General features: G+C 42.9%; 1 protein-coding gene across 1 annotated transcript; it reads left to right on the top strand.

Annotated features, from left to right (window-relative positions):
- The first annotated feature begins 2,998 nt into the window (after positions 1-2,998).
- On the top strand, positions 2,999-54,571 carry LOC309552344 (gonadotropin-releasing hormone II receptor-like). Its single transcript, XM_082253261.1, has 4 exons — positions 2,999-3,099; positions 26,534-27,078; positions 48,629-48,833; positions 53,925-54,571. Exons 2-4 carry the CDS (start codon positions 26,536-26,538, stop codon positions 54,398-54,400), a joined length of 1,224 nt encoding a protein of 407 aa, XP_082109387.1. The 5' UTR covers positions 2,999-3,099; positions 26,534-26,535; the 3' UTR covers positions 54,401-54,571.
- Positions 54,572-60,948: the final 6,377 nt, after the last annotated feature.

Genomic DNA, 60,948 nt, shown 5'->3' with positions numbered 1-60,948 from the left:
ACACAGCATTTCAGGCAGGATCAATGGGTATTTTCTGTATTTGCTGAAAATGTTCTTAGCTTGAACAAACAAGAAAACGAATGCAGCCACATCCAAGGACTGTAATGCCTCGTACACACGTTCAGATAACGATCGTACTAAAATAATCGCTTTCGACTTGATTGCACGATAATCTGATCGTTAGTACACAGCTTTCGATAGCCGATCACGACAATTCATCCAACAAAATCCAAAGGGACAAACAGGAAAACTTCTGTTGTACGATAGCCTAGCGCATGACAATCATTTAATCAGTACACTATGCGTCCGCTAAAAATCGATCGACAAAGACTGCGCATATATAATGGGCACTGATAATCAGGGCACTGATCACCAGTGCAGCCCTATCAGTGGCCATCAGTGCTTCCTATTAGTGCTCATCATTGCCACCTATCAGTGACCATCGGTGCTGCCTATCAGTGCTCTTCATTGCCACATGTCAGTGCCCATCAGTGCCGCCTATCAGTGTCCATCAGTGTTGCCTATCAGTGTCCATCAGTGGCGCCTATCAGTGTCCATCAGTGCCGCCTAATAGCGTTGCCTATCAGTGCCCATCATTGCCTCCTATCAGTGTTGCCTATTAGTCCCCAACAATGCTGCATATCAGTGCCTCCTCATCCATGCCCATCAGTGCAGCCTCATCAGTGCAGCCTCATCAGTGCAGCCTCATCAGTACCCATCAAGGCTGCCTCATTAGAGCCCATCAATGCTGCCTCATCAGTACCCATCAATGCTGCCTCATCAGTATCCATCAATTCTGCCTCATCAGTATCCATCAATTCTGCCTCATCAGTGCCCATCAATGCTGCCTCATCATTGCCCATCAATTCTGCCTCATCAGTGCCCATTAATGCTGCCTCATCAGTGCCCATCAATGCTGCCTCATCAGTGCCCATCAATGCTGCCTCATCAGTGCCCATCAATTCTGCCTCATCAGTGCCCATCAATTCTCCCTCATCAGTGCCAATCAATGCTGCCTCATCAGTGCCCATCAATGCTGCCTCATCAGTGCCCATCAATTCTGCCTCATCAGTGCCCATCAATGCTGCCTCATCAGTGCCCATTAATGCTGCCTCATCAGTACCCATCAATTCTGAAAATCCGCTATTGTCACACTGATCCTCCTCCTGGGCAATCAGGGAGCGGGTCCTCCCGCTTCCTGATTGGCCGAAAGGCAAACCCCACGCCATTGGCCGAGGAGGAGGCGCCACGGGAGGACTGGGAAGACGCGGGGAATCCGGGGACCTAACTGAAGAGAAGTGAGGTAAGTGCACGGACGGGTCTTGCGGGGGGAACGCTGGCATCTCTACATTGAAAGGGGGCAATGCTGTGGCACTCTGCATTTATTGGGGGCATTGCTGTGGCACTCTGCATTTATTGGGGGCATTGCTGTGGCACTCTGCATTTATTAGGGGCAATGCTGTGGCACTCTGCATTTATTGTTATGTTGTCATGTTATTTTTTTTTTGGGGGGGGGCCCCGGGAGGGAGTCCTGCCCGGGGAGCAATTTAATGTAGAACCGCCACTGCCTAAACCTTCACAGTTTAGGAGATTATCACCCTGGATGCAGCCGGTGACAACACCGGCGCATGCGCTCTGAAGGTTCGGCATACTTTGGAGGGCTTTGTTCTAAGGTAAGTATTTCATAATGTGCTAGTACACAATGCATACTAGCACATTATGCCATTATCTTACAGGTTGTTTTTTTTTTTTTTACCAACCGTGGTTCACAACTGCTTTAAAGAAAAAACTTTCTGCCTTTAGAACCACTTTAACGGCTACATCTGCAGGACAGCTTGTTCTGTTCAAAAACAACAGACTTACTGGGCAGATTATCAGGTGACAATAAAGGAAAGAATGAAAATGAATGCAGCCATCACATCTAAATATTGGTAAACTGCAATTTAATACGTGTTTGCTTTTGGGTTTAATGAATGCTTACTGCATTAAATGGCGTTTCTATCTGGAAGGTTAATTGGATCCTGTATAAAAAAAATAAATAAATTGGCCCTACTGTGTATGTATGTGAGTTAGGGACCTTAGATTGTAAGCTCCTTGAGGGCAGGGACTGATGTGAATGTGCAATATATATGTAAAGCGCTGCGTAAATTGACAGCGCTATATAAGTACCTGAAATTAATAAATAAATCAATAAACTTGTCTAGAATTGAGCTTTAATAAAGCCATAGAAGCCAGCAGTGTCTTTAATGTATATGAAAAGGGTGCAAACAAGGGTCTGATGGAGATGGATGAGACGGGTTGATTTACAGTGACTCATTTACACATAGCTAGAAGATATACTGCAGGTGTGTGACATCACAGTCATCGGCTCTCCTGGAATAAAGACAGATTTCACTTCATTCCTGCCAAGGCTCCGGAGGTGACTGCTTCTCCCTGCTGCACCGGACACATCCATATAGTAGTCTGCAATTCATTTCTTCTGCATTTCTTATTTTAGGATTATTATGACTCCTACTGTTATTATTAGACATGCATCTGACAATGAGAACTTGTGCCAATAACTCTGTAGCAAGCTGAAGGCTGTGTTGTATAGTCAGTGTTAGGAATAATGTGCATCATTTACACCTTTGTGCTGTCTCAACAAGGAGACACGCAGCTAAAAGCATACAAGCCAACGATGCCGGGGTGCAAGGACATAGAGCTGCCACTCTGACGCTTCCTACCGACGCAGTTTTTTTTTTTTTTTTTGTTATTGTAAACTTTTGGATTAAAAAAAAAAAAAATATAGGAGAAAATTTCTTGACAACTTCCAATAAAGAAGATTGGATCTTATTTTTATTTACCTGCCTTCAAGAAATCACAGCTTGCCCCGTTGGATGCAAGACTCGGCTTACCTTTTTTAAATTAATTTTTATATATATATATATATATATATATATATATATATTTTTTTTTTTTTTTTTTTTTTTAAGCGGATGCGGAATGTTCTATCCTGTATATTAGAGTGATCTGTACGCTGGAACACTGATTTCTTGCTGTAAGACAAACACATGTGACAGTTCTGCATTGCTCTGGCTGGCTGTGACTTTCCACTAAGAGGTAAGTGAACTATCATTTTTATTGCTGTTGTTCTATATTGCATATTATTATTATTATTATTATTATTAATATACAGGATTTATATAGCGCCAACAGTTTATGCAGCACATGTGGGATGTTTTTAAATGAAAGCCCGGATAAACTTTATTATTAATGGGTGTATTTAAAAAGGGAGTTCGGTTTTTTAGTCTTCGGTTTTTTTTTTTTTTATTTTATTTTTTTTCTTTCCCTGCAAAGTAAATACATAATGTGCTAGTATGCATCACATACTAGCACATTATGTGACACTTAACTGCAAACGAAGCCCACGTTGTCCCCGCTGACGGCCGCATCCATGTTCGCCCGTCTTCCTTCTGGGTCTGAGGTCTCCGGCTGTATTACTGGCCTGGAGGCGCGTAACGTCACTCCCGCGCATGCGTGCGGGAGCCGCCGGTCACGGCACAGGGTTCTGGAAAAAATGGCACGGGCGGCTGTTTCCTCAGAGCGCATGAGCCGATGAGGTCATCGGCTCATGCAATGTAAATATCTCCTAAACGGTGCAAGTTTATAGCACTTATAGGTAAGCCTTATTATAGGTTTACCTATAGCAGTTTTGGAACTACATTTCCCATGATGCTCAGCTACACTGCAGAGTGCATGAGCATCATGGGAAATGTAGTTCCAAAACATCTGGGGTGCCAAGGTTCACCATCACTGACCTATAGGTACAAGTTATAAAGGTGGGTTTACAACCACTTTAATCACTTGCCTGCCAGGGCAATTTTTTATGTTTTTTGCACAAATATAAAAAAACGTGTTTTTTACACACATATAAAAATCTGTATTTTGTGCTAGACATTACTGTACCCCTTAAAAAGTATATATTTATGAAAGCAAAGACCCTGGAGAATAAAATGGTGGTAGTTGCAATTTTATATGTTGCACGATATTCGCACAGCTATTTATCAAATCATATTTCCAAGAAAAAAATCAGTAAAAAAAATTATAATGCAAACAAACACAATATTATACCCAATTTTTGGGGAGTAAAATATAAAAGATTGGGTTGCATCAAGTAAATAGATACCAAGCGTGTCAAGCCTTAAAACTACACACACCTGTAATTTTACAAAAAAAACAATGGTATTCAAATTTCTCTATAGGTGATGCTTTAAAAGCTTTTACAGGTTATTCATTTGGAGCTAACCCTGAATTATGCCCTAGAATTATTGCTCTCACTCTGATGTTCATGACGATACCTCACACGTGTGGAGCAAATGATGTTTACATACATGTGATCGCCCTACACAGCGCTTTTTTATGAGGAGTGTATGGGGGGGGGGGGGCTTTACACATTTTTAAATTTTTTATTTATTTTAGATACTTTTTTTAACACTTTTTTATTTTTTAACTTTATTGCCATCACACAGAGGCTAACAAACCCCTTTGTGATTATTATTATACAGGATTTATATAGCGCCGGCAGTTTGCGCAGCGCTTTACAATATAAGGGAAGACAATACAGTTACAATACAATTCAATACAGGAGGAATTAGAGGGCCCTGCTCGTTAGAGCTTACCATCTAGAAGGGGGGATGAGATAGCATAGATGACAGGTCCTCTTTATGGAGACATTGGGTGTGAGCTTGATTTAACCACATGTCTACCATGCCGTTTATAAAAGTAGCTTGGCAGATGAGTGGTTAATAACAGAAGGATCATGGCTGCTTAGTAACCCAGAGAAAATTATCAGAATTTATTTGAAAAATAAATTGCATAGTACCCAGTGAAGGTGCATATACATTCACACTTTGCGATTGGGGCAAAAACAAGGCTTATTAAGCTATTTCCTAGGCTAGCTGAATGTTTTTTCTTATTATTTTTTTTGGTTAAAACGGAAATGCTGCACTTGGCCACTAGGTGGCACGAAATATAATAGGTGTTTTCCACAAAACCTAGTGCCATCCAGTGTCCAAATTTGGTACTGTCTGTTTAACATCAATTGAAAATATTTAACCAGCTCAGGAAATAGCCTAATAACATTTGTTTTTTTATTTTATTTTCACAGAACGAATGAACTAGTCCTTTCAAATTGCTATGCAATTGTTTTGTATAAATACACCCCAGGGTGTCATTGGTTATCTTACTCTAAACTGCACTATGAGTCTTTCTGATTGTTTTTTGTTACTGCATAACATTGCTGCTTATTTATTTGGTTGATTACAGTTTGCTTTATCTTTTAAATATCTTTTTTTTTATCGGTTTAAATTTAGCTTACTATAGCTTTTAATTTTTTTTTAAGTTTTTATTTCATTACAGCTACAGAAATCAGCTTCATAGCCAGTTGATATTTTACTCATTTTGCAGAATTGATTGTCATTTGTGATATGACCTGAACTTTTAAGTGTAACTTTTATTAATACCGTATGTCATGCTGTCATTGCAAGCCCTACCAAGTGCCTTTACCAGTTGGCACCACATATTTTGTATTCTGATTTATACCGCTGCTCACTACATACTACTAAGCTGATAATTGTACAAAATCTTTTGAAATGTTTAAAAAGTTTTCTTTACAGTGACTTGGCTTGCCTGAGCTCTAATTATAGATGTATGAATTGGTCCATTCCGACATCCTTGATAAACACAACGTTAAAGCGTACTCAAAAACACGCTATATTGTCAAAAGTATTGGGACGCTGAAAACAGAAAATTGGCCTGGGCAGGAGGGGGGTTTAAGGGGGTTTAAGTGCCCTGTAGGCAAGTGGTTAACAGTTCTCATATACATCATATTACCAAAAGTATTGGGACGCCTGTCTTTACATGCACATGAACTAATGGCAGTCTTAGTCCGTAGGATTCAATATTGAGTTGGCCCACCCTTTGCAGCTATGACAGCTTCAACTCTTCTGGGAAGGCTGTCCAAAAGGTTTAGGAGTGTGTCTATGGGAATGTTTGACCATTCTTCCAGAAGCGCATTTGTGAGGTCAGACAATGATGTTGGACGATAAGGCCTGACTTGCAGTCTTTGCTCTAACAAAAAAAAAATGGTGCCTTTACAATTACTTTAAGGCAAAGCATTTACCACTCATAGGAGTTCTTACAACGATCAGCTTTTATTTATGTATAACCTTTATTCCAAAAGGAAAAATGAAAAAAGTTTGCTGTGACTGCTTATAAGTATTAGCTGGAGTTTTGCTTCAATAAGTTAGCGTTTTTGAACCTGGTCCCTGAAGAAGCTACTATAGGAGCCTAATCGCTTAGCGAAACGCATAGGACATACCAAGTATCCTGTTTCTATTCATGGACATGACATGTAAAATCTATTTTATATATTCTCTATTTTTTTGATGAATTTAATAAAACAGTATCTTTTTTATACAAAGTATGTTGTATGATATTTGATGACAACCTCTCAGCCTTTAGAATCCCACTTTTATAAGGTGGTATGTGAGCCAATTCTCTTATCCTTTTTGGATTTGAGAATTTTTGGCACCCTTCCCCCCTTGCTTGTTTGCTTGTTCTTACTATATATGGTTTCCAGGGATGTGGCTGTGAACGGTTGTCTTTAGAACCAATATTGTTCTATTCGCTTAGCGTATCTAAATCTGTTAGCATGTTCAACATTCCCCTCCCCCCAGACTGACACTGCTGCTGTCCAAAGGGGTCTCTGTTGCTCCATCATGCAGAGTGGGGGCACTTTAATAGTTTGTTACTGGCAAATTCCCCAGGTAAAAACAGAGGGGAAAAAGCTTACAAAAAAAAAAAAATTAATGTAACCACCACATCTAATGATTGGTAGGATGCAATGTATTTCATTTTTGTTTTGGGTTTAAAGTTTATAATAATTGAGTTTACAGCAAACCTCAAGAACAAAAATGTAAGGGCTCTTTCACAAGGGGGGGTCCGATCATATCCGCCTGTCAGTTTTTTAGGCGGATCTGATTGGATGCCCCATTCAGCCCTATGGAGCAGCGGATGTCAGCGGTCCTTAGATGTGACTGCATTCGTTTTCTTGTTTGTTCAAGCTAAGAACATTTTCAGCAAATACAGAAAACACCCATTGATCCTGCCTGAAATGCTGTGTCCTGGTCACTTCCTTTGAGCTGCACTGAAGAATATCTTCCTTCCTAATATCTTCTGTAAGCTACAGATTGTCCTGTCCCCATGTAATAGGGATGAAGATATGTGGACATGTTTGGAGTCCATATCAGGAGAGCAGCCTAGGGTGATGACCATGGCTTCCTCTATAGATACAGTGGAGGAGGAGAGGGGTGACACAGCCACCCAGGAACAAGATGTGTTTTATTTCTGTGCCAGGTAAAAATAAAGCAAAAAAGCTTAAAAAAAAAAAAAGAAAACAAATGCAGCCACCACACCAAAGACGAATTATCTGCAATATATTACATTTTTTTGGTTTTGGGTTTATATACATTTTAAAAGAAAAATTATAATTTTATATTTAAATGCCATTCAATTCGAATGTTACAATCTGATTATACAGTCTCCTTTATATCTACCAGCAATTATGTAGTGCAAAGGCCTGCCTGATTGGAAACAGAGTGATTGGATGGTTTAGGTAGGTCCTCATCACATAGAATTGAAGCCTTACCGCCCTTTGCACAGTAGAACCCAGATAGGAATAGAAAGGGTCAGTACTTAAGTCAATCGAGGTCTGCTGCATGCACATGTGCTGACAAGGAACAAGCTCTCCTTTTCTTTATCCAATCACACATTGGGGCTGGGGGGGGGGGGGGGGGGTGACCATACAGATTTGCTAAACTGCAGTAGCTGTGTAGTCTGGCAGAGTTGTGTAAATCTTAGGTCTGCCTGGACAAAATTAATATTTTGGCAAGTTTAACTACTTGGCGTCTGCGCTATAGCTGAATGACAGCTACAGCGCGGATCTGAATTGCTGGGAAGGCATACATTGATCTCGGCTCGGCAACGAGCGGCCTGCGCACTCCCTGCGGAGCGCGCCCGACTCGCTCTGTGATTGGCGAGTCCATGAGACTCGTCTGATCACAGATCGGAGGCAATCCCTCCCCTTACCACATGATCAGCTGTCAGCCAATGACAGCTGATCATGTAAAGTAAACAGCAGCCGGCGATCAGTTGTTTTTTTCTCCTCACACTGTCAGTGTAAGGAGAAAAAAACAACGATCGCCGGCTGCTGTCAGAGGGACATCGGTCCCGAAGAGGAGAGGGATTATTTGTGCCCCCAGTGCCCACCAGTGTCATCCACCAGTGTCACCCACCAGTGGCCACCGGTGCCACCTACTAGTGCCCACCAGCGCACCTATTAGTGTCACCTATCAGTGCTCACCAGTGCCACCTATCAGTGCCCCATCATGTCTCCCCTACCAGTGCCTATCATTGCCTATCATTGCCACCCATCAGTGCCACCTATTAGTGCCCATCAGTGCCCATGAGTGCTTCCTATTAGTGCCTTTCAGCACCACCTACCAGTGCCCTTCAATGTTGCCCATCAGTGCCACTCATCAGTACCAGCCATCAGTGCCACCTATCAGTGCCGCCTTATCAGTGCCCATCAGTGTCACATATCAGTGCCCAACAGTGCAGCCTGTCAGTGCCCATCAGTGCAGCCTACCAGTGCCCATCAGTGCAGCCTACCAGTGCTTATCAGGGCCCATCAGTGCCGCCTCATCAGCGTACATCAATGAAGGAGAAAAATTACCTGTTTGCTAAATTTTATAACAAACTATGAAAACTGTTTTTTGTTTTTTTCAAAATGTTCAGTCTTTTTTTGTTTGTTCAGCAAAAAATAAAAACCCCAGTAGTAGTGATTACATACCACCAAAAGAAAGCTCTATTTGATTGACAAAATGATAAAAATGTAATTTGGGTACAGTGTTGCATGATCGCGCAATTGTCATTCAAAGTGCGACAGTGCTGAAAGCTGAAAATTGGCCTGGGCAGGAGGGGGGGTTTAAGTGCCCTGTAGGCAAATGGTTAACAGTTCCCATATACATTATATTACCAAAAGTATTGGGACGCCTGTCTTTACACGCACATGAACTAATGGCATCCCAGTCTTACTCTGTAGGATTCAATATTGAGTTGGCCCACCCTTTGCAGCTATAACAGCTTCAATTCTTCTGGGAAGGTTGTCCACAAGGTTTAGGAGTGTGTCTATGGGAATTTTTAATCATTCTTCCAGAAGCGCATTTGTGAGGTCAGACAATGATGTTGGACGAGAAGAAGGCCTGACTTGCAGTCTTCACTCTAATTCATCCCAAAGGTGTTCTATCGGGTTGAGGTCAGGACTCTGTGCAGGCCAGACAAGTTCCTCCAACCCAAACTCCATGTCTTTACAGACCTTGCTTTGTGCACTGGTGTGCAGTCAGGTTGGAACAGGAAGGGGCCATTCCCAGGCCCAGTGCTACCATGAGAAGAACTAGGCAGCCGCCTAGGGTGCAACACTGCGGCTGCTGTGTACACAGCTCCCTGGTGTGGAGATGACAACAGCAGTGTGTGTAGAGCCGGGTTTCTCAGGCTGACAGGACAGACAAACATGAGGAGGAGTGCGGAGACCGATCAACACGGTCACTGGGGCATTTTAATAAGCAGCAAATGTTTGGTAGAGCCTCTTCGATTAGGGCTAAACTGAGAACACTTTAAACCTAGGTAGACACAAAGGGGCCCTAATCATACATTGAACAAGTGTCTGGCAGCCAGAGCTGTGCTGGTGTGGAGGAGAAGAGCCGTGCACACTACATGTGTATTGGAGCAAGCTGACACTGCGCTCCCCTCCTGCGACCAATACGTGGACTAGCCTGGCCTGGAAGTGGCTTCTGCCCAGCTCCCGACACTCGTCCAGGAAGGACCAGACCACCGACGATCGTCCCAGAGAGGCCCCTTCAGATAAACGTCAGATGATGGCTGACGTGTCCTTGGGCTCCATCTATTGATTGCTGTCTATTGATCCCATTGTGTTCTAACACATGGCTGTTTGTTTGCACACTTCCCAACGGCACAGGAGAGCTGCCCAATGTGCAGCCTGTCAGAGATCGCTTCGAAAACCTCACTCTGCCCTCTGAAACTTTGGATGAGGGACAGGAGGGAGGGCTCTGCTGTCATCACAGTGATCAGAGGTGACGGCGGAGTCCTTGTGTAGTCCAGGGACACGGTGTGTACAATTTGTTTTTTTTTTTGAGGGAGGGGGGGGGGTTGCCAGTAGCTTATCTTGCCTAGGACTAGCACCGGCCCTGCATATCAACTTTTTGACAGTTCAAAGACCTGTGTGATATTTCTTAGATGATGGGAAGCTCTAGCTACAAACTCAGTCTTTCTCAACCTTTTTTTCAGTCAAGGCACCAGGCCAACACTACCTATAGGCAAGGTGGGCGCCAGCCTAGACCACACATCCTTCGCTGGCGTGTCAAGCAAGCGCGCCGTCAATTTTTTTCTTCTGGGTCTTCCGGCCGGGTCCGGAGGTGCAGGTGCCGTCCCCGGGCCTGCAGACCACAGCTGGCGTGAGGAAGCGAACCACCATTATTTGTCTTCAGGCCGGGTCCAGAGGCACAGGTGCGGGCTTGCAGACCACGGCTGCAAGAATTTCCAGCCCCGTCACCTTCATTGTATACATGGGCAGAGCAAAGGGGTGGGGTCAGGGGTGGAGCCAAGGGGGTGGCAAAATGAGGTTGCACCTAGGGTGTCAAAAATCTTTGCACAAGCCCTGGCCATCCCCAAACTGTTCCCACAAAGTTGGGAGCATGAAATTGTCCAAAATGTCTCGGTATGCTGACGCCTTAAGAGTTCCCCTAATTAGTGGGTTATATCGGTTCTAGAAAATGGACACACAGAGCCGCGGGTCGGGAGCGTGCCTGCTTGGGTTCCCCCAGAGCAAGCTGCTTGCTGTGGGGGCACCCAGCAGAAGGAAGGAGCCAGGAACCCGGTCGAGGGACCCGAGAAGAGGATCTGGGCTGCTCTGTTCAAAACCAACTGCACAGAGGAGGTAAGTATAACATATTTATTATTTTTAAAAAAAGCAAGGCTTTAATATAACTTCCAGCAGCCCATAGTTTATGCAATTTTCTTTCCTTCCACCACAGTCAGTGTTGATGGGGAATTGCTCACTGAGTACTATTGCGTTCTGCCAGCAGGGCTGCTGTTAGAAATCATGGGGCCCCATACAGACTACCTGACAGGGCCCTCTTCCCTTGGCCGACAGTAAGTGAGGACAAAGATTTATCAGTCCCTTTCTCTGTAGCCTCAGCTGCACAGATTAATAAATAAGAAGTGCTCTGAGGCTTCCTGCTCATTCATAAAGGGAAGCATAGTAAACATAGTTTACTATGCTTCAGTGGCAAATGGACACAGGAGTGATTGGTGCAGAGGAATGAAAGGGGCCAGTAAATTATATATTTAAAGGCCCCTTCCCCCTCTCTCCATCCTAATACATCCCTCTGTGCGCCCGCAGAAGTTGCTGGCAGGAGGGGAGAAAGGGCCACACAGGGGGGCCCGGACAGCAAGGGGTGCATGTGCTAGAACCAATCCCCCTTTCAGTGCAGCTTGAGGGAAAAGGAAGAGGAGAAGCTGGCAGCGCTTTAAGGGGAGGCAGAAGAGGATTGGTGTCTGCAGTGAGACAGTACAGCCAGGCCTCCTGCTCTGCTAAGCAGTAGGGATGATCAAACTTTTCAAAAGTTCGGTTCGGCCAGAACATCCGAACTTCCCGAAAGTTTGGCCCGGATTTCAGAACCCCATTGAAATCAATGGGACCCGAACTTCGGTAATCAAAAAACACAATTTTGAAGCCCTAAAACCCAATAAATGCCCCTAAAAAGTGCCTAGGGTTCTGGGTCATACCCCAGGGACTATTAATCACACAAAAAAAAGTTCTTAAAAATTGTCATTTTTGATAGAGAGCCAATTATTGGAAAAATGTAAAAAAAAAAATTTCTTTGGATTTAGTATCTGGGGGGTCTAAAAGGTGTACCTGTGAAGTTTCAGCTCTGTAGCATGTCCAGAACCATAAAAAAAAAAGATCGTTTGTATTAGAACACTTACAGAACAGGTTAGTGGCTTCTCGCTTTTCACACCTTTAATTACCGGTTTAATAGCAGGTGTTTTTTTGGGCATTTTTTGGGTTCTTTTGAGGCAGGAAAAACATCTGAACTTGTGTATACAGGTATATATACCACTATACACAAGTTCAGATGTTTTTCCTGACTCCTAAGAACCCAAAAAATACCCAAAAAAACGCCTGCTACTAAACCGGCAAGGTGTGAAAGCATCTCCAGAACCCCAAAAAAAAAGATCATATAGTTGTAAAAGGAGGGTCCCACCATCCCTGCTCTACCGAAAAATTATCTTTTTTTCTGGTTCTGGACATGCTACAGAGCTGAAACTTCACAGGTACCCCCCCAGATACTAAATCCAAAGAAATTTATTTTTTTCAATAATTGGCTCTCTATCAAAAATGACAATTTTTAAGAACTTTTTTTTGTGTGATTTTGTGTCTGGGGGTGTACCTGTGAAGTTTCAGCTCTGTAGCATGTCCAGAACCATAAAAAAAAGATAATTTGTATTAGTGCAATTATAGATCTGTAATATGGCTTCTCTCTTTTCACACCTTGCTGGTTTAGTATTTTTGGGCATTTTTTGGGTTATTTGGAGTCAGGAAAAACATCTGAACTTGTGTATAGTGGTATATATACCCGTATACACAAGTTCAGATGTTTTGCCTGCCTCCAAAAACCCCCCAAAAATGCCTGCAACAACACACCTGGGCGTTTTTTTGGGTTCTTTGGAGGCAGGCAAAACATCTGAACTTGTGTATAGTGGTGTATATACACACATACTTATATGTATATACACACCTAGACATATATAGGTGTGATAGGAGCGTAACTATATTGGTGTTAATTATTTCATTAGCGCAAGTAGTTTTTTCTGCTCCTTTCACACCTATATATGTGCAGGTGTATATATACAGACATGGGTGTGTATATATACCCCCTATACATTTGTTCAGATGTCATGTCTGACTCCAAACATGTGCTCAAAAAATTACTATAGACGCCTGCAGCCAAAAATAATGCTGACGGCGGCGAAGCCATATTACTGCAGCGAAAGTGACTTCAGAGAAACCATCTTTTCTCTATAGCGGTCACCCTGAAATGGGTTTGGTCACCCTGCCATAGCAGTCACTGTCAGTTCACCCTACACTACATTACGGTCACCCTGATATGGAAGGGTTCGGTCACCCTGCCATAGCACTCAGTTAACCCTACACTACATTACGGTCACCCTGACACTTCACACTTTCCCTACAGAAACTAAATTTTTGAAGCTAACTAAAGTGTAAAGGAGCACTCTAACTACACTAGATATCCCTTTCCTCACACTAATAAATGCTAAATGACACTATTAAAGTAAAATTAACAGAACTGCTTCCACTCTCTTCCATGTCCTGTATAACAATGCTAGGAATTTGGCGGGGGGCTATCTTATATACTGGGGGGCGTATTCACTAATGATTGGCCTAGGGACCCCCTAGTCACTCCAATCACATTCCTAGCATTCTCCTGCCCCCTCAATTGGCTTTTGCTAATGGTTCTGGTCCAATCACAGGCTTTTAAAGCCCATTTCCTGAACCATTGCATTTTGGTCGGTTCTGGGTGCCAAATTCCAAACTTTTTGGGCAAAAAGTTCTAAATTCAGCCGAACCTCAAACACCCAATGTTCGGGCCGAAACGATGGTCGACCCGAACCGTTCGATCATCCCTACTAAGCAGGTGGCCAGGTCCCCCTTTTGAACTGATGGGGTCTGGCCAAGTACAGGGGGGCTGGCTGTACTGCCTTTTGAGAAGCCCTGTCTGCCGGTGGGGAGCCTTCTCTTGTGGCAGAACACAACAATCACTGCTTGTGGCTATAGCCACCATCAGAGATCCAACAGGCTGTATGCACTGAAGTCGATTGATGGAGTACAACCAGCCTGTTCTTAGATGGATCAAATCTTGGCCGGTCCCTGCTGAACCAGCCAAAATTCGATTCTTCTATGGCTGGCTTTAGGCAGACTGTGCTGATTGCATCATCACTTGGAAAACGCAACTGGTTTTCAGTCTTGTATAGGGTATCTTTCATTGTGTTCTTTCTAATCCGGAACCTTTGACTCAACATGAAAACAAATGTTCGATCCATCTCTGGAGGGGCTTTAAATAAAGGCTGTGCTGATTGGGCCATTGCACGGCAAACAATTGGTTTTCAGTATTGTATAGGGTATCTCTGATTGTGTTCTTTATCTTCTGGAACCTTTGACTCAACATGAAAGAAAACTAAGCATTACATATGGATTATTGGTGATCCATCAGAGATTACTGGTGTTTAAAAAATGTAACCCTTTGTCTGCCACAAATTTGTTACATATGCTGCAGTATTAGCCTCTGTTTGGTGGCCAATGATGTTCATAGTCTAGTATTGCAATCAAAGGGTTAATACAAGTCCCTTTTTTCCCTTGTAGTTGAAAAGCATGGCCTCTCCATTATCTCTAGAAGTGATTAGATTGCAACACTGAGGTTTACCACAAATCTCCTTGTGCCTGTGAATGAGTCTGGAAGTGTAATTTCCATTCCCAATCCTCCCACCTCCTGTATACTGTCACTGGGAAAAGGAGTGTCAGCTCCTCTGGTAATAGTAGTATGTGTGTTTAAAAATTAGTAAAGGAAATACAAATAGTAAAATGTAGCCTATATACACATAACGCAATGCAGATGATCATCCAAGGCCTCATGCACACTGAATGTTATGAAAACGTCAGTAACTTTAGCTGTAGAATGCTGTGTTAAAGGGTAACCAGTGGCGGCTGGTGCTCCATGGGCCGGTGGGGGGTCTTCGTCCCTTGCTTGCCGATCCGGCTTCTAAACAGGCCCGGTGTAGGATTCCTTTTGAGGGATCCTCACTGTTTGGTAACAAATTGGACAGTGCCAAAACCCAGGCCACCGGTGGGAAGTCAGAGGTTTTTACCCCAGGATAAGTGGCTGTTCAGCCAAAAGAGACCTTAGTCGAGGAGGTAAAGTGCAGACTGAGCAAGGGATGCTCGCTTCTACAGGCCAGGACAGGCCAGGACAGAACCTTCGGTGAAATTGGAGAAGAGGCCAGTCATCCTCCCAGAGGTCTACCAAGAACAGAACTTCTAGTGGGTGAGAATCCACTAAATCTTTTTGAGATTGGGCCCACAGGTCAGGTGGGGGCACACCTGCTCCATTTTCGGCATTTCTGGGCGGCCTTAATCTCAGATTTATGGACCATCAAGACAGTCTCCTCGGGGCACACATAGTTGTTCAACGAAAACCCCCTTCTCAGATTTGTGCCTACGCTCTTGCCTCACTCGGAAGAGAAGAAGCAGGTTCTATTTTCCTACATAGACGGTCTCAGGGCATGGTGGTTCCAGTTCCAGAGCGGGAAAAATTTCTTGGTATGTATTCACCTCTCTTCTTAGTTCTCCTGTGATAGATCTCATGTATTTTAACAGGTTTATCAAAAACAAAAGGTTCAAAATGGAGACCCTAACTACTATTCAAAAACCTGTGCTGCCAGGCTACTGGCTGGTCTAAATAGACCTAAAGGATACTTATTTTAATTTGCCCATTGCAGAGTAGTTTCGCAGATAACTTCGGTTTGCGGTTTGACAAAAGCACCTTCAGTTCACATGCCTCCCTTTCGGACTCTTAACATCCCTGCGGGTATTTTCAAAGGTTCTTTTGGCGGTAGTGGCTCTCATCAGAACAAAGGCATATGCTAACACCATTATCTCGATGATCTTCTTTTACTGTCACAGGACAAGGAACAGCTGCTAATTCAAAGGGCCCAAGTTATCTCAACACTCCTCGAGTTTGGCTGGTTTTAGAACCTAGAGAAGAGCCATCTGGAACCTGCTCAGTGTCTGGTCTACTTAGGGGCTCAGTTTGACACGGTCTAAAGTACTTTTTCCCTACCTCTGGAGAAAATCCAGATAATTTGGGAAAGAGTCCATCTAGCCTTTTCTTCTTTACACCTAAAAGCCTCTCAGTTCCTCAGAATCATCAGCGCGATTGACCCCACGGCCCCCATGGTCAAATGGGCCCTTGGGAGGATGTGCCTCTTTCAAAGAGGGTTTCTCCAACAATGGGAGTTGGGGAGATGCAATCAGCTCATCTAGATACTCTGTCAGATTTTTGAAAGTTGGACAGAGCATATGCCTTTCCCTGGACCTCAGTCATCCTGATTCCTGCAGCGACTCCAATCAGAGGCCATCGAGGTAGTGATGATAGCTCCATACTGGCCGAGCAGGCCGTGGTTTCCACTTCTTATGCAGCTCAGTTATCGGAGTGCAGTTCCCCTTCCCCTCAGACCAGACCTTCTGTGGTGGGGGCAATGCTGAATCCATGTCCGGCTCAGCTGCACTTGACGATCTGGTTTTTGAGAGGGAGATGTTGGAAGCCCTAGGCTGCCCCTTGGGAGTCATCTCCACCCTTATGAGTTCTAGGAGGGCAAGCACGAACAGAGTCTACAGAAGAGTTTGGGCAAGGTTCGTGGAAATCACGTCCTCCACTGGGAAATCATACACAGTCCCCAGAGTGCAAGAAATCTTATAACCTGTACAGTCAGGTCTAGATCTGGCTCTGTCAGTTGGCACTCTTAGAGTTCAAGTCTCGGCCTTGTCAGCCTTCATTGGAGTCTCCTGAGCCAGTGATCCGCTTGTCTGGCAATTTTTCAAGGGTGCAGCTAGACTGAGATTCCCCAAATGGGACCTTCCACTTGTTCTTCACTCACTCTCTGAAGGAGTCAACTCTATGTCTGTCAGGGATCTTTTCATCAAATCTGCCTTCCTGGTAGCGATCACCTCGGCTAAAAGAGTCTCATAGATTGCAGCCCTTGGCTACAAAGAACCATTCCTAACCTTTTTCCCAGACCGGGTAGTTCTCATACCCATGCTCAACTCAAATCCAAAAGTCACTTCGGTCTTCCACGGAAACCAAGAGATTGTTCTTCCTACTTCCTGGGCCTCAGAAGCGGCCGGGGTTCACCCCTAAGATGTGGGAGAGACTCTGAAAGAGTACCTTCTGGCTACGGCTTCCTTTAGACAGTCGGATCATCTTTTCATCCTCTTTTCTGGCAAAAATAGAGGGAAACATTCCTCGTCTAGAACTATTGCAGCTTGGATTGTTCTGGCTGTCCAAAAGGCCTATAAGGCAAAGGACATGGAGGAGGCTGTGACAGCAAATTTGATTGGGAGCATCTTTACTTCCTGGGCGGCTTCGGACATGTGGCACCAGAAGTTATCTGCAAGGTGGCCTCATGGTCCTCCATCAATACTTTTATGGCCCTCTACTGTGTGGAGCCGGCTTCCTTATCTTCTGTCAATTTTGGTTTGAAAATTCTGTCTGTTGACAGTGTGAGTTAAAGTTTTTTTCTGATCAGCAATCCTGCCTGTGTGGTGTCGACTAGTTATTTCCCACACGTAGGCTGCCATAGAGTCTGCAGGAAAACTGAAAATTTTCTATCATATACTTACCGTAATTTTCCTTTCCTGATGGACTCCATGGCAGCGGGAGTTCCCACCCACTGGTCTAGATTCGGCTAGTTATGGAACATATTCTCTCTCTAGCCATGAGCTGTAATTTATGGGTGTAGGGTCCCATAGCATTGGAGAGGAGGTGGGGTAAACCCACACGTAGGCTGCCATGGAGTCCATCAGGAAAGGAAAATTACGGTAAGTATATGATAGGAAATTTTCCGTTATAGTGTATACAATAGCGTTTTTTAGTTTTTTTTTTAGTAAAACTATACTACCACAAAAGCTTATGACTTATAAATGCTTATAAACAATAAATAGTGTTTTTTTATTCACTAGTTACTGCCTCATGCACACTGGATGCTATAAAAACGCCAGTAGTTTTAGCTGTAGAATGCTGCTTTAAAAATGCAAGTTTTTTTAGTGTTTTGCAGCAGTTTTGCATTAGCATTTTTTCTTTAAAGCATTTTTTAGCTTTTTTTTTTTTTTTTTTTTTTTTTTAGCAAAACTATATTACCACAAAAGCTTATGGCTCAAAAACACTGATAAATGCTGCATGGCTATATTTGTTATAGGCTTACCTGTAGGAAACAATAACAAAGTGGGGTATACTACTGATTTAGGGTCCTTTCACACGGGCGCTCCGTGTGTCCGCAAATCATCCTATTTTTTTGCGGATGATTTGCGGACATAATGTAAGTCAATGGCACTGCGGATGTCAGTGGAATACCATCCGCTGACATCCGATTTTCTTCCTTTCAGTTCTGTTCCGTTTTTTGCACCGGAACAGAACCCTATTTTTTCATCCGTGTAAAAAACGGAAAGGAAGGAAAATCGGATGTCAGCGGTGTAATCCGCTGACATCCGCAATGCCATATACTTACATTATGTCTGCATATCATCCGCAAACGGATGGGATGATATGCGGGCACACGGAGCGGATGACACAAATGTCATCCGCTCCGTGAAAAAAAAAAAAAAAAAGTCCCGCAGCGGACTAAAGCAGCGGAGCGGCCGTGTGAAAGAAGCCCTAAAGTGACTGTAAAGTCACATTTAAAAAAAAATATATATAACAAACATGTTATACTTACCTCCTCTGTGCAGCTGATTTTGCACAGAGCAGCCTGGATCCTCCTCTTCTTGGGTCCCTCTTCTGTGCTCCTGGCCCCTCCCTCCTATTGAGTGCCCCCACAGCATGTAGCCTGCTATGGGGGAACCCGAGCCAAGTCACAGCTCCCCATGTCCATTCAGACATGGAACCGCAACCCGGCCCTGTCCTCTCTTTCTCCTGATTGGCTGACTGACTTTGATTGACAGTAGCGGGAGCCAATCGCACCTCGCTGCTGTCTCAGCCAATGAGGAGGGGAGTCCGGGGCAGTTTAGAAACTCCTGCAACATTGCTGGATATAGAGGGGGCTCAGGTAAGTATTGGGGGGAGCTGGGGGGGCTGCTGCACACAGAAGGGTTTTTTGTCTTAACCACTTAAGCCCCGGAGGATTTGGCTGCTCAAAGACCAGGCCCTATTATGCGTTTCGGCACTGCGTGAATTTAACGGACAATTGCGCGGTCGTGTGACGCTGTACCTATATTAAATTGGCGTCCTTTTTTTCCCACAAATAGAGCTTTCTTTTGGTGGTATTTGATCACCTGTGCGATTTTTATTTTCTGCGCTATAAACAAAAAAAGAGCAACAATTTTGAAAAAATAACAATATTTTTAAAAAAAATTTATATGAAATTCTCAAAAACAAAAATGTAAAAATCAAAATTTTTAACATTTTAGGCCAATTTGTTTTCTGCTACATATTTTTGGTAAAAAAAATCGCAGTAAGCACAAAAGTTATTGTGTTTACTAACTACGGGAAAGATTTATGTCATTTTTATAGTTTTTTTTTTAACTAGTAATGGCGGCGATCTGCGATTCTTTTTGCGGGACTGCGACATTGCGGTGGACAGATCGGACCCCTGACTGACATTTTTGAGACTTTTGGGAGTACCAGTGACATTACTACAGTAATCAGTGCTCTAAATATGCACTGTTACTGTAAAAAATGACACTGGCAGGGAAGGAATTAACTTTATTGGTGATCAGTGGGTTAAATGTATCCCTAGGGGCGTGATTCTAACTGTGGGGGGTGTGGCTTGTGATGTAACCACAGAGACATACGATCCTACATAGCAGGATCGCATAGCCTCTGTGCTTACATCAGGGAGAATGACAGACGGCTGTTTTTACATCAGCCGTCCGTCCTTCTCCCTCTCCTGTGGAAGATCGCGGACATTGGAGCCGCTGGTAACACGCGCAGGGAAGGCAGGGAACAAGCGGGGGCGGGAGCACGCCTCCGGGGCGCGCGCTGGCCCCCTACAGGCTACTGGGCAAGGAGCCTATGTCGCTTTGCCCAGGAGTGGCTGACTGCCGCAGTAAATAGTCGTGCGGCGGTCGGCAAGTGGTTAAAGCATAGAATGCATTAAGATACAAAACCTTCTGCCTTACAATCCCTTTAAATATAATTCTCTAACTACTCCTAAATCTGACCCCTCCCATCTTCTATCACCTATGCTGACTAACTTGTGTAAGAAAGATCTGTATACTTAATTATTTTCAGGCTGCTTGGGTCCAGTCACATGATTGGCTCCCCTGTGCCAGCAAGCGCCGCTGCAGGGGAGAGGAGGGAGCGTCAAAAACGAATGGGACATGGGAGCTTATGGGTGAGATCACTGCTCCAGGCTTTACTAGCTGTTGTCAGAGGGCTCTCTCCTCACATGACCAAATCTTTCTTACACAAGTTATTAAAGCGGAGCTCCACCAAAAAGGGGAAGCTCTGCTTGTTAGCTTCCTTCGCTGTGGTGAAGTCAGCCGGAAGTTGGAGCGGTTACCTGTCAAAACCAGGTACCCACTCCCCTCCCCCCTGAAAGGTGCCAAATGTGGCAGCGGAGGAAGCAAGTACCTGGTTTTGACAGGTAACCGCCAGTGCCATCTTAAGAGCATTAAAGGGCCCCGGGCAATGCAGTGCACTGGGGCCCTGCCTACACAATCACCCACGAGAATAAAAATGCTACATATCGATGAGGCAATAGTTATTGGTACAGCAATGCCAGGCTAATGACAGCCTCCAAGTAGGGCGGCTGGGTCCGGTGACCACACACACGGACGGGAGTCAGACTTGACTGTCCTGTGTGTTCCTGTTCCCGTGGAGGCAGACAGGCATTCCTGCAGTTGTGCGCTCCCCCTCCACGGCCCAAGTGGCCTGACAGCAGCGCAGGGTCGACAGGCACTTACCACCTGCTAAGTTTGGTGGTGGGATGCACCTGGGAATCAGGAATAATGCTTGGCTGGGTCACTGGGCAGGTGGGGCCAGGGCCGGGACAATGCCATCCAGCGCCCAGGGCAAAGATGCCAAACTAAGCCCCTCTCCTTTATTAGGGTTAGGGTCAGGGCGCCCCATTACCTGCAATAAAGCATTACACCCAAGGCAACTTCCCCTTCCTACACACCCCTTGTCCTGGCCCTGGGGGTTCCACCCCCCAGGCAAGTGGGGCCCCCGGACAACTGCCCAGCATGCCCGCATGGTAAGATGGCCCTGGTAACCGCTTCTTCTTGCTGCAGTGAAGTCACCCAGAAGTTCAGACCCCCTCCTCTTTCCGCCGCTCCCGGACCATCCACAAAGCTCAGCGCACTTCGCGCATGCGCAGTAGGGAATCAGCTGTGAAGCCGCAAGGCTTTACTGCTGGTTTCCCTTACAAGAAATGGCGGCGGCAGCACCCAAGAGCCAATTGAAAAATCAGTTGGGGTGAAGGCACCGCTGGATCCCTGGACAGGTATGTGTCCTAATATTAAAAGTCAGACAGCAGCTACAGTATTTGTAGCTGCTGACTTTTAATTTTTTCTGAAGGAGCCTGGAGATCCTCTTTAAGCATACGTTTTAGGAGGGAGGAGAATACAATTTTATGAGTAGTTATCCCAGGATTCCACTTTAAGATGCCCATAAAGTCTTAACGTGGATCTATAGTCCACAATACTTCTCTTTGCTTCATCTGGTCCAAAGACTGCCAGGTCCCTGAAGTTCAAAAAGGAACATGAGCTATTTTTGAAGCAGAATCAGATGTTTTTGGCCCCACTGACTTCAATGGGAGGGTGCAAAACAATATGCTTTACATGCGTTTCTTAGGCGGTCACATAATAAAAGTCTACAGGCCAAAGTTACATGACCCTGCCCCAAAGAAGTCCTGTATGGAACTTCATTCCTGAAACAGATGCAAAAACACACAAAAGAAGACCTCAAAATTGCCTAAACTATGCTTTGCTCAACTGTGAATGGGGGCTTAGAGAAATGTCAAATATTATTAGTGCAACTCATTTTATTTTACAATTCCGAGTACCTTCAAGTTTCACTCTTCTGCAAAAATGTGCAATTTTACATTTACACATACAGTATTTTTCATTTGTTAAGCGCAGTTTTATCTTGTTTTCATTATGTAGAGATTTTTAGGAGATTTTGGTTTGCAAGCACTAATAGCATACAGTGCTGTTTAAAAAAAAAAAAAAAAAAAAAACTGTCATGGAATGTACAAAATCCACGATATTATTCTTTATTATCCTTTATTATCTTCCAGAACTTCTTCCATTCTCTGGAACTTACTACCCCAATCATGTCTGGGTTTTCCTCTACCTTGTTCACCTTTAGGAAATCCCTAAAAACATATTCTATTCTATTCTATTTTATTCTATTCTGTAGCACTGCCCCCTTGAGGACAGCTGGATTATTCACCTTGGGATCCCCCTGGGTTACCGTTAGCAACTGCAGCATGCACATTTAACTCTTTACTCCTTGGCTCAGTCAATAAACAGTGTAGGGGTTGTAGTTGTTTTTGTGTTTTTTTATTTAATTTAGGCATGGGAGAAGGGAAGAGTGGGATACTCCAAATTGAACTATTCACAATGGATGAGGACTCCTGTCTGAAGATGCAGCCAGGCTGCAGATCCACATTGCCACTAGACGAATCAGGATTAGGTTTCTGTAAGATCACTTGTAAGAAAGACTATCTTCGGGATACCCGCCTAGTATCCCCTTTCACTCCACAGACTGATACCCGTCCTCTGACTATCCTATACTGGGATGGCCACCCTCAAGTCAGGTCCTTAGACACGATCCCCTTTACTCACGATACTGTTTTAGGAGGGTCTCCAGTGTCTCTACCCCCCCCCCCCCCCAGTCAGCTCTTCTTGACTTCTGGGCTCAGTTCCTTTCCTACTGGTCCCCGACTGCCTGTGACCACGGGCCACCAATGCAGAGGAGGAGACAGCCCTCCGGGACTCTGCTCGCCAGCCAAAGACCCCACAGCACATGTGCTCCTGGCTTTTATACCACGCCCCACAATGCACCGAGACCTCTAGTCTGTGCCAATCACTGAAGCTGTATCAAAGCCTGTGTACCCATTGGTCAGGTTTTCCTCCACTGTCCAATGTGCCTCCCCATTGGACCAGCGCAGAACACTCCCCAGACCAAATAAATCACACACTGAGCACCATGATCAGACCTAACTCAAAGATCCTGCTCTCTGTTAAGCAGAAAGCAATATAGATTTGCCTGCTGCTCCTGATAGGCAGACAGAGCCAAAACTATACTCTCTCTCTTGCACCTACCTAGGAGGGTGCTACAATTCTATTCCATTCTTATTGTATTCAGAGAAGCTTATCCCACCTCCATCTAAAAAGTGTACACTAACCACCTCCATCAGCTCATCCCCCACATCTACTTGTATTTGCCTTGTACCACCTCCCCCTCCCTTTTAGATTGTAAGCTCCACAAGCAGGGCCGCCTAATCCTTCTGCATTGAATGGTATTGCAACTGTACTGTCTCCCTTATCTTGTAAAACGCTACACAAAATGCTGGTGCTATATAAATCCTGTATAAAAATAATAATATCAAAAAATGTTTTAACATCTGCTCTAAAATATATGGATAGTGGGATTTTCTCATAGTATGTAATATGCATATGAAAAATAGAAAAACTTGTTCAGCAGTCTGTGGTGTAGGACCAATTAAGAGTCAAAGCCAGGCAACAAAACAGACTTTATATATCCACCAATTTAATAAGCACATTCTGTATGCTTTTACTAGATTATAGTGTTGCATGCAGTAATTTCAGCTGTAGGTGTATAAAGATATAGTGCACATCTGCAGCACGCCTGATCTGTTCCGTCGCAGTGATTGCTTGGTGTATTTAGAATACCAATGACTTTAATTTAGAATTACAAAATCGAGGGCGCTGATTATTTACAATGTACAGGAAAGACTAGGATACACAGAAGTCAAGTTAAATAGGGATTTCAGGTATGGATATTTTATACAATCACTATATTACCAAAAGTATTGGGACGCCTGCCTTTACACGCACATGAACTTTAATGGCACCCCAGTCTTAGTCCGTACGGTTCAATATTGAGTTGGCCCACCCTGTGCAGCTCTAACAGCTTCAACTCTTCTGGGAAGGCTGTCCACAAGGTTTAGGAGTGTGTCTATGGAAATGTTTGACCATTCTTCCAGAAGCGCATTGATGTTGAAGAGAAGGCCTGGCTCACAGTCTCCTCTCTAATTCAGCCCAAAGGTGTTCTATCGGGTTGAGGTCAGGACTCTGTGCAGGAGAGTCAAGTTCCTCCACCCCAAATTCGCTCATCCATGTCTTTATGGACCTTGATTTGTGCATTGGTCCAAATCATTTAGTGGAGGGGGAATTATGGTGTGGGGTTGTTTTTCAGGAGTTGGGCTTGGCCCCTTAGTTTCAGTGAAGGGAACTTTTAACGCCTCAGCATACCAAGACCTTTTGGACAATTTCATGCCCCCAACTTTGCGGGAACAGTTTGGGAAATTGACTTCTGGGATTGATGACTCTCATCTCCCAGGAGTCAATGCAAATGCTTGTATTTTTCTGTATAAATACCAGGCTTCCTTTAACCACTTGCCGACCACCCCACGCAGATTTACTGCAGCAGGGTGGCTCAGCTGAGCATAATCACGTAGATCTATGTGATTATGTGCACGCGGTCTCAGTGGTGCTCTTGCGCCGCCAGAGCTGCGCTCCCACTGTGATTAGACACAGTGGGAGTTAGACTGCGGGAGGAGTGGGCTCGATCACCGCTGGCCTCCCGCAATCTTCAGAGACACTAACAGAAGAGCCGCCTGCCTAATTCAACAAAGCAGGTGGCTCTTCTGTCAGACAGGCAGAGAAAGATATTGTGTGTCAGCTAAGCTGAAACACCTATCTCTCTTTGCAGGACTGTGGGACCTCGCGCTTATGGTGTATACAATCTTTGTGATTAAAGTGCTAAGTTTTGTGCAAAAATAATGGTTTAAGCTGCTTGCTGCAGTGAAAAGAGCTAGTGCTCTTTTTGAAATGATAGTCAGTGATTGCAGCGCTGCTTTAAAATAATTGTGCAAATATGCTTAAATTCATATAATCAATAATTGGTGATAAAAATTCATAAAATTCATATAAATTCATATAAAGTGCTTTGACAAACTATAAATGTCCATATATCAATCCTCCCGAAATAATAAGGTGCTTGAGTGTTTGATCCATGTTGTATAAGGGGTTACCCCCTTTGGTTATCTACTTACCACCAAGTGGTTAATAGCAGGCATGAAATGCTGGTAAGGCTTTGCACACAGCTTCTTCGATGTATATGGGAAGATTGTTGCTGGAAAGATCCTCAAATGCAGTGATAAATCCCGAGTATCCTCATAAAAGAAAACTGATCATGGAGAAGATCGTTTCAACAGGGAATTTATTGAGGTAAACAACAGGGGTATACTCACAAACATTGTTAAAAGACATGCAAGAATACAAAGCACGGCTCGGTGGTTAGCTGCTCCCGCAGCGTGCATTCCACCGGCCGGAAATCATGTGGCTGTCCGCTCGACCAATCGCTAGACGCGTTTCGCTGTAAGACACAGCGTCATCTGTAGCTGATCATACGGTCCTGCTATGTAGGACCGTAGATCTCTGCTGTTACATAAAAAGCCACATCCCTGCACAGTAATAAGCACGCCCCTAGGGACACACTTAACCCCTCCTTCCCCAATAAAGTTAACCCCTTCCCTGCCAGTGTCATTTTTAATATGTATAGCACTGATTACTGTAGTAATTACTAATGTCACTGGTACCCCCAAAAGTGTCAGAAATGTCAGTCAAGGGTCCGATCTGTCCGCAGTCCCGCAAAAAAAATCGCAGATCGCCGCCATTACTCGTTAAAAAAAAAACAACAAAAATGACAAAAATCTTTCCCTTAGTTAGTAAACGCAATAACTTTTGCACAAACCAATCAAAATATGCTTATTGTGATTTTTGTTTACCAAACATATGTAGCAGAAAACAAATTGGCCAAAAATGTTAAAAAATTTAGATTTTTACTTTTTTGGGGGGGGGAATTTAATATAAAAAAATTTGAAAAATATTGTTATTTTTGCAAAATTGTCGCATTTTTTTTGTTTATAGCGCATGATCAAAAAATTGCAGAGGCGATCAAATACCACCAAAAGAAAGCTCTGTTTGTGGGTAAAAAAGGACGTCAAATTTGTTTAGGTACAGCATTGCACGACCGTGCAATTGTCCGTTAAAGTCACGCAGTGCCGAATCGCAAAATAGGGCCTGGTCAGGAAGGGGGTAAAATCTTCCGGGGCTTAAGTGGTTAAATTGTATTGTAACTGTACTGTCTCCCTCCATTTTGCATGGCACTATGCAAACTGTTGGCATTATGTAAATCCTGTATTATAATAATAATAACCTGTATTTTTGTTAAGATGTAATCTTAAATCTGCAGCACCCAGTTGGTGAAATATACAATATATAGAAAAAACATATTTCTGTTATAATTATTCCCATATTTATACCATGGAATATATGCAATAAAGGTCTAATTTTTTTTATTTTTTTTTAAAGAAATGAATATCTCTAAAGACGTTGGCCTCAAAGGCTGCAGCAATGCACAGTGGCTCAGCGGCTCATGTGACTTGGATGTAAATATTACTTCAACTAATGGAACTCACACCCATTTTCAACTACCCACCTTCTCCCCAGCTGCCAAGGCGCGAGTGATCATTACATTTGTCATTTTCACGCTGTCCGCCACCTGCAACTTGGCTGCTCTTTGGGCAGCTGCTCGGACAAGCAGAAAGAAAAGGTCACATGTACGAATCTTAATCCTCAATCTCACCACAGCCGACTTGCTTGTAACATTCATCGTGATGCCGTTGGATGCTATTTGGAACATCACAGTGCAATGGCATGCTGGAGACATAGCCTGCAGAATACTGATGTTCCTAAAGCTTCTGGCTATGTATTCCTGTGCTTTTGTCACTGTGGTAATCAGCTTGGACCGGCAGTCTGCCATCCTCAACCCACTGGCCATTAACGACGCCAAGAAGAAGAACAAGATAATGTTGTCAGTCGCATGGTTAATGAGCGTAGTGCTCTCACTCCCACAGGTATACTCACTTTCAGCTACATTTTCTAGAGCTAGGAAATTACAGAATTATTCAATTTACAAGTATCTAACATTTTATTGACTTCTGTTTAGAAAGTGGAACTATGCATACTATGATCAAGATGGTTAAAAGTTACCCCAAAGTCCTGCACATGCATCATTCCCAGGAATGGGGTTCGAATTTGACACTACCATGGGTTTGAGGAAAATCCTGTGGGCTCAAGATTTGAGGTCCAGGAAATTTCTGTGCAGATTGGTCCAGAAGAAGTTTTTTAAGCCTTAATGCACTGCATGGTTTTTGAACTATGGCCAGCAGGCTTAGAAGGGTTAAGAGGGGCTAGGGGTTTTTTGCTTAAGCCAACCTCTTCACTATAAAAGATAGGGGATATGGGGGGGGAGCAGTCATATTGGTTGATTTACTAAAACTGGAGAGTGCAAAATCTGGTGGAGCTCTGCAAAAAAAAATCAATTCGTTTGCATTTTTTTTTTTTTGTAAAACTTAAGGCTCCTTCCAGATGGGGCAGATCCCTTCAAGCAGGATCTACCTGCTCAGCGGGGGATCTGTTCGCTAAACCCCTATGCAGAGCAGACACGGACTCAGCCAGCTCTCCTCCATGGGGCCGGCTGATGGAAATGGACTGCATGTTCATTTCCATCCGATTGTCATCCGTTCCGATCCACCATACGTCTATTTTTAGCGGATTTTATCGGATCGGGTGGTCCGATCGGGTCTGCCTGAAAAACTGACAGGCGGGCCCAACCGGTTTACTGGTGTAAAAGGGGCCAAATAAACAAGCTGAATTTAGAAGCTGATTGGCTACCGTTCCCAGCTCCAGCAGATTTTGCACTCTCCAGTTTTAGTAAATCAACCCCCATAGTGTCAGTGAATTGGAAGGTACTGTAGGAAAAGCTGACAAACCGCATAGGGGGAGATTAGAGTCAGTTTGGAAAAAAAATGTAATTCTGATTGCAAGCTCTTTGGGCAATAACCAATGTGGTGTATTTTTTGTTCTTATTATTGGGTGGGGGGGGGTTGTCTTTTATTTTGTGGATTATTTGAGGTCAACAGTCACTTTTACCTACTGTCCTGACCATAGCGAATTTACTTAAATATCCTTAAGTTATATTATTTCCCATTTACCCCCCCCCCCCACTTGCCCTTATAGATAAAATGTTAGACATACACCAGTTAGCCCTAATATCTCAAATTAAAACTGTCCTGCTGCTGGCCAATTTTACCTTGCGGTATCCAGTGCAGTATTTTAATTCTTATAGAAAAACACCTGATTGTGCTATTTTTCTATAATACATTTCAGCCAATTCTTCATCATTACAAAAGTCCTGCTGCTGGCCAATTTTACCTTGCGGTATCCAGTGCAGTATTTTAATTCTTATAGAAAAACACCTTATAGTTACATAATTACATAGTTTGTGAGGTTGAAAAAATATATCCATCCATCCAGTTCAACCTATGATGTGTGTGTGTGTTTGCTGTTAACCGTACATTGTATACCCCTGTATGTTGTGGTCTTTAAGGTGCCCATCTAATAGTTTTTTGAAACTATTGATGCTCCCTGCTGATACGACTTTTTGTGGAAGAGAATTCCACTTCCTTACTGCTCTTACAGTGAAGAACCCCCTACGTATTTTAAGGTTTAACCCGCCTTTCCTCTCCCGATTGTGTTATTTTTCTCTAATACGTTTCAGCCAATTCTTCATCATTAAAACTGTCCTGCTTCTGGCTAATTTTACCCTGTGGTATCTGCTGCAGTATTTAAATTCTTATAGAAAAACACCTGATTGTGCTATTTTTCTATAATACGTTTCAGCCAATTCTTCATAAATACAAAAGTCCTGCTGCTGGCTAATTTGGTGATGGCACTAGGATGCACTATGGGAAGAAGGCAAGCCAGGGAAGGTGATATGATGCCCTGTCTAGTGGAGTCCAATGTCTCGATGAGTCAGGGCTGTTTTGGTGGCAAAAGGGGGAGAAATCAATCATAGGTGGGTGGTCATAATGTTATGGCTGATCAGTGTAAGTATATAGTACAAGTATGTCCACAGGACAGTTGTACTATAGAACAGATATGACTGCACAACATACTGACTACCCTTTAGCATAGTAAATGCAATTGCAGTTATATGTACTTACAGTATAGTGAATGACCGCTAAAAATAAGTAAACTTCATATGAGGAAAGTGAGCTATGCTGAACCCTGCAATCTGACCCTGCCTGTCACTTAGGAGATCCGCCCGCTTTGTTTACACTAGATCCCCGACGATCGGGGAAGAGCAGCGGTGATCACCGCCGCTCCTCCCCTGGCCCGACTCCCGCTGTAACTAAATAGCGGGAGCGGGCCTCCAGCGGCGCGCACGCGCCGCCGAGAGAGGGGAATGTCTGGTGACGTAGGTCTACGTCGCCAGACGATTAACGAGCCACTTTGCCGCAACGTGACTGGTCGGCAAGTGGTTAAACATGCAGTGAAGAAAATATGAGCAAAATATAACATAAAAAATAAAAAAAAATCAATCATATGAACCTGATATAATGAATTAGGTGCACAATCCGGTGTTAGGTGAAAAATAAAAAAGTCCTTTCAATGAAAAAATCATTTTTTAATAATTAGCAAGTGTCCATAAAGTTCAAAATGGTTTATAAGTAACGTTGATTGATGAAATCCACCACCAAGCACCAACAATTAGCATACGCTTCTTACCAGATAGAATGGACCATAAATTATAATGATCATAAAAGCACAAAATAACCAGGCATCCGAGATAGGTGGTGGCTGCTCAGCAGCAGCTTCACAATGGATCGGGAATTAAAAAAAGGAACAAACATAGTGAAGCCTGCTAACATTTAAGTTCTTTTATTCAAAATATGTAAGAAGTACCTTCGATAAGTTGTAAACAGGCACAAACGAGTAAAAAACCAGCAGACTGTCAACTCAAGAGAAAGGAACGCCGTGAGTAATAAGTTAAGCAAGCGTCATGTCTTCAGTAACAGCCAATCCTCAAATATCCTAATATTTCTTATACAGCAAGACAGATCAGGATAATGATCAATGTTTTTTGTAGTTCACATGGCCTTTAGTCTGTCCTTGTCCAGTATAATAGAATCATAGTACATCATAGTGTATGACTGCAGTGGGCACAAAACCAGGTTTCTTCAGCAGGTGAAATTTATAATGGCTGTTTACCATCATAGCAAAAACGAGGAGCTGGGAGTACAAAAATAAAATGACTAACAACAGATAGGGATTTTTTTTTTACTTAAACTGGCAATCTCTCAATTAAAAAATGTAATGGTCATGTTAAATGTTAGAATATATGTGGGGGAATTCAATAAAGCTGCTGTACCATTTTTCTGGCTTTAATCCCCCTTGTTAACGTATATGGCCTGGAGCTGAGTGAAACTAGGAGGAGGGCCAGCATGACTGGGGCCTGCAGAAGACACGGAGTATCAGTGGGGTGATTTAGAATAATACATTCTGCTTACCAGATTGAAGAGTTCAAGGCAGAGGTTGTGTCCTGTAGTGGGTAGAGAGGAAAGGGGATTGTGTCAGAGCTCAGTCGGAGCTCAGCACAACATCAGACAGTTTTCTTCTGCATAGGAAGAACAAACAATGGGTGACTTGGATAACATATTGTCCCTGCTTAGAGCTGCAGCTGGGCCCAGAGGCCTTGGGTTGCTACAAGACAAACTATCACACTTATTGCAGGAGCCCAGGCAGGTCTCTCCTGGGCCCTCTTCTAGACGCCCACATGCAAGAGGGTCTAGGCCTTCTAAGGGCTTCAGTCCTGTGGGGACATCTCGGGTTCAGTGACATTCTGGGAGCCCCTCAATGGACCCTCCGACCCCACCAGCCAAGCGCACACCTGCTTTCCCGGGTGTGCGAGTCAGGAGGAATCCCTGTCTATGGCAAACCCAGGGCGGGAGTTTTTTCATCTGCCACCTACTCCCCTGCCCTCTCACCTCGCAGTGTGGATGGTGTGGCTGGCTATGCAGACTCCATGCCTGTGTTTAGTGCAGCCCGCCGATAGAGTGGCTGAGCAGCGGGTGCCGGCCAGGTTCCAGGAGCGGTCAGGGGCCCCCCAGTGACAGAAGATGCAGGCAGCAGCTTTCCTCTGTGTCCTGGCATCGCAGAGCGGGCGCCGCAGATAGAAGGAACCAGGCCTCGGCTTGTGAGACTTCCACCATCCCTCACAGAGCCCAGAGTGGAAGGAGAGGGAGCACCCAGGGTTCTGGTGTGGTGGCTTTTGCTGACGTCATCAGTGGGCGCCTGCTGGGCTCTGGAGCGAGCAACTGCACCATGGAGCCTGCTGAGGGGAGACAACAGTGCAGCTTAGTGACCAGAGCCCATCTGAAGGGGTGCTTAGTGGGTCTGAAGATGGTGCACGTTGCACGGGGACCTGGATCTGCGGCTGGATGTCCTGAGGGACAGAGGCAGCCAGATGAGCCTTCTTTTTCATGACTTTTTTCTTGTTCTCATTCTCTCCCTGTTCAAAGGGGCTCCGGAGGCTTAGCTGACAGCTCAGCAAGGATTGGGACAATGGGGTGTGGCTGGAGTTTTGGGGGGTAGTGCTGGGTACTCAGTCCCCTCTTTGGTGGGGGCCTCTGGTGCCGATGGTGTTGTATACACCCTGTTAGCAGGATTGGGTGGTCCATAGCACAAGCTGCTACCTCTAGTATCAGTAGTCAGGCAGTCAGGGTTCCATCTAAGGCCTCAGCTCGCCCTCTTGGTGCAGGTGCGGGACCATCGGATTCCTCTGGTCAACAGCTGGTGGCATCTGTGGTACCTATGGCCAGTAGGGCTTCGGATGACAAAGCGCCGGGGTTAATTGGGTATGTCTGGCAAATGCTGCAAAAATGCGAATGGTATGTGTGTTTTAAAAGGGCCCTTGAGTGCGCATCTAAAAACAGAAGTGAAGAAGCATATTTGGAAGGGAATGTAGAATTTTTTCTTTCTTGCTATTGGAGAAATTTAACTTTAAAGTTAAACAAGATGAAAGTAAGAAGGAGGAAGAAGAAAAACGGCAGTGTCGGTTGCTTCCCCGTACGTTCTCAAACTGGTTGTAGGCGTATGCAATTTTAGCCAGTGTCATCTCCCCGCCACCCTTTTTTTCATTATCTGGGCCCTATTGGCGAAGCCCAGCAAGTCTATGGTGGGGTTGCTTGGTTTCGCTATGACAAGAAATTTTGTCATCGCAAGGCAGTCCGCCCTTCCTTACGGTGGGACCACATAAACATCAGTCTCTGGATGAAACTGATGTCTCCACAGAGTTCAGTTCCTCCTTTTCAGGGTGGGGCCAGTTGTGCAGCAGCCTCTTCACAACTGGCCACAAACTGCAGGGGGTTATGTTGGCAATTCAATGCCAGATCTTGCAAGTTTGGCACCGCATGCTGTTTCCGTCATGACCGTTCAGGCTGTGAAGCGTCTCATGTGCTGTCCTAATGCTCCAAGCAAGGAAAAGGAGGTGATGCTGGTGAGGGTAGAAAAGATGGCACCTTTCCTAAAGCGTTATCCTAACAGAGAGGCAGCTTGTGTGTTGCAGCTGGGTTTCTGGTAGGATTTTTATGACACCCTGTCAGTTGCTGGTTGTTCCTCCTATGGCAGATAACTTGCAGTCATCTCATTTACATCCAGTGGCCGTTTTCAGGAAAACTTTTCAAAAAAGATGCTTGGGTTCGCATGGCTGTTCCTTTTGATTCACCGCCGGTATTTCACATTTGGGTATAATCCCCAAAAAAGAAAACAATAAGTTACGCCTCATTCGTCACTTTTCTCATTGTAAGGGGGGGGGGGGGGGGCGTCAGTGAATTATGCCACTGATGTGGAGCTTTGCACGGTGTCCTATACTTCTTTTGATATGGCAGTGTTGTGGGTTCGTAGGTATGGTAAAGGTTCGTTGTTGGCCAAGACTGATACTAGTAATTGTCATCTGCTGTGGTGCAATGGCAAGAGCAGAATTTTTGATGATAGATGTTTACCAATAGGCTGTGCCATTTTTTGTTCGTTGTTTGAAATATTTAGTTCCTTTTTGGAATGGGTAGTTTGGGATATTTCTGGGCCTAATTCGGTCATCCATTATTCAGATGATTTCTTGTGCATAGGGCCTTCTGGAACCTCACTGTGCCTCACTTTTGGCCATGGTCCAATATGTTTTCGAGTTTTTTGGTGTGCCATTGGCCCCTGACAAGACATAGGGCCCTGCCACTGAGTTGCGGTTTCTTGGTATGTTCATAGATACCATGGCGATGGAGTGCCTTTTGCCTTTGGACAAACTTGAAGATTTGAAGGGGACAGTTTCTGCCACCAGGCAATGCAAAAAAAAAAATCAAATTTTTTCTTTGCAATCGTTCTTGGGAAAGTTGAATTTTGCTTGTTACAGTATGCCCATGGGCCATGTTTTTTGTAGACGACTGGCAGCTTCTACAGCTGCTACAGTTGGCATTAAGGTGCCATATCCTAATATTCGGCTGGGGCAGGATCAGCATGAGGACTTGCGAGTGTGGAATTAATTTCTGGTTTCTTACAATGGTTGCCCTCTTTGGCAGGAGCAGGTGATTTCCAATTGTTATCTAAAACTGTTCAGTGATGCGGCAGGCTCTGCTGGTTATGGAACCTACTGTCAGGGTCTTTGAAGTGCTGAGAGTTGGCCAGTGGAATTGAGGGAGGTTGGTTTAGTGCATAATTTGGCTGTTCTGCAACTGTTTCCCAATGTACTGTCCATGGAATTGTGCACGTTCCAGAAGTTGATAACTCAATGGCTGATGCTTTGTCTTGTTTCCAGTGGGACAGATTCTGTCGGTTGGCATTGGAAGCGGAAACTCCATGCCCCAAGCATCTGTGGAGCATTGCATTGTCGGTTCCAAGTTCTCAATTCGTCATTCGGTACGTGCGTCAGCTTGTTCCTCATACTTCAGAGTGTGGCAGGAATGGAGTGATCTGGTGAATGAAGTTGAGGGGTGTTCTCGTGAGGACAATGATGTACACGTGTTGCTTTATTTTATTGGCAAGGACTTTGAACGAGGTGTGTCTGTCTCTGCTATGTCTCAGAAGTTGGCTGGTGTGGTTTTCATGTTTAAGTTGTCGGGTCACAGAGATGTTGCTAAGGTTTTTTTCTGGCCAGGCAGGCGGGTATATGAGAAGGGTCACTCTGTGGCGGACGCTCGACACCCAGTTTCATTTGAAGTTCTTGGTGCTGTAGTTGGTCACTTGGATAGAGTTTGTTCTTCCACCTATGAGGTTGCTTTGTTCCGGGCCGTCTATGTGCTGACCTTTTTTGCGTTGTTTTCGGGTGGAGGAATTGGTGAGTCAGAACAAACGTGGTGAGGGTGGTTTAAGCGTACAGAATGTAGGGTTATGGGACACTACATTGGGTATTTTGTTAAGAAAATCTAACACAGATCAGTAGTAGGGGTTCTTGGATTGAGTTGTGTATGGTTCCCTCTTCTCCAGTTTGCACTGTCAGGGCTGTGGGTTTTTTATTACGGCTTCGGTCAAATCTTCTGGGAGTTTCCTTTATGCATGCGGTATGGACAGCAATGTATCGATTCCTGTTTAGGGCAGTGTTCAGGAAATGCCTGTCATAGGCTGGTTTGAGTGCAGTCAACTATTCTTCTCATTACTTTTGGTTTGGAGCAGCAATGGAAGCGGTCCGATGGGGACTTAATGACCAGGTCGTTCAGAGCATTGGGAATCAGTCAGATTTTGATCATATGTGCGCCCTCATTTACTGTAACTTCTAAGGTTTGCTATCTGTTGGGTCGGGCTAAGTTGTGCCGTCTTATAGTGTACAACCTGTCTTCATTATTTAATGTGTTTCCTATCCTCTTGTTGTTGTTTGTTGATATGATTAGGATTCTTGTGGGGTGTTGTATTTCCCCCTCCCGTTTTCCTTTCTCTTGCTGATTCGAGGCATGCTTTGTGTGGATCCTGGGTCATTCATACGTTTTCTGGGTTGCCATGTGGATGGAGGTTAGGACAGAGGGTAGGCAGTTAGGCTTGTCCAGGAGTGAGGTCAGAGTTCGCTGGCTGGGCGTTCCAGGAATCCTGTGGTCTAGGGTCTTGCCTGACATGCATCTTTATTCTAGATTGGACATCTGATGTGGTCCTCTTGCATGTTAGGGGCAATGACTTTGGCTTGTGCTCCATGAACGAGCTAATACGGGATATTAAGTTAGATTTTTTTTTTACAACTTCAGTAATTTTTTTCGGATACCATATTTATGTGGTCCGATATAGTTGCCATATGGCTCACTCTGATGAAAAGATCAACAAAGCCAGGATAAAGGTGAACAAGGAGGTAGCAAGGTTTTTTGCCTTAAATGGGGACCTGGCAATAAGTCATTGAGAGCTGGAGGATGAGACCTGGCAATATCTGAGAAGACATGGTGTGCATCTGAATGCCATCAGCATTGATTTGTGGGATTGCAGGAGGGTATTCAGCGGGCCTTCTGGATTTGGGGGGGCAACACTTGCTTAAGGTGTCATGCTCATGTGCTGTGGCAGGGGGTCTATTGGGTCTTTGAAGTTGCTGCTGGTTAAAATAATTGTGGAAAATTGTGGGTTGGGCCCATTTGAGGTATGGGTGTCCCTTCCTAACAATACGGTGGTAACATTGGGGTATTAATTAGGTTGTATCTGGTAGTATGCAAGTAGTTAATTGTCCCTGAGCTGGTGTAGTTGTAGCTGGGGGCCTTTAATTGGGTGGCAGATACAACCAGTTAATCGTGAGTATATAGGCCTTCAAAGACCTTCGACCGGGCATAAGCTGAGGTTGGTTTATTTAGTATGCATTGACTGTATTATATGCATTACACTTGTTTTTCCTGTGAATGTTGTTTTTAATGGTTTGTATTAAAAAGGCTGCTATGGCCATTCGACTCCAAATAAAATGTGTCGTCTGGCCATTTTGGAAGGGGGGATGGGTCAAGTGTTTAATGTTTTATAGATAACAGGAGCCTCGGCATTCTGCAGGTCCCTCAGTCATGTGTTGTGCCAAATTAGTGAAGCATTTGTGACATTTTGTTGTGATTTTGGTTCTGACAGCAACTCGTGCACCAAATGCAGGTAGTTCTAGAATGCGCCACGTCTACATTGTGTCGCATAGAATACACCCATAGGTGTGCACAGCCTATTGCATTAGGGTGTGCTCCCCAAAGCTCAAATTCATATGTGTGTGCATGTGTATATATTCTGACAGTGTCAGTAGGGCAGATTGGTGTCAGTAGGGCAGTGGACGGTGTCTGTATTTTCTTTATTTTTTATTATTTTTGCAATTTTGTTTTTATAATTTTTGTTTCAATATTTTTAGGAGTCCCTTTACGGGGGCTTCAGTGAAATATCAGGGGTCCAAACGGAGAATCTGCGCCACATATGGTGATTAGGGTGGCACACCCTGTGCGCACGCCTATGAATGCACCACTTTTATATTGGGTCTCATTGAATGCTCCAAATTTAAAAGTGGGGCTAATTGAGACCAACTCTCTTTTGGTGTACAGAAAGGAAAACTGGCTCAGACAGATTTTGCAAAAGTGTGAGTGCATTCTAAAAGTGGTGCAGCATGAGACAATTTCAAGTTCTGGATAGGTACATGGAATCGGTGCATTCAGCACCATTATATATATATATATATATATATATATATATATATATATATATATATATATATATATATATGTGTATATATATATATATATATATATATATATATATATATATATCTTCACAGGTGAGGCGAACAGCACACAGTATTTTTTTCAGTGCAAGCAATCAGGCCAACCCAAAGGCCATACAGTGGGTACGGAAAGTATTCAGACCCCCTTAAATTTTTCACTCTTTGTTATATTGCAGCCATTTAAAATCATTTAAGATCATTCTTCTTCCTCATGAATGTACACATAGCCCCCCATACTGACAGAAAAACACAGAATTGTTGACATTGTTGCAGATTTATTAAAAAAGAAAAACTGAAATATCACATGGTCCTAAGTATTCAGACCCTTTGCTGTGACACTCATATATTTAACTCAGGTGCTTTCCATTTCTTCTGATCATCCTTGAGATGGTTCTACACCTTCATTTGAGTCCAGCTGTGATTGATTATACTGATTGGACTTGATTAGGAAAGCCACACACCTGTCTATATAAGACCTTCCAGATCACAATGCATGTCAGAGCAAATGAGAATCATGAGGTCAAAGGAACTGCCTGAAGAGCTCAGAGACAGAATTGTGGCAAGGCACAGATCTGGCCAAGGTTACAAAAAGATTTCTGCTGCGCTTAAGGTTCCTAAGAGCACAGTGGCCTCCATAATCCTCAAATGGAAGATGTTTGGGACGACCAGAACCCTTCCTAGAGCTGGCCGTCCGGCCAAACTGAGCTATCGGGGAAGAAGAGCCTTGGTGAGAGAGGTAAAGAAGAACCCAAAGATCACTGTGGCTGAGCTTCAGAGATGCAGTCAGGAGATGGGAGAAAGTTGTAGAAAGTCAACCATCACTGCAGCCCTCCACCAGTCGGGGCTTTATGGGAGAGTGGCCCGACGGAAGCCTCTCCTCAGTGTAAGACACATGAAAGCCCGCATGGAGTTTGCTAAAAAACACCTGAAGGACTCCAAGATGGTGAGAAATAAGATTCTCTGGTCTGATGAGACCAAAATAGAACTTTTTGGCCTTAATTCTAAGCGGTATGTGTGGAGAAAACCAGGCACTGCTCATCACCTGTCCAATACAGTCCCAACAGTGAAGCATGGTGGTGGCAGCATCATGCTGTGGGGGTGTTTTTCAGCTGCAGGGACAGGACGACTGGTTGCAATCGAGGGAAAGATGAATGCGGCCAAGTACAGGGATATCCTGGACAAAAACCTTCTCCAGAGTGCTCTGGACCTCAGACTGGGCCGAAGGTTTACCTTCCAACAAGACAATGACCCTAAGCACACAGCTAAAATAACGAAGGAGTGGCTTCACAACAACTCCGTGACTGTTCTTGAATGGCCCAGCCAGAGCCCTGACTTAAACCCAATTGAGCATCTCTGGAGAGACCTAAAAATGGCTGTCCACCAACGTTTACCATCCAACCTGACAGAACTGGAGAGGATCTGCAAGGAGGAATGGCAGAGGATCCCCAAATCCAGGTGTGAAAGACTTGTTGCATCTTTCCCAAAAAGACTCCTGGCTGTATTAGATCAAAAGGGGGCTTCTACTAAATACTGAGCAAAGGGTCTGAATACTTAGGACCATGTGATATTTCAGTTTTTCTTTTTTAATAAATCTGCAACAATGTCAACAATTCTGTGTTTTTCTGTCAGTATGGGGTGCTATGTGTACATTCATGAGGAAGAAGAATGAACTTAAATGATTTTAGCAAATGGCTGCAATATAACAAAGAGTGAAAAATTTAAGGGGGTCTGAATACTTTCCGTACCCACTGTATATAGAAAAGCAGTCCCTGAACTTCTTTTTATATATATATATATATATATATATATATATATATATATATATATATATATATAATGTGTATATGCATATTATATATGATATAAATAATATATATATTTACTTTCACTGTTTCACAGTATAAATGAACCCCTATAGTAGCGATTATCTGCTATTTTGTACTTTAAAAGGCCAATTTGCGTTTTTTTTACCCCGTTATGACAGGTGATACAAAAAAAAAAAGCATGCTGCTGCTTCTACATATCTTAGGCCTGGTTCACACTTATGCGCTTTTAGGTGCTTTTTGCAGAAACGCACTACAGTTCATTGAACATGGTTTCCTATGGGACACGTTCACATCTATGCTTTTTTCAGCCGCTGCATATTTCGAAAGGGTCAAGGACGGTGCTTTTTTGGTCCAGTAGACTTCATTGGAGAAGCTGCAGTAAAAACATGTAGTACGTTTTTGCCACGATTTGCGTTTTTTAATCTGCCCAAAAACAAATTGGCAAAAAAAAAGCATAAAAAATGCAAACTCAAATCGCAGCTAAATCACGTGCAAAAACGCACAGCAAAAAGCACTTCAGAAGCGGATGAAAATCAAACTGCATAGGTATAAACTGAGCCTTATGCTGGCCATACACGTATCGATTTTTGGACGAGAATATTCATACGAAAAATCTTTGTACATTCGCTGAATGTAAAATGTCTTTTGAAAATTTCACTTGTTTTTACTAGTAAGTTTTAAAATGAATGTAATTTCTGAACACTTTCTGAAAATTCCTTTGACCAAGAAGTTTTCTGTTCTGCTCCTTTGAATTTTCCCATCATTGTGGTCGAAAACAAAAACGTTGATTTGACACCACTAACTATTAGAATATAAAACAAAGGTTCTTAAAATTAAAATTTTTTTGAAGGAAGACATTGTTTTTGTATGGCCAGCATAGGTGACAGCAGACGCAGGGAGCTTTTATCAAGCCACCTGCCTATGACAAGGGAGTCTGTCATACATAATACTGTATATTACAGTTCTGCCTGAAAATCGGCAAAACCGTCCTTAATTTTTTTTTTTTTCTTTAAACAAAAAATTTGATTTCTGAGTCTGATGGTATTACCAGATTCAACCTCTAATAGTATATACAGTATATATCCCTTCTGTCTGTTATTCTCAGAGTGGATTAGAGATTTTGCTCCCTAATCATATAGTTGGTCATTTATATTGACCACTGCAAATAGATATTTAAAGCGGAGTTCCGGGCAGAGAAACGTTTTTTTTTTGAACATACCCCCGGGACAGTCAGGGCTAGCACATTCCACAATGGCTAGCCTCTGATCTGTCCCGGTTCGCACTTACCTTTTAGAAGAAATACTTACTTAGAAGTTTTCTTCCACAGCGTTTCCATCTCTCTTGTGGGCAGCTGAAGCCGGCGCGGTCCTCTTCTCTGTCTTCTTCCGCGTCTTCGTGTCCCAGAATGCGCTGCACCGGCCCCTCTCGTCACTTCCGGTGCGGCGCCGCATTCCTAAACAGCTTCTGGGCATGCCCAGAAGCTGTTTAGCAGGGGAATGCGGCGTCGCCCGGAAATTACGAGCGGGGCCGGTGCGGCGCATTGATTCCTGGGAGCTATGACGTTCAGCTCCCAGGAATCATAGCGAGACAGGAAGTGACGGGGTGAGCCGCGGCTCCGAGGGAGGAAGCTGTCATAGGTGAGTATTTACGATCGTCAATTACAAGGTGAGTTTTTAAAAAAAAAAAATCTAACTATCCAATTCCTTTTCAGGTTAGGCTGAACTAGCGGACGGGCACAAAAAAAAAATATTGTTTTTGTGCCCGGAACTCCGCTTTAAGAATAAATTTCCTTTTTTTTTTAACCTCCTGCCATCCGCGCTACAGCCTATATACGGCTCCAGCGCGGACTCGAATTTTCGGGAGGCCGTTTTTAAACGGCCTCCCAGTGACACGCCCCCCGCGCGCTCCCGCGAGCGGCAATCGGGGAGAATCTGTGTCGGCCGTGTCCAAGGGACACGGCCGATCACAGATCGTGGTGAATGGCCAATCACAGCGGCCATTCACCACGTGATCAAGCCGTCCAATGAGAGATGATCTCATATGTAAACATATGAGATCATCTCTCATCGCCGGCGCTCCTTCCTCACACAGAGCCTGCGTGTGAGGAAGGAGGGAGAGCTGCACAGCGCCGGGGACACAGAAAAAAGTAATCAGGGCACCGATCACCAGTGCCCTGATTACTAGAGGTACACCAAACACACCTTCAATGCCAACAGTGCCCACCATCAGTGCCCCCCATCAGTGCACACAATCAGTGCCCATAGTGCTGCCAGTCAGTGCCCATCAGTGCCTGCTCATCTAGGCACTGATGAGCACTGACTGGCAGCACTATGGGCACTGAGTGTGGGCACTGATGGTGCTGCCCATCAGTGCTCATCAGTGCCGCCCATCAGTGCTCATCAGTGCCACCCGCCAGTGCCCATCAGTGCCACCCGCCAGTTCCCATCAGTGCCGCCCGCCAGTGCCCATCAGTGCCGCCCGCCAGTGCCCATCAGTGCTGCCCGTCAGTGCACCTCTCACTGCCCGTCAGTGCCACCTCTCAGTGCCCAGCAGTGCCACCTCTCAGTGCCCAGCAGTGCCGCCTATCAGTGCTCATCAGTACCGCCTATCAGTGCTCATCAGTGCGGCATATTAGTACGTGCCCATAAGTGCCACCTCAGCAGTGCCCATAAGTGCCACCTCATCAGTGCCCATAAGTGCAGCCTATCAGTGCTGCCTCATCAGCGCACATCAGTGAAGGAGAAAAATGTATTTATTTTCAAAATTTACTTGCAAAAAATAAGAAAAACTTTTTTTTTTTTCAAAATTTTCTGTCTTTTTTCTTTTTTTTTGTAAAAAATAAAAAACCCAGAGATGATTAAATACCACCAAAAGAAAGCTCTATTTGTGTAAAAAAAATGATAAAAATTTTATATGGGTACTGTTAGCTCAAATCTTGTCAGGAGGCAATCACGATGATATTACAGCCCTTCAGTTGCTAACCCCTCTTTCTAGATAGTGAATTCACCCTCGTCCGGCCGGGAGTTATGACGACACACAGCACTCAAACTTAGCGCAGTCACAACTAATTTTATTGCAGGTGAAGCTCATATTTAAAGCATGTTTGAGCGGGAAAAAACTGCTTTAACTGGTTAACACTTTACTGGTCAATTTGACAATAGAAAAACTGTACATGAAAGGCTTTGTTTCCCTATGCATTTGTGACAATATGAGGTGTTTTGTTGTAGTATCGGTCCGTCTTGTGTTCAGCTTGTCTGTGTTAATGTAAGCAATTGTCAATTGTTTATGGGTGGTGTCAGTCTCTATGCAAAATGTCTTGTAATCTAAATGCTAAGCCTTAACTCGTTAAATGTCTGAATGAATGAATGGAAAAGTGTTGAACATGTCAATGTCTTTTCATCTATATGCAAAATACAGCTGTCTGCTGTCCAAGGTTGTTATGAATGGTTGTCCGTCTAGCTCGTTACGATGTAAATGCAAGGGCCCACATTCCATCACAGGATGGGCATAAACTGAAATATATATCTGAAACATCATAAGGCATGTTAATACAATCTTTCAGGTACAGTGTAGCATGACCGCGCAATTGTCATTCAAAGTGTGAGAGCGCTGAAAGCTAAAAATTGGTCTGGATGGGAAGGGGGTTTAAGTGCACAGAAGGCAAGTAGTTAAGCTTTACATATTAACTAAATTGTACACCACACTTTTTTTAAGGGTATTATCCGATTAATCGAAACAATAATCGGCAAACTAATCAATTATGAAAATAATCGTTAGTTGCAGCCCTACTTGACACTTTTTTAGAAACCAGTGACACTAATACAGTGATCAGTGCTAAAAATATGCACTGTCACTGTACTAATGACACTGACTGGGAAGGGATTACCATTGAGGGCGATCACAGGGTTAAGTGTGTGCCTAGCCAGTGTTTGTGTACTGTGGGGGAGGTGCTTTTACTTAGGGGAGGCATGAATCCATGTTCCTGCTTTGAACATGATCCATGCCTTCCCTCCTGTCAGAATGGCGATTTGCCTTGTTTGCATGCGGTTCTGCCTACGCACAGAAGGATCAACGGGTGCCGGCAGCCGTCAAGTCCGCGATTACCGCTGTGCACAGTCATCACCGCTGGTGGTGCACATTCTCGCTCGCAACCCAGAAGTGCGGGATCATGTATATAGACATGATATATAAATATATACATATATATGATATACATGATATATATATATATATATATATATATATATATATATATATATACAGTGCCTTGCGAAAGTATTTGGCCCCCTTGAACTTTTCGACCTTTTGCCACATTTCAGGCTTCAAACATAAAGATAAAAAGCTGTAATTTTTTGTGAAGAATACACAAAAAGTGGGACACAATCATGAAGTGGAACGAAATTTATTGGATATTTCAAACTTTGTTAACAAATAAAAAACTGAAAAATTGGGCGTGCAAAATTATTCAGCCCCTTTACTTTCAGTGCAGCAAACTCTCTCCAGAAGTTCAGTGAGGATCTCTGAATGATCCAATGTTGATCTAAATGACTAATGATGATAAATAGAATCCACCTGTGTGTAATCAAGACTCCGTATAAATTCACCTGCACTGTGATAGTCTCAGAGGTCCATTTAAAGCGCAGAGAGCATCATGAAGAACAAGGAACACACCAGGCAGGTCTGAAATACTGTTGTGGAGAAGTTTAAAGCCGGATTTGGATACAAAAAGATTTCCCAAGCTTTAAACATCCCTAAGGAGCACTGTGCAAGCGATAATATTGAAATGGAAGGAGTATAAGCCATAAGCCACCTGGGAGACACACCAAACAAGTGGAAGAAGGTGCTCTGGTCAGGTGAAACCAAAATCAAACTTTTTGGCAACAATGCAAAACGTTATGTTTGGCGTAAAAGCAACACAGCTCATCACCCTGAACACACCATCCCCACTGTCAAACATGGTGGTGGCAGCATCATGGTTTGGGCCTGCTTTTCTTCAGCAGGGACAGGGAAGATGGTTAAAATTGATGGGAAGATGGATGGAGCCAAATACAGGACCATTCTGGAAGAAAACCTGATGGAGTCTGCAAAAGACCTGAGATTGGGACCGAGATTTGTCTTCCAACAAGACAATGATCCAAAACATAAAGCAAAATCTACAATGGAATGGTTCACAAATAAACATATCCAGGTGTTAGAATGGCCAAGTCAAAGTCCAGACCTGAATCCAATTGAGAATCTGTGGAAAGAACTGAAAACTGCTGTTCACAAACGCTCTCCATCCAACCTTACTGAGCTCGAGCTGTTTTGCAAGGAGGAATGGGCAAAAATTTCAGTCTCTCGATGTGCAAAACTGATAGAGACATACCCCAAGCGACTTACAGCTGTAATCGCAGCAAAAGGTGGCGCTACAAAGTATTAACTTAAGGGGGCTGAATAATTTTGCACGCCCAATTTTTTATTTGTTAAAAAAGTTTGAAATATCCAATAAATTTCGTTCCACTTCATGATTGTGTCCCACTTGTTGTTGATTCTTCACAAAAAATTACAGTTTTATATCTTTATGTTTGAAGCCTGAAATGTGGCAAAAGGTCGAAAAGTTCAAGGGGGCCGAATACTTTCGCAAGGCACTGTATGTATATATATACATATATATATATGATCCTGTGCACAGCTGCCGCCCTGTAGCAGTAAAACTGCTATAGGGCGGTTGCTAAGAGGTTAAAGTGGATGTAAAGGCAGAATGTTTGCATTCTATGCATGAAGGTAAACAACCTTCAGTGTGCAGCTCCCCCCTCAGCCCCCCTAATACTTACCTAAGCCCGATCTCGATCCAGTAATGTGCACCAGACCCAAGACTTTCCTGGGCCTCTCCCTCCTGATTGGCTAAGATGCAGCTGCAGGAGCCATTGGCTCCCACTGCTGTCAATCACAGCCAGTGAGGCAGGAGGGGGGGGGGGTGGGTGGGCGGGGCTGAGCCACACTCTTTTTGTCTTACGGACGCAGAAAGCCGGCTCAGGAGCGAGCATACACAAGCGCCCCCACAGCAAGTGGCTTGCTTTGGGGGCACTTGGCAAGGGGGGGGGCAGAGTGCTTGTGGGGGACCCCAGAAGAAGAGGATTGGGGCTGCTCTGTGCAAAACCACTGCACAGAACAGGTAAGTATAACATGTTTATTGTTTTTTCAAAAGGAATATGTTTCCTTTACAATCACTTTAAGGTGCACATTCAATAATTGGAATCCAGTAGCTGACATTTGAACAGCTTGTAATGTTATGAGTGTGGAATGGCAAGCATTCCCTGCTTTTCCCTGCTTTCAGACATCCTCCTGTGAAAACTCAACTAACTAAATGTATTACTTATCATTTCTACCTAAGTTGCCTGAGCCAGGGAGGAAATGTCATTAGTTCACTATGATCCATTTATAAATTATTTCTCAGGAAAAGGCACACAGCTGTTATAAGGGAACACCTTCTTCCTGGCAGAATCAGATAAAAACCTTTCCGTATAATGACATTGTGTAAACTATTATAGCATTCACCAGCCAATTAGATACTGGCTATGCAGGGTCTCGTGGACTAATACAAGAACAATCAAATGGGAAGCCTCAAAAAAAAAAAAAAAAATAGTATTAAAATTGTACATTTACTCTTAATGGGGTCATGCTGCATTATTTAATACAGCTTCCAGTGCTGATGGGCGTTCTAACTCAATGCATCTTCTATGTAACCCATAAGGTGTTAGATGTCAGATGTTTTATAAAAGATGCCATGACTGTAGACCTTCAGGGCTTTTTGTTTGGTTCCTTCAGCATGAATTCATAAAAATAAAAACAACTTTGACCAATCACATGCCTGCTTTGTATACCTGTGAACATTTGCAACAGTTTCTCGCTCAATGTGAAAATATTCTGTATGTGTATCATCATCCTTTATTCAATAAATGTATAAAAACTCAATAAAAATAGGACTTTTACAAGCACTTTATAATTAAGAGTCAATGCAAAATATCATTTTTTTTTTACATCATTTAGGATTAATATACATTAACCTCACCAGACCGGTAATTCCATTACAATCCACATTTGTTTTCAAAAATGTTTTGTTTATAATTTCTTGTCATCAAATAGATGAGGTGGAGAATTGGAGTGGTGACATCACGATCTTGATCCCATCCAATCAGTGAACACTTTGTATTCATGGAGAAAATGGAAAGTGCTTTCTGAATGGTGCCTGTGCAATAATTTTCAATAATTGGCTCTCTATCAAAAAATACAATTTTTAAGAACTTTTTTTGTGTGATTAATAGTTCCTGGGGCATGATGACCCAGAACCCTAGGCACTTTTTAGGGGCATTTATTGGGTTTTAGGGGTTCAAAATGGTGTTTTTTGATTACCGAAGTTCGGGTCCTATTGATTTCAATGGGGTTCTGGAATCCGGACCCGAACTTTCGGGAAGTTCGGGTGTTCTGGTCGATCCGAACTTTTCAAAAGTTCGATCATCCATAGTTACTGACCCTGCTTGTCTGACCCTGCTCTGTGTCCGGCCATCCTTATACCTGCTGTCTGCTACCTGCCAAGTGCCTGCCGACTGTGACCTGCCACCTTGCTAAGCATCTGATGCCTGCGATCAGCCAGCCTGCCAAGTACGTGCTGTCTGCCACCCGCCAGCCTGCCAAGTATCTGCTGCCCTGCGTCACACTTGGCTGAAAAAGATAGTAGGGTTTAGTTCCACTTTAAACTGATACATTCACAGCAAAATATATACTTCCTTCTAAATGTATGCAGACTAAATGCTTTTCTCTGACTTGTCTGATCTACATTATTGTCCGAGTTAGTAATTCAGACAGTATTAGCTATGTAATAACCAAGCAACTAGCATTTTCAGAAGCAGACCCTTTCATTTTCTTGTGACAGGCTAACTTTAATGAATTTTTCATAAATAGGGAGTTGTTTTTTTAATTGAATTGTATTGTTCTCCATTGTTAAAAAAAATCACACACATTGATGTCTGTCTATTTTTATTTTATTTTTGCATTAAGCATTCTTTACCGTCCAATGAGAAATGATCACATCTAGCAGTGTGGTGTACGTGTACCCAAGTCTTTGTTTTGTATTTGCGCTGTCTAGTTCAACCACTCTAAACCAAAGTTCCTCCAGAGGTTGTTACAGATTGCATGAGCTGTGGCCGGTTGACCCCCTATTTGATGGTGCCCCTATAGGCTCAAAAACACTTGGCAAAGCCAGCAACATGCCACAAATTTAGCTATCTGTAGGGGTTGCATTCTTTCTACTGACCACCAATGTAATTTTTTTTGCCATTGACCCAGAATGAATTGGTTTCAGTAATGGTTCCCTAAGGCCTAAAATTATTTTAGGGGTTCCTCTGGGGTAAAAAAAAGATTGAGAATGGCTGGTCTACTTGAAAAGCAGAAAGTAGAAGGGTATAAACCTCAAGCCACCCTACCATAGCCCATTGGAAGGTAAGGATTGATGAGATTCAGGATATGGAGAACCTCCCCTTGATTCTGAAGGAAAGAGAGAGCTTCTGGAATGTTCGGACTCCCTATTCCTTTTAGAGAGATCAGACCTCTCTTGCTTCTCAAACATGACTTTCTCTTGTGGCAAGTGTCTGGATTCCTCAAAGTGATTGTAAAGCCTGAAGGTTTTTCCGTGTAATGCATTCTATGCATTAAGGTGAAAAGCCTTCTGTGCTTTAGCTCCGCCCAAACCCCCCCCCCTTTTTCTTACTTGAGCCCCATCCGATCCAGCGATGTGCATGAGTGCAACGGCTCCAGCTGCTGTCTCTTACCTCATTGGACAATATGATAGCAGCAGGAGCCAATGCCTCCTGCTGCTGTCAATCCAATCCAGTGACACAAGAATGGGTGGCAGGGCCGAGTACCGCTGTCTGTGTCAATGCGGCTTTCTGTGGGGGCACCCAATAGGAGGAGGGGCCTGAAGTGCTGGCGGTTTTTTATTTTATAAAAACTAGGGTTTACAACCCCTTCAACATGGCATTGTCCAAGAGGGAGTACATTTATTTTCTTTGATTTGATTTGTCCCCTCTTCATACCCAACCCACTCTCCTCCCCCCCCCTTTTTTGTGGAACTTATGTAATTTTAGTTTTTCTTTCTATGACCCCCCCCCCCCCTTTGGATTAGTCTTTTCTGTAATTTACCTGCTGTATGATCTATTTACATAAATGTACGTAAACACGAAAATGATCAGGAAATTTGACATTTAATGCTGACTGTTCCCAGCTTCTGGCCATTCTTAGCGCCCTTTATTCGAGCCTCATCGCCTGCCCTTTTATTTGTATTTGCACTGCATTATTAGTTGTGTTTTATAATGCCTTGTCTTACTTGACCATATAGAGCTGCCATGTTCTTTCATTTCTTTTCATTTTTTTTTTTTTGGGAATGTTATATAGCAGAATGTTAAACATATTGTTTTTTTTTTTTCACAATTGTCGCTCTTTTTTTGTCAATAGCGCAAAAAATAAAAATCGCAGAGGTGATCAAATACCACCAAAAGAAATCTCTATTTCTAGGAAAAAAGGACATCAATTTTATTTCGGTACAGCGTCGCGCAAATGTCCGTTAAAGTAACGCAGTGTCGAATCTCAAAAAATGGCCTGGGCATTAAGGGGGCAAATCCTTCCGGTCCAAAACTGGTTAAATTTCCAAGTTTTTACAGTAGAACAAAGGCTAAAACTGCAGTTAAATGTACGGGGAAATGGCACAAATAATGGGACAAGAAAGGCACACAGTATCAGTTGCAAGGGCATGGTGGCCCATATCAGTGGGGTTAGAGGTAAAACATAGTACCCATCAGTATGTAGAGGAATCTCAGTTGAGAAGATCAGTACAATACATTAGGTGATTGCCCTAGGATTTTGCATACTTTTAAAGTTTGAGAAATGCTGGTTTATAGAACACATTGATGCAACATCCTGGTTGAAGATAATATTTATCTTTAATGAGAAGAGGTAATGATTTAGAAAATGACGTGGGGCAGCTCACTGGTCTCTTTTTTTTTTCAGCTGTTTCTGTTTCATTCAGTTACAATCACAGAGCCACAAAATTTCACCCAGTGTACGACGATGGGCAGCTTCCCGCAGCACTGGCAGGAGACCGTCTACAACATGGTGAGCTTTGTGTGCTTGTTCCTGCTTCCTCTGCTAATCATGATCTTCTGCTACTCACGGATCCTACTGGAGATATCCAAGCGCATGAGCAAAGGAACACGTAAGTTCTGTCTATATACATAAAACTGTACAGTATATGCAAAGAAGAATAGGATTCCCCGCACTTATGGACTTAAAAGTAAACTCTATGTGATAAATATCTCCTAAGAGAAAAATGTTTTCATGTGATTAGATCAGGGGTCCTCAAACTTTTTAAACAGGGGGCCAGTTCACGGTCCCTCAGACACTGTTGGGGGTCGGACTATAGTTTGAAAAAAAATATAAACAAATTCAATGCAGAGAGACCATTGTGCCCCCTTCAATGCAGAGAGACCAGCGTGCCCCCTTTCAATGCAGAGAGACCAGCGTGCCCCCTTTCAATGCAGAGAGACCAGCGTGCCCCCTTTCAATGCAGAGAGACCAGCGTGCCCCCTTTCAATGCAGAGAGACCAGTGTGCCGTGCCCCCTTTCAATGCAGAGAGACCAGTGTGCCGTGCCCCCATTCAATGCAGAGAGACCAGCGTGCCCCCATTCAGTGCAGAGAGACCAGCGTGCCGTGCCCCCTTCAATGCAGAGAGACCAGTCAGTGCACTTACCTGCAGCGGCGGCGGCGTCTCCTCGAGTCCTCCCACCTCCTCCTCGGCCAATGGCATGAATTCGCCTTTCTGCCAATCAGGAAACGGGTCTTGGACCTGCTTCCTGATTGGCCAGGAGGAGGATCCGAGTGACAATAGCGAATTTTCATTCGCTATTGTCACACAAATAGGTGGGCTAGGGCGCAGTGCTCTGTCCCTGGGTCCACCCTTTTCTGAAGCCTATTAGAGCCTCTGACTCTAATTAGGTGATTCAGGAAAAAAAACAACAATGTGAATGATACATCCCGGCCCGCGGGCCGTAGTTTGAGGACCCCTGGATTAGATCAATAAGTGAATAAACAACTATTGTAAAAAAAAAAAAAAATATATATATATATATATATATATATATATATATATATATATATATATATATGTATATATATATATATATATATGAGCTGCTGCTGACATAAAAGGTATGGGCCTTTAAATAATGAAAAACAGTGAGTGTTAGCGCTGCTTTATAAAATCATCCACTATGATATATCTGCGTGTAAACATCTAGATCATAAATTATATAAATTGTGCACAAAGTGCTTAGTGTAACAAAAAAGTGACTTTAGTGATAAAGATTCATATACATAAATAAACGTCCATATAAATATATCAAGTCCATAAAGTGCTGCTGCTGTGCTTCAATGAATAGTGAACACTCCGTGCTCATTCAATTTGCAATCCATGCTCCCCTTTGTGTCCCCACTCACCGGAACAACTATAACAAGAGCTTATCCTGGATATTGCACTATAATGCTGGTATAAGCAGAGATCAACAGATGGCTTTTTCCAAACCTTATGCCTCTATGCTTCATACATTCTCCTCTGCAGTGGTACATAGAAAAGATAGACTCTCCATGGTGAAGTACTGTATGTAATTTTATTAAAGAGATAATATCCCCTTACATATAAAAAAAAGTATAATCCTCTACTGCGCAGTGGTTTTAGCAGAGTGCGGCATGCATTCCACCGGCTGGAACTGACGTCATACTCTAGTACCTCGCTTTACGCGTTTCACCCATCCCTCTGGGCGTCATCTGAATTTTTGCAAAAACTATTTTGTGAATACATAAACTCTATGGGGTTGATTTACTAATAGAATAGAGGCTGATTACTTAGCAAAGTGAATATACAGATTGGAAAGCGAACACTTTGCCAAGCAAGCAGTCTCTATTCCATCAAACACCATGAAAGCGACACATACATTGTACAGTAAGAATTATACAATTATTCTGCTCCTAAAAAAACGTATAAACAGAAGTGATATCATATCAATGATTACATTGAAGTGCATCTCCAAAAATGAACATTTAATCATGAGGAATGACGATAATTGTGAAAGCTGAACTTCACATATGATCCTAATTGTATAGTTACATTGTTCCAGCTTGGACTAATGTACAGTATGCATATCTCATACCAGAAGGACCACTAGGGAAGCTGGCAATCACTGTGATAGTCGGCACTAGTCAGTGACATAGCCTAATCTTACATCAAATTTCCCCAGACTAGTAGTCGGATAGAATAGTGCCTTGGATCTCACACTGCAGCTACAGAGCTATGAGGCTTTAGGTATAGGAGTGTCTGGACACTCTCACATACCTGGAAATGCACTGCTATTTTTAGGTGAAATTCAAGACAAAAGGTAGATCTTCAAAATTGATTATCCTCTTGTGGGGGGGGGGGGGGGGTTGTGTAGGCAATGGTACAAAGCTAGTATAGAAAAAATATATAACATTTACTGAACACAGAAGCCATAAAAACGACTAATTTCAAAGTCTCAAAAAGTATAGACATAGTGACATACATCCATATAAGACATTATACAAAAATCATGCAAAACTGGGGTTGTTGGTAAATGACTTGGAGTGTGGTGATTCCAGTTGTTATTTGTTGCAATCCATGTCGCATGGTTGCTGTGGATACTGAAGTAACACTGGAATTCCAACGCGTTTCAACGGCTAAAATATGTCTTTTTCAAGGAATAGTTTACCACTTCTGCAAGTATAATAATTATATTTAGTTTGCTACATCATTTCAGTTATAATCTCCTATTTCCACACGGAGAGCAGGTAGATCATGGAGAAAAGGTAGATCTTAGGGGTGCAACTTAGGCACAATTCAAATTATAGATGCTTTGTATAACAGCAATTCTTCATTTTTGCAGTACAGGTCTACCTTAAAAAGGTGATTCTTACAGTTTCTTCAAAAAAAAAAAAAAAGACAGATACCACCCAATTAAAAGATTAGATATAGCTATAGTGGTCTTCAAATTGCAGCCCATTGCTCGCCTTTACCTGGCCCTTGAGGTTCTATTACTCTCATTGACAGCAACTATGGGGCATAATTCCTGCCACCACTGAAACCAGCAATGGGGCATTATTCCTCCCTCCCCCTGACAACAACTGGGCACAATTCCCCCCACTGACACCAATAATGGTTCACTATTTTTCCCCCAATACCAAAGATGGAGCATTATTTACTCCCACTGACACCAGGACCTTTTCTACTCCCACTGGCCACAACACCCCCTCCTGTCGGATGGTAAACTGGTCCTTTGTTTAAAAAGTTTGGGGACCCCTGATTTAGGTGCAACTTATTAACTGGAAGATTAGAGGCTCATCTTTCAGCCACCCCCCACCCTTGTTCATATTCCTTGATAATGCCACATTTATTTCCCTGGATTCAAAGAGAGAAAATTTGTACTATTTTGTTTAACCACTCTACGACTGCTCACTGTGCTGCTACTGCGGCACAGTGGCAGCCCTGGGTTTAGCGACGTACACCTACGTCGCTGGACTCCTAGCTGTCTTGGCGGCGTGCCACTGTTTAGACACAGCGGGAGTCGGGCTGGAAGGGGAGAGGCGGCGATCACCGTCTCTCTTCCCCGATCGTCGGGGAAAGTGTGAGAACATCCGCCCGCTTCTGTAAACAAAGCAGGCGGATCTTCTCTGTGACAGACAGGGAGAGATCACAAGATTCAGCATAGCTGAACCTGCGATCTCTGTCTGTGTCACAGAACCCCCCTCCCCCACACACCTCAGTAAGCATGAGGCATACATTTAACCCCTTGATCACCAACAGTGTAAACCCCTTCCCTGCCGGTGTCATTATTACAGTAACAGTGCATATTTTTAGCACTGATTACTGTAGTAATGTCACTGGTCCCCCCAAAAGTGTCAAAAATGTCAGTTAGGGGTCCTATCTGTCCCCGCAATGTTACAGTCCAGCAAAAAATCGCAGATCGCCTCCATTACTAGTAAAAAAAAAAAACAGTAAAAATGACAAATCTTTCCTGTAGTTAGTAAACACGATAACTTTTGCACAAACCAATCAAAATACGCTTATTGCGATTTTTTTTACCAAAAATATGTAGCAGTAAAAAAATGGCCTGAAATGTTAAAAAAGTTTGATTTTTAATTTTTTTTTTTGGGAATATTATATATCAGAATGTGAAAAATATTTTTTTTTTTTTTCTTCAAAATTGTTGCTCTTTTTTAAAAAAATTAACAATCCCACAGGTGATCAAATACCACCAAAAGAAAGCTCTATTTATGGGGAAAAAAAAAGGATGTAAATTTAATTTGGGTACAGTGTCGCACGACCGCGCAATTGTCCATTAAAGTAACGCAGTGCCAAATCGCAAAATATGGCCTGGTCAGGAAGGGGGTAAAATCTTCCGGTCTTAAAATGGATAAAAATACGCTCATTGAGAATTTTTTTGTCAAAGACATGTAGCTAAATACTTTTTGGCCTAAATATATGACAAAAATTGAATATATTGGATATTTTTTAACAGTCTAAGTAGGAAATGTAAATTTTTTGCAAAATTTTCGCTCTTTTTTTATTAATATCGCAAAAAATAAAAAGCGCAGAGGTGATCAAATACCACCAAAAGAAAACTCTGTTTGTGGGAAAAAAGGACGTAAGTTTCGTTTAGGTACAGCATTTCATGACCGCGCAATTGTCAGTTAAAGTCACGCAGTGACAAGTTGAAAAAAGTGGCCATGTCATTGAGCAGCAAAATCTTCCGGTCTTAAAGTGGTTAAATTTCAGTCAAATTTAGGTCCCTGTGGAATGTGTATTGCAAACTGTTAATTATTTTTTCCATTGTTACCTCGACAACTTAGTAGGCAATGTTGCAGGTGCCTTTGTATTAAGAACAGAGTAAACTGATGATAAAAATAAAATTAAATGCACATATTGCCTTTTCATTCTCCAAATCATTGCTTATGAGTAAAGCTGGATACACACTATACAACTTTTGTGATTAGATTTCCTTTAGATTTACCTTCAACTATGTAGTGCAAGGGCCTGCCTGATTGCATACAAATTTAAAGTGTTTAGATTTGACCTTATATTATATGGTTTTTGTAAATCTAAAGGAAAAAATCTAAAGACAATTGTATAGTGTGTATGGCCCGAAAAAATGCTTATTCTTTTTTGTGTTGGTATCAGGAATGTGTAAAATTGAGGTAAACAAATCAGTTTATATTTTAAGATTGTTTTCTTCATTCTAGTTTCCTCTAAGGAAGTTTACTTGCGATGCTCCAAAAACAACATTCCTAAGGCGCGGATGAGGACTCTAAAGATGAGTATTGTCATCGTCAGCTCCTTCATTATCTGCTGGACACCTTACTTTTTCCTGGGCTTGTGGTACTGGTTCTACCCAGAGATAATGAAGGAGAAGATCCCACAGTCCACCACACACATCCTTTTCATCTTTGGTCTAGTTAATGCATGCCTGGATCCCATTACTTATGGACTTTTCACCATACACTTTCGGAAAAGTCTTCAGCGATATTGTGGAGGCGGAAGGACATCAGACCCTGACACAAGCTCCTCAGTCACAGGGTCCTTTCGCTGTTCAATGTCTTCATTTCGTGCCAAAAAGATGATTGTCTTGAACCAGGAACTACAAGTGTTACAATCTTGTAATGGTAATTTCAACAACCCAGAATTTAGGTTGAATGGCCTTGGCACTAGCTGCCTCTAATCTTTACAGAAGTCAACTACAGATGTGTATAATATGAGGACGCTCTATGAAACAATAATTATAATATGCCCTACAGCGAGCTCCCAGCATAGAGTTTCATACAGAAACCTTCCGTTCTCACAGTTGATGCAAGCTACTTGCAAGAATCGAATAAACATTAATAAAACAGCACAGCGAAATACATTTCATATTGTTTCAATGATATTGCCAAATGGATTATGTACTTGGAAATGTTATTTGTAACTCCAGATGAAGCCATCAGTTTCCGTGAACATTTGTCTTCTGACTCATAAGCTTGGGATTGGTGGTGGTTATCTTATCTCTAATATTTTCTCTCTAATTTCTACCTCTTACAAATGTAGTTGATATAATTTGAAAGTAAATTCAGGTCACAAAGTGGCCTCCTATGCTAAATTGAAAAATGTATCATCTGTACTGTATTGTGTATTTTATGGCACAGAACTTTATCTGTGGGCTTTTTCTCTTTGTCTATGTATGGACTGTCATGGCAAAATTTTTTACAACTATTGCATGTGAATATTGAGAATTATTTATTACAGCTATTTATATAGTGTCATCAATTTACATAGCACTTTACATTTGCCTCAGTCCCTGCCCACGAGGAGCTTAAAATCTAAGGTTCCTTATCTTACATGCTAGGGTAAATGACAAGAGCCAATTTAAAAAAAATAGGGCCAGAGCTTATTTTTGCACTCCTGTGACTTATGCCTCGTACACACGCAACGATTATTGGCCAACCGATCGTCCGACTTTTGTCCAGAGTTGTGTTTTGTTGGTTGGAATGTGCTCTAGACTGCACACAAATTTTCTCGGCCAACAAAAATCTACTTCAGAAGTGATGTCATGTGCTGGTTTACTTTCCGTGTGTTTTTTCTTCTCTGAGCATGCCCAGTCTTGCTCATCAGATTTTTGTCTGCCGAAATCTATACTGACTGACGGAAAATCGACCGTTGTGTTGACGGCCAACAAAAATTTTATAGCCTGCACACCAGATTTTATTCGGCCGAAAAGTCGGAGTTGGTTGTCGAAAGCATCATACTAACAAGCCGAAAATCGGCCGATCGGACAATGGCCAAAAATTCCCGGCCAATAATCGATGCGTGTGTTCGAGGCATTAGAATCAGCAGGCAGCAGGCTAAAGTCCACTGTTAGCTGATGTCACAGAGCCTCTCAAGGCTCTGGAATGATCCGGACCATATTGACTGGATCCACCCAGCTGCCTGATTGACAGTTGGCTCTGGCTGTCAGTTGAGAGCTGGAGCCAGCTGTGCCCACCCCTCTCAAGCCTGGTGCTCCGGTGAGCACTGAAAGGGCAGAGCGAGGAGCAGTGACTGTCAGCCACTGCTCTCTGCTCTGAGAACTGAGCAATCAATGGTCATTTGATCGCTCAGCTCTCGGCCCTAGAACCAGTGTGGGACAGCTACAGCATGAGTATGTATGTTTGCTTTTTCATAACCCCAAACTTCTCCTTTAACATACCAGCTTGCATTTTGGAATGAAACCTATCACAACACAGGGGGAACATGCAAACTCCATGCAGGTAGCGTCTTGGACCAAGAACCCTAGTGCTGCAAGGGAGAGGCACTATCCATTAAGCTATTGTACTACCCCATTAGAAGTACAAAGGTTTGTGTGAATTTGGGTTATAGTTTGAGGGTTTTGGTTTTGGGTGGATTGCAGTATGATGGTGCTCTGTAAAAAGACAAATAGCGATATTTCTGAAGCCATATGGTTTATCGGCCAATCAGATAACTACCTATGGACAATCATCTTAATCTTATCCTACCAATTCCCCATTTATTGGTACAAGCCTCCTCACTATCCAACATTCCACACAGCAAGAGAAAGCAGGTGTATATCTGGCTCCAGGTGAAATGAAGCCAAGATGTAACATTGCGTCTATGATCTACAATGGCACCTTTTGCAACATAAGCAAAGCCCCTTCATTAGCAATTAATATGTTCTATGAATGTTTGCGATTAAACTTTCAAGATGAGAACTGTGTTGGGTGTCACTGCAACCTCTTCTTCTGAGAATGTTAATACCTTGGCTAGTATGTTTTAATTTGGTTTTAGAATTTTCTGAATCACTGACTATTTTAGTCGGGTAAATATGACATACTGCATTTTAATACTATGCATCCTAATTTTTAGCCAGTGGGTAGAGCTTTTAGTACATTTTCAGATATTTTCTACTTTCTCCTATACATTATAATGTCAAAAGTACTGGGACGCCTACCTTTACATGCACATGGATTTTAATGACATCCCAGTCTTAGTCTATAGAGTTCAATATTGAGTTGGCCTACCCTTTGCGCTTATAACAGCTTCAACTCTTCTGGGAAGGCTGTCCCCAAGGTTTAGGAGTGTGTCTATGGGAATGTTTGACCATTCTTCCAGAAGCACATTTGTGAGGTCAGTCACTGATGTTGGAAAGAAGGCCTGGCTCGCAGTCTGCTCTCTAATTCATCCCAAAGGTGTTCTATCGGGTTGAGGTCAGGACTACACCCCAAACTCACTTATCCATGCCTTTATAGACCTTGCATTGTGCACTGGTCCAAATCATTTGGTGGAGGGGGGATTATGGTGTGGGGTTGTTTTTCAGGGGTTGGACTTGGCCCCTTAGTCCGTTGAAGGGAACTTTTAAGGGTCAGCATACTAGGACATTTAGGACAATTTCATGCTCCCAACTTTGTGGGAACAGTTTGGTGATGGCCCCTTCCTGTTCCAACATGATTGCACACCAGTGCACAAAGAAAGGTCCATAAAGACATGGATGAGCGAGTTTGGGGTGGAGGATTTCAACTGGCCTGCAGAGAGTCCTGACCTCAATCCAATAGAACACTTTTGGGATGAATTAGAGTGGAGACTGCAAGCTAGGCCTTCTTGTCCAACATCAGTGCCTGACCTCACAAATGCGTTTCTGGAAGACTGGTCAAACATTCCCATAGACACTCCTAAACCTTGTGAACAGCCTTCCTAGAAGAGCTGAAATTGTTATAGCTACAAAGGGTGGGCCAAGTCAATATTGAACCCTACGGACTAAGACTGGGATGCCATTAGTTCATGTTCATGTAAAGGCAGGTGTAACAATACTTTTGACAATATAGTGTATCGCTTGTTGTAAAAAGCCTGCTGTTTATAAAGTTCAGACACTCAAGTTAACATTTACACACACAAGTAGATGAGTCAGATCAGTTACTTATCTCCCCAACTCACTACTCCCTTGAAATGACTCTACTTTTCGAACAGGCAAAGAAAATCTGTGGCGGGCAGTTTCTCCCGTGTTTTCTCTTTAGATAATCCATAGGGCTCAAAGAATCCATACGTATCAAAGTGGAAGTCCAGGCAAACAATTAAATACATAGATGAAATAAATATAAGGAAGCTGTTTATTTACCAAACTATTCTTATTTCTGTCCATCCAGTTCTCTGCTACACAGAACCGCCTTGTCCGGCAGGGTAGAAGACCTGATTTTTCTTTGCAGCACAAAACGTATAGGTCTTGCACCTCTCCCAGCCTGTGACTGGAAAGTGAAAAGAGAAGCAGTAGACTGATAAGCTCATCTCTCTGTCAATTCCCCTCTTATCAGCATGTTCCTTTGCGAGCATGTGGACACTGCAACTGACTGGCTCCTTATGCTGATTTTCCTTCTCCCAGGTGTTCCATACCTGCCTGGTATATCTAAAGGCAAAACCTTTTTTTTTTAGTTTTGGATAGACTGTAGAGGGGTTAGATCGCCTGTTGATTAGTATTGCTGTCTTTGCCCGTTTAGGAGATTAAGCCTCTCTATTTGTCCCATTTACTGTAATCATTGAAACTGAAAATAAATTAAATCCTGAAGATTGGGTTGCCCCCAGAAAAGTAATAGAGGGAAAATATTACAATGGGGACAATAGTTCTGGTGACCTGTGGAGCCCCAAGAAATTCCCCTAATTTTCAGGGATTTCCCCTTACTTTGTGTTTGGCTATGGGACAAGAAGTAAAGATAAATCTCCCCAATGGGACATAAATTGCAAAAATGGATCATACCAGTGTTATAATCTTCCCTTACTCTATCCAAAATGAAAAAAAAAGTTTTGCCTATAGTTTTGCTTTAAGTTTTAAAGATGAATTCCAAGTATAGTATATTTTTCCATAGTTACCTTGGTCCAGCTTGGACCCATGTAACTATGTATAACCCATACCTGCCAATACCCCTGGAAGCTGGAAATCACTATAAGAGACACCACCAGTCCAATGATCTCCACTTGTTTCTAGGTCCAGTGCTGAGCAGCTGCCCTGCTGTAATTCTGAATATAGGAACTCGGCTGCTCAGCACGGGTGCCATTGAGCAAATGCTTTGCATTTTCTGAATGGATGAAAAGCATTCTCTGATTAGACGAGGTGGAGAGCATGATGTCAGAAAATGTAAAGCATTCCTAGAATGGCACCCACACCGATCGAGTGGTCTACTGTGCTCAGAATGCAGCAGAGCAGCCACTCAGCATGGGACTTTGAAACCAATGGAGATTACTAGAGTAGAGGTGTTTTTTTGGTGATTTCCAGCTTCTAGAGAACAGAATGGGGGTGGGATCAATAATAATACAAGGCCAACATCCCAAATATGTATGAAAATGGAAGGAGGGGGGGGGGCTCTGAAAAAGGGGACTTTAATGACCAAAAAGTTTTAATAACTAGTAGTCAAGTAATGAGAACGGCAGGTCGTATATAGATATATATATATATATATATATATATATATATATATATATATATATATATATATATATATATATATATACAAAAACACTTTATTGATATGGTACAAAAAAAAAACTCTTAGACATGAAATACAAAATATGAGCTGACATACAAACAAAAGATTTTGAGACAGAGGACCAGTGATGATGGTAAAACACTGTAAGGCAAGGAAGAACCCCTAATATTACCACTCAAAGCGTTTCAGAGTTCCCTCTTACTTCAGGGGTACATGGTAAGAATGGGGGTACAGTATTTATCCAATGAATCACAAAACCTGAATAATCAGCTAAAAAACAATTAAAAACAGAAGTCCATAATATCCTTTTGTTTGCTCAGCCAGTAACCGTTCTTTACAATACAAGTTGCTGACGAAAAAACAGAGGCTAATTTGGCCAAATGGATAAATAGCTGGGGTACAACAAGATCATAAAAGAAGGTGCCAAATCCTATGGCGTGCGCTGTCCTGACTTTGTCCAGAGCCATAGGATTTGGCACAACGGGTTTACACAACCAAGTAAGATATGAGTATGCGCCATTGATTATCCGGGCTGTCTCCCATGCCATGCCCTTCTTTTATGGTCTTGTTGTACCCCAGCTATTTATCCATTTGGCCAAATTGGCCTCCGTTTTTTCATCGGTAACTTGTATTGTAAAGAACGGTTACTGGCTGAGCAAACGAAAGGATATTATGGACTTCTGTTTTGAATTATCATGTACCCCTGATGAAAGAGGTAACTCTGAAACGCGTCGGGTGGTAATATTAGGGGTTCTTCCCTGCCTTACAGTGTTTTACCATCATCACTGCATTTTTGGTCCTCTGTCTCAAAACCTTTTGTTTGTATGTCAGCTCATATTTTGTATTTCATGTCTAAGAGTTTCTTATTGTACCATATCAATAAAGTGATTTTGTATATATATATATATATATATATATATATATATATATATATATATATATATATGATCTTCTGTTCTCATTACCTAACTACTAGTTATTAAAACTTTTTGGCCGTTAAAGTTCCCTTTTTCAGAGTTTTCCACCCCTCCCTCTGTTTCCAGCTTCCAGGAGCATCGGCCTGATATGATATATACATAATTACATTGATCCAAGCTGACACTGTATACATGTAGTAAAAAGACAAACATAAAACATCATGTAAAACAAATCAGCTTACAATTTGATTTAAAATAAAACTGACCCCCCCAATCATTATAGTTCCCTTTAGAGCCTATTATAATACTATCTTAGTATCTGATAATGTGATATTGTGGGGTACATTTTTTCCATATCCGCTCCTAAATATTTTACAGCACACAGTTGCCTACAGACACATGACATGAAAGTACAGCAAGGTCATATAAAGGTCTGAAAGTGAGCCTTGAACAGGAGTAATCCTCGGGGACATGTAAAGATAAATCTTCTGTCTCTGAATTGTCAATAAATTGAATTGAAGGACAATTTTATCTAAAGCAGGAGAAGTACCTTAAAGGCACAGGTATCTCACTGATATAACTACTTTCCTTAACAGTTACATTCTATTATACACGGAATGTTACTCTGGGCTTTTAAATGCCTTTTAAAAATGTTGCTGATAGTCAAAAAAGGTTTGGGTGTTAATTTATGGTCTATGCATAAAATGCCAGATTAGTTAGCTTCTGAATTACACCATTGATTTCCAATAACTGTTGTAGTGGTACTTGTCCAAATTCTTAATCAAGAACTGTCTTGAAAGTCAAGATCTTGATTATGTGCACCCCTGGTTTATTAGATATAAAGGAGAAAT

The sequence above is a fragment of the Pelophylax lessonae genome (assembly GCF_965119305.1).
Source record: "Pelophylax lessonae genome assembly, chromosome: 4".
NCBI classification, from domain to species: Eukaryota; Metazoa; Chordata; class Amphibia; order Anura; family Ranidae; genus Pelophylax; species Pelophylax lessonae.
This window is presented reverse-complemented; position numbering and strand designations above follow the sequence as displayed.

What these genes read in the sequence shown, in the direction of transcription:
- LOC309552344 (XM_082253261.1), top strand. Translation starts at nt 26,536, where the DNA reads ATGAATATCTCTAAAGACGTTGGCCTCAAAGGCTGCAGCAATGCACAG. An exon ending in TAGTGCTCTCACTCCCACAG is followed by an intron (nt 27,079 to 48,628) that starts GTATACTCACTT and finishes TTTTTTTTTCAG; the next exon opens with CTGTTTCTGTTTCATTCAGT. An exon ending in GCGCATGAGCAAAGGAACAC is followed by an intron (nt 48,834 to 53,924) that starts GTAAGTTCTGTC and finishes TCTTCATTCTAG; the next exon opens with TTTCCTCTAAGGAAGTTTAC.